Below are 72,089 nucleotides of genomic sequence, written 5' to 3' on the forward strand. Positions count from 1 at the left end.
TAGCCCATTTAGCTTATGTTTTAAAGAATAATAAAAAAGAATTATTAATGGTTCATATACCTCTTTGAGAAGATGTTACTGGGACTGGGGGAGAAAAGAAACATGTAGAGGGTGGATGTAATAAACGGAAGAGAATGTCTTAGTTAAAACTAGTAGATCTAAAATAATACATATAACTAATTTGGAAACTACAACTAAGAGAGAGGGGCGGAGCGTAACTATCTCCGAAGTGATAAGCTAGGTTGGGATATATCTTACCATAAACTCCCCATCTTGGTCCTGCAGTGAGAAGACATACTTGGATCGATGGCTGCTGTATACAGTAAGTGCTTATTGTATGATGTACTTACAGTACTTGTTTATATTTGTTGTGATATAATTTTTTTGCTTATTATTGAAAATCTTTTAGTTTTGAAATATTATGATTATTTAATAGTCCCTGTGTTAAATATTGTATTTTTCTTATTATTTAAAGATTTACCCAATGTGGTGAATGTGAAGACTCTACCAGGGTTTGGAAGTACGCCTGATCTTGTGTCAGATACAATATGGCAAAGTCCAGCTTCGACTGTTTTGTGGAAGAATATGCCCCTGACGGAAAAACAGACTTATAAAGTGATGACCCATACTGATAAATGTACGCATGAGAAAATTGTTCCGGCTCTAGCAAAGTTTATTAGCAAAAGTGAAAATGTTTTAATGATATTGATCGGTCGTGATTCTATAAAATTGAAAGAAGAACTTCCATTGATAAAATGTAACATAGTCTTATTTATCTTAATAGAGAGTGTCACAGATGTACTCAAGAAACATGAGAAATGTCAAGTGTTGTTGCTGACGAAAATTCCTAGTAAGGCTGAGATGAAAAAAATTTCTTTGTTATTTAAAGGTCATAAAATAATTTGCACTTTTAGACCTAGACCCCGTTTTAAATACATATTTCCAGAATTTGAAGAAGTGCCTATAGAATGTAACATAAAGGATAATTTTTTTATAAGAAAATTTGTGGATGAAATTGGATCTCCAAATGCTGCGAACTGGTTTATTAATAAGTTGAAATCTGAAGAACGAGAAGTGTATACTATAATGAGCCAGGATGAACTGCAACAGCAGGTAAATAGTAAGACTGAGAAAGAGCTTAGTATTATTCACCCTAAAACGGAAGAAGACGAACATTGGAGTTTAATTGATCATATGGAGGAGAGCTTTCCATCTTTTCCGATAAATTTAATAAACATGAGACCAGAAATAGGATATCATACCCCCAAAAAGATAGAAATAGAGGCAGTGACGAGATTTATAGGACAAGATCCTGTACTTAGTGTTTTCTCTGGTGTGGCCTTTATTGAAAATCTTATTAGGATAAGACATACTAATGTGGTACGAGCTACTGATAATTACTCAAATATGGGTGAGAGTAAGTGGATGGAGGTTGAACAAATGGATGCTGTAGAAGCAGTTAGGACTTATTGTAATGACAGAGAAGTACTTCTAATGTCCTGGCCTGAATTGATTTGCGATGACAATGTTTATAGTGATGCATTCTATGTTTTAAAGGAATTTAAGGGACAAAAACTAATCTATTTTGGAGAAGGGGAAGGGGGTCGCTGTGCCTGTGATGGATTTTTTAACTTGCTGGCTAGAGAGTTTCATTGTGTGAAATCAAATACATGTTTTACTTATAATTCTTTTCTAAATTCCAATGTTTATTTCTATATAAGACTGTAGTGTTTATGATTTCTTGAATACCTGTATATGATTTCTTGAATAATTGCATAACTACTATGATTAACTGTATGTGTTTACGATTTTCTTGAACACTTTTATATGATTTCTTGAATACCTGTATATGATTTTCTTGAATACCTGTATATGTTAAATGTTGTAATAAACTCAATGTCTCTTCTAAATAAGATTTCTTTATCCTTAATAGAATAATTTGCTTATTACATTGATGGACTAAAACAAGTACTTACTTATGCAACTGAATAATGACATGTTGTAGTAAGTTTAATGGAAATATTGATTACAATGACTTGAAAAGCTACCTTTGACTACTGAAGGTGTATGTTTAATAAAGCTGAGTTACGAAAACAATGCCTTAAGATGCTACTGTAAGTAATGACCTAGTGAACATGCAAGTATCTTTAATTGTACAAAGATGTCTTAGAATGATTTATATTGACCTTATTTGAAAAATGGATAACTACTAAATGCTCTGTAGTAACTCACTGTGAATTAGTAATGTTACTGTTGTTGTTGTTGTTGTTAATAACGATGATCTACTTACTTACTAAAATGACAGAAACAACTAGTTTTTACGAATTAGAACAAAGATGAATAGAGAATATGTAGTGGACTGTAATGAAACGGGTAAGAACATGTAGCGGAGGGATGGAGGAAAATTGTAAGAAAGGGTTGAAAGTTGGGCGGGGGGAACATGCTGGGACGTGTAAAGGTTTGAGAGAGAGAGAGAGAGATTGTAAGGGATGGTATCAAGATGTGCGGAAAACATGCTACAACATGTAAAGTAGACAGCGTAGTGAGATGCGAGGGGAACATGCTGAGACGTGTAAAGGATTGAGAGGGATTGTAAGGGTTGGTACCAAGATGCGCGGAAAACAAGCTACAACATGTAAAGTAGAAAAAGCATAGTGAGTTGGGCGGTGAACACGCTAGGACTTGTAATGGATGGAAGGAGTTGGGTATATTTACATATACGTCATGTTTAAATAAGATAGGGACACAGTAATAGTTGTTTAAGTCATGTATAAAATGGAAAGAACTAGAGAATATGTAAGACTAAGTACTGATCTGAACTTACAGAGAATATGCTATGAACGGGGAAAGAACGCAAATTAACAGCTACATTTTTATATTTATGAGACTTGGATGAGACAGAGGAATGTGAGAGGGGATGAAAGATTATTACACAGGTTGGGGTTATGTGACTACTCGGATAAAGAGTTAGGCTGGAGATGGACTTGATCGAATATATTTATGTCTGATGATCTAAGGCTGAGGAAATGGAGCTTGGCTAATGCCCTGATTAATTTTACTAGGTTAAAAATAAGGTGATCTTAAATCTCATGTGATTTAGTGCGAAAATAAAGAACTTGTATAAAATGAGATAAGCAGGGAACAAGAGTTGAAACTCGGTACCTGAACTGGCTTTTATTTACTATGTCTGAAAATGTAGTTGGGTGTTTAAATCTCAGGGGGATTTGGACTGATAGTAATGAATTTACAGGAGTGAACTTGGACAGAGGACAAGAGCTAGAGTTTTATAATTGTGTACATCATATTTACTATGTCTGAAATACAGAGGGTAAAAATTTCAGGGAAATTGATGGGTTATTTACAAAGATACGAGAGAGAACTAAGGTGGAGGACAAGAGCTGGAGCTCGGTAATTTCAGGGGAATTGATAAGATATTAACAAAGACTTGAGGGGGAAGTAGGGTGGGAGATGAGAGCTGGAGGTCAGTAACTGACTTGATCTTATTTACTAACTTCGAAGTATGTCTGCTTTAAATTTCGGGAAAATTAGTCTGTTACTAACGATCTTGTACAAATGAACTAAGCTGGGGGACAAGAGCTAGAGTTTGATAATTGTTTGGATCCTATTTACCATGTCTGAAATACAGAGGGTATAAATTTAAGGGAATTTGATGGGATATTACCGAAGACACGAGAGCGAAGTAAGGTGGGGGATGAGAGCTGGAGCTCAGTAACTGACTTGATCTTATTTACTGTGTCTGAAATACAGAGGGATAAAATTTCAGGGAATTTGATTAGGTATTAACGAAGATACGAGAGAGAGCTAAGGCGGAGGATAAGAGCTAGAGTTCGGTAAACTGTTTGCATTTACTATCTTATCTTGAGGTTATCTTGAGATGATTTCGGGGCTTTAGTGTCCCCACGGCCCCGTCCTCGACCAGGCCTCCACCCCCAGGAAGCAGCCTGTGACAGCTGACTAACTCCCAGGTACCTATTTACTGCTAGGTAACAGGGGCATTCAGGGTGAAAAAAACTTTGCCCATTTGTTTCTGCCTCATGCGGGAATCGAACCCGCGCCACAGAATTACGAGTCCTGCGCGCTATCCACCAGGCTACGAGGCCCCATAAACCATGTCTGAAATACAGCGGGTAGAAATTTCGGGAATTTGAATAGGTATTAACGAAGATACGCGAGAGAACTAAGGTGGGGACGAGAGCTAGAGTTCGGTAAATGTGTTATCTTTACTTACACAGTTAGAAGTATGGATTTTTTAAAATTTCATGAAAAATAATGGGTTAATAACGAAGATGTGCGAGGGAACTAAGGTGGAGGACAAGAGCTGGAGCTCGGTACCTAAATTACTGTATTGAACTACGTTTGAAATATGATTATTTTTAAAATTTTAGAGGGATTGGACTGTTAGTAATCATTATATGTTGAACTGTTAGTATTCAATATACGACAGAGGACTAAGGCGGGGAACATGAGCTAGAACTTGCTTACTGACTTTGTTTATCTATGTAAAACTGACTAGTTTAATGAAAAGGAACTATGAATGAACAATATGAAGGAGAGGGATGGTCCAGATATTATGGAGAAGATAAGATAAGATTAAAGAGGTGACCTGAAGGCAGCGTCTGACTGGGGCCGTAAGGTAAACACAGGTGCGGCGAGAGATTGCGAGGTAAGGGGGAGGGAGGGAGGGAGGGGTATGATGTATGAGGAGATGCAGGGGGAGGGGGCAGGGAAATGAATCAGTTATATAACAATATACTAGTTTCTAAATAAGAATCCAACTTAAATGTATAAGGCCTAAATATCGGTAGGAACTCTAAAAATTTCTCCCATAAGAACTCTTAACAAAACTTGTATGACATTATTTTCATCATAAGAACTTTTAACAACTTCTAAAATCTGTGACTGACAAAATTTACCTGAAAAAAACCTGGCTCATATGCGTGATATTTGACCTGAAAACCCTGGCTTACACGCGGGATATTGGAACCTGAAAACCATGGCTCTCACGCGTGATATTTGACCTGAAACAAAATATCACCTGTGAGTTGCTATCCACACTACTACTGGGAAGCCCCTAGGAGTCCCTCGGGAGGCCAGCACTGACCCCCTCCCCACACTGGGGAGCCTAAGGACTTCCTCGGGAGGTCAGCACCGACCCCCTCCCACCCACACACTGGGGAGCTCCAATAGTCCCTCGGGAGGCCAGCACTGACCCCGCCCCACACACTGGGGAGCCCCAGGAAACCCTCGGGAGGCCAGCACCGACCCCGCCCCACACACTGGGGAGCCCCAGGAGTCCCTCGGGAGGCCAGCACTGACCCCACCCCCTGCCCCACACACTGGGGAGCCCCAGGAGTCCATCGGGAGGCCAGCACCGACCCCCCCCCCCCCGCCCCACACACTGGGGAGCCCCAGGAGTCCCTCGGGAGGCCAGCACCGACCCCCCCCCCCGCCCCACTGGGGAGCCCCAGGAGACCCTCGGGAGGCCAGCACTGACCCCGCCCCACACACTGGGGAGCCCCAGGAGTCCCTCGGGAGGCCAGCACTGACCTCACCCCACACTGGGGAGCCCCAGGAGACCCTCGGGAGGCCAGCACCAACCCCCCCCCCCCCCACACTGGGGAGCCCCAGGAGACCCTCGGGAAACCAGCACCGACCACCCCCTTCCACACCGGGGAGCCCCAGGAGTCTTTCGGGAGGCCAGCACTGACCCCACCCCACACAACACCCACCACCACCACCACCACCACACAACACCCACCACTGTCGTGACGCTGAACCCCGGTTCATTCCGAACACAGCGATTACACAACACATAACACCTTGCCTCAGCAACCGTTACTACCACCTATACTCCTACACACACCAGACCCTTGAGGCGTACCACTAGGTTTGTACTGGAACACAATGAATGAACATATGGAAGGTATTTAAAGGCCGTCGGGTTTTGTTATTTAATTACAAAGAATAGACTCTGACAAATAATAACATATTAACATACTCTATTAGGTCCATACACTTCCAATACCCACAGACCACTTGACCTCCGCGATCACCACCCACACTCGTAACTTCCGCCTAAGTCCCTAATACGGAATGATTACTACAACGCTCCACACCCGGTTAGTCTTTCATTCAATACTCACATACTGCAGACTCAACTTCGTCACTAAGATCACATCAGGTTCTCGCATAGCTGTCTGCTACACTTCGCTGCTGCCACAAACGGAGACCTCGGAGGACTTGCTAGTTCAACTTCCACAACCAGACTGACTCCAGCCAACCATGGCCTCAATCATTTCACCACGCCTCTCGAGGAAGGTATAATCCGATTAACCTTATCCCTAGAGCGGTAACCTTGATCCTAGAAGCCTGACGAAGAATAATTCCTCTTTCCAGGAATTATTAATTTGGCTAAACAGCTTCGGTCTTAATCCATTGACCTTTCTTAGATATGTGATCCATAGTCTGTCTACTTACATGTACTTTCAATCATCATTCGTTAAGTGTTGTAGTAATGATCCTCTAGCTAATAATTCCTACTAACTTGTGGATTACAACACCACTCCCCTCCTTAAACACGCATATGTCCCCATATGCATCATTTCAATGGTTCCATTAGTGCAAGGACCTGGAGGATGCACCCACCATATGTGTACAACTAAAAAATCATCCAATAAGTTCATCATACACACAATGAAATAAATTACAATTTTCCCCGACATGACTCACAACACTTCAACATATACATTATATTCACATCATAGCACAGGTAAAATAGTCTGTAATAATTTTTCCCATCTCCAACAATGCACATATACCTAAACTGCTGACATATAATTACATACAAACATAACCATAAAATTACATGGAACAGAATGCTGGCACTTAAACAGAAATGACACTAGTCATTAATATATACACAACACATATATATCTAAGGTTCTTCATCCTTAGTAACAAGTTAATAATTTAACATCTTGCCCTGTACTGTTAACATCAGGGCTTACAATGATCACACAATGTTTCACTGGCCTCCTCCACAATTGGCAGCATCACTTCTCTTGTCTTCGTGTCCCATGGTTGCTAGGTCATAGATCCTCCATGACCCAGACATCCTCCATGACCCAGACAAAACCCAGGCTGTCCAGCCTGGTGAATGTTGTCAATGTCCCATCGTTGCTCTGAGGTAACGTGATCCTGGCCTCCAGAGCAACGGAGATTCCTACCCCAGGGTCATGTTCCCTTGGGTCTGTGCTGACGTCTCGTTCCAGGGCACCAATCCCAGAACGCTGTAGATCCCTCACAGCTCTCTGGTCTAGGCCCATCCGCCCAGAGTGTGTTCACCTGTATTCACACCTTCCCGACCGCTGTACCTGCAAAATATTCCCTCGGAGCCCCCTGGCTCGATCCCATTATTACATAACCCCCTCGGCTCCTTACTCTCTCCCCGTATATAGCCTGAGCGCAGCTGCAAAACCATTGCAGCTGGCCCTTATCCCTGCTTTGATGTCAGGGGGCGAATTTCGCCTATAACGTCACGTTGGCTTCACTTCCACCCCCCTTTTTTTCTAGAATAACTGAGTGTAGCCTCATAGCTTCCCTTCTACTCTACCTGAAGCTCTGTGACATGATCCCGGGGGACCTTCTCATGCCTAACACTCAGTAATGGTGCCGATGAGGTAATATACAGTATATACATACACATACATTATCACAATAAATACCTCATTAAAATAATTTCACAACTAATGTCACTAAAGCATCATACTGCCACTGGCTCGCTTCTAGCGAGATTCCTGTAACAACTTAATTAATGAGAAATTAGTATATCTACTTGGCTCGCTCACTGCAACCACCAACACCTGAAATTTTGAAATTCTACATTATAATCTTATCCATAATACTTACCCACTCCGACACACCATCACCTCTGGTCAACCCAACCACTGATGACCTCATTATAACACCACGTCTCTCAACAGCCAGGCTCTGCGTCCTGACGCACCTGACCTCATTACACCGATACTCACCGTACCCACCACCACCTGGCCTCCTGTGCCGCTATGTACTCCACAACACCACACTCCATACCAGGCGTCCAAACGCCACAACACTACACCACCCACTACACATGCTACTCTACACACTACCCCACACTCTACAAAAACTACCATGCCCATGCACCACTCAACACCGCACTCTACACACTACCCCACACTCTACAAAACTACCATGCCCATGCACCACTCAACACCACACTCTACACACTACCCCACACTACAAAACTACCATGCCCATGCACCACTACACACCACACTCTACACACTACCCCACACTCTACAAAACTACCATGCCCATGCACCACTACACACCACACTCTACACACTACCCCACACTCTACAAAACTACCATGCCCATGCACCACTCAACACCACACTCTACACACTACCCCACACTCTACAAAAACTACCATGGCCATACACTACTCTACAGTACATACTATGCTCCTTCTGTGTTCATGACCCCACGAGAGCGGGTCGGATAGCGATGTGTCACCGTCGCCTGTGGACCTTGTCCTCGGTCCTGCGAAGGCTGTTCTGTGTTATCTACCCTTGATTGCCAACTCCTCGTACCCCTACCTATGTTCTCAGCCGCTGGTGTGCTCTCCCCTGGAACACTCCCCGTAGGGTATGGCTCCTCACTTGCCTGACCGGTCAGTGTATAGACGCGGTCTGGGTGACAGGAGAACACATGCCCTGTGTTTAGCACCTTAACCTTCACTTCTGCATTCTTTTTGCTAATTACCCGACATGGCCCCACAAACTTGGGTGCCAACTTACCTTCTGTCTGAGCGTGCATCTGCTTCACGAATACCCTATCACCTTCATTGATCACCTTTGCTTGGACCTTGTTCCGCGCATTATAATATGCCTCTGCTACCTCTGTCGACTTTCTTAAATGTAGTTTCACCAAGTCAAATGCCTTGGTTGCTCGCCTACAGACAACACTTTTGAAGTCTAATGCATAGCATGGAGGTTGCTTGCTTGTGAACGTCGTGAACGGAAGTCGGGGATCGAACCCATGCAACAAAAAATGCGGGGTTTCTCCCACCGACCTATTGAACGCCGTGTTGAGCGCCGACTCCACCATCGACAAACTCTGATCCCATGCAAGCACATCATCTGCAGCCAAATACCGCAGAATACTGATTACATCAGCATTGTGTCTTTCAACCAAACCATTCGCCGATGGTCGATATGCCAGCACTGGAGTATGTTTGAATTGATACACACTCGCGATGCTTTGAAATACTTGATTGATAAACTCTGACCCTTGATCTGACACAACTTGTTGAGGAGCCCCAAACCTGGTTAACACACTTTCCACCATGGCCTGGGTCACATCCTCTGCCGACTTAGAACGGAGTGCACTCACCACAGTGAACCGTGTGAGTGCATCCACTGCTACAAATATGTACCTCGCCCCTGAATGAGCTTGTGGTAGCGGCCCAATGAGATCTATGTGTACTCTCTCGAAGGGAGTACTCACCTCCGGCCACCTACGCAAAGGTTCCGCCCCCAACCTATGTGCCTTGTATCTCAGACAACTGTCACAAGAGGCTACATAGACCTTGATATCTTTACCCATGGATGGCCAATAGAACCTTTGACGTGCCCTCTGCAACGTCTTGGACTCCCCTCCATGGCCTGCTGCTGGGATGTTATGACACAGATACATTGCAGTCCTCTGGAACTCCGGTGTCAAGACTGCCTGGTATACTGGTTCAGACCGTATACCCGAAACCCTACCAAGATGATACAACACCTCATCTTCAACCACAAACTCATCCACTGGTGCTGGAAGTGACTTCCTCAACTCCGCACGCTGACCCCTCAAAAACTTCCTTACCTCCCCCCACAGGGGGTGACCTTCCTGACTCCATATCAACTCCCTCACATTCCACGACACATCTTCCTCCCCCTTTCACTCACCACTGCTACATTGTGACACCTTGACAACGCGTCAGCGACCACATTGCTTTTCCCTGGTACATGTTCAAAGTTTGTAATGTTAAACTCTGAGAGCGAGGTAACCCACCGTGCCAGTCGCTGACAAGGCTCCTTGGACTCGAACACATACTTAAGGGGTTTGTGATCGCTTCTGAGCCAAATTTCATGTCCAAGCAAGATGTACCGGTTCCGTTGTAATATGAATGTGATCGCTAGCGCTTCCCTCTCAATCGTACTATAGTTCCTCTCTGCAGGACATAGTACTCGTGAACAAAATGCAATGGGACGCTCCCGTCCTCGCTCATCCACCTGAGCTACCACACCACCTATCGCTGCTCCAGAAGCATCCGCATACACCAGAAATGGTTTGCTAAAATCTGGGTGAGCCAAGATACTGCGAGAGCTGACAGCAGCCCTCAGTACCTGGAACGCCTGCTGTTGTTCCTTTCCCCACACGAACTCTGCAAGTCCACTGATCTGATGTAATGGTCTTGCAATTTTTGAAAAATCTTTAATAAATCGCCGATAATAGCTAACCAACCCCAGGAAAGATTTGCACTCTTTCTTGTTCTGTGGAACTGGGAACTCTTGAATATCCCTGGTTTTATCTGGCAATGGACTGATACCCATCCGGCCCACTGTATGACCCAAGAATGTTACCGATTCTCCAAAAAACTGCATTTTTCGAAATTCACTTTGAGGTTGTGTGACCTCAGCCTTAGCAAGAGTTTCCTCAAATTATGCATGTGCTCCTCTAATGACTTTCCCAGCACGATTACGTCATCGAGGTACAGCAACGCTGTGGGACCTATCAACCCCGATAATACACTCATCATTAGCCTACTGAACACAGCAGGTGCAGACTTCAACCCGAAAGGAAGTCGTTTATATTGCCAGAGCTCGTTGCACGCACTAAACGCTGTGATTTCCCTCGACTCTTCCTCCAGCGGTATCTGGTGATACCCACTGAGTAGGTCTAATGTGGTAAAATATTGTGTACCCTTCAAGTGTGTCAATGTGTCCTGTATGTTTGGTAATGGGTATGCCTCGTCTTTCGTCAGCTTGTTTATTCTGCGGAAATCTACGCATAACCTCACTCCCCCATTCTTTTTCCTGACTACTACGAGAGGGCTGTGCCACTGTGAACTGGATGGTTCAATGATATCATGCTCCCTTAGCTGGCTTATCTCCTCTTTCACCTCCCTCTGGTGTGCCACTGGTATGCTATATGCTCTCGTATATACTGGATGTGCGCCCTCTACGTCAATTCTATGTGCTCCTTGAGTAATGCACCCTGGGGGTTCCCCTCTCAACGCAAAAACATCCGGGAACTCCCTGACTAAGCCCCTTAAGGCTTCCTTAACCTCCCTTTCCATGGACATCCTATCCACTATTCCCATTAATTTATCCATTCTATCCTCATCGCCCTCACTCTGACTTACTGACATGGCTGCAATAATCTCCTCCACAGGGTGCGCCCACGCTACCTGTGCATGCTTACTCAAGGTGACTGGCCACCGAGAGGGATTAAAAACCCTCAATCGAATTACCCCTTCATTTATGTCTTCAATAGTCTCCATTATCACCAACCCTGCTAGATTATCCAATGGCTCAATTTGCACAACGTCTACTCCCTTGGCTTTACATGCCATTTTAATCACTAAGGATGCTTCTCCCGGAATGGTGACATCCTTGGGTACCGTGACTGCCCACTGTATATTCTGGTCCCCAGCCGAGTTACCACAGTTTCCCCTCACTACTGCTACTCCTTCTCTACTCCTCACCTTGTTAAGGTCTACCGCTTGACCTCCACATACCAATTTATTCCCCCTTGCGCTGAACGCTATGGTACATGAGTATTTTTCGAGGAAATCAATTCCCAAGATAATGTTGGTATGTTTCAGCCCTATATCCTGTATTACTACAAAACTATGTTTAAACCATCTATCTTCTAGCTGGAAATCCATAGTTGTCTCACCCAACACCCGCAACGCATTATCCCCCACCGCCGTTAATCTCCTGTTGTTAGGTATCAGCCTGACGTCTGATCCTAACACGCTACGACTCATGATGGACACGGAAGCACCGGTGTCCACCAAAGCTGTATAGATAGTGCCCTTTAACCGTAAATGCACCTTTATGGGATGACCCGATCCGACGGTACACAACCACTGTCCGCCACCCCCTACTGTACACACTGGGTAATTAGGCGGAACAAAAAGCTTACACTGCCAGGCCAAGTGACTACCGTCACCACACAGCTTACACACTTTTGTCTGCTTAGGTCGTTCTGGCTCGTGTTTACCTGCAGTGTACCCCGTTCCCCGGGGATACCCTCTACCGGTACCCTGGTTCTGGTGGTACATTCCTGTTGCTCCCTGAGCAGGCGAGTATCGTGGTGGAGCAGGGGTGAACCTGCCTCCACGTGCCCCTTGATTATAGCCTCCTCGCTGCCCACGAGTACCCTGATGGGGTCCCCACGACACCCCACTCGTATTGTGTCCCTGGAACACCCTTGGCTCCCAGCCCTTATTATTGTTACGTCGAGGAGCACCTCGCCCCTTGCCCTTGGAATGTGTGACCCCCGCCGCGGGTCCATCCTCCACTGGCTGAGCTACTGGGGCCCAGAGCTGAGCCTGTCTCTCTTGCGTGTCTGCAAGATTTGCCTGTTCCTTAGGGGACACTTCTTTGAAAATGTCATCCTCTGTTTATGTGTCGGGCTATTCTCCGCCCAAAACACTGCATGTTTCACCGCTTCCTTAAAAGACTTAGCTTCCCTGCAGTGTAACGCACTTTCCCGCGGTAATGCACCGAAAAAAACACTCCGTTGCATAGAATCTCTTACTACTCCCGTGAACTGCGTTTCCGTCCGCTCAATCACATCACCCAAGAGTCTTATTCTATGGCCAAACGCCCTTAATTGTTCCCCTGGTTCTCGTTTAAGTGCAGCTAACTGAGCCTTTAGTTCTACTGCATCGTGCTGCACATCGTAATGATCTATCAGTTCCTGCTTAAACTCGCTATAACTATTTATTTCTCTAATTTCCGCCGAGTTGAGCAGGGTCTTTGCTTCCCCTTTCACCTTGGAATATGCCAATGCAATCTTTGCCTGATCCGACCATGACCCCACACTAGTCGCCTTCTCTAGAGCAAAGAAAAATGTTCTTATATCCGTCAGTAACTGACCTTTCGAATCCCGTTTGGCGCCCCAAAACGTGGGTATGTCTCCATATACCTTAGGTCCTGCATTAGTCGTCTCATGCGTGCTCAACACATTTTTCAACCACTGTTCAACCTGCCCAATTGTCTCTGACGCTGCCGCCTGCGCCGTAAGCAACGCCGCCGTGTTATCACCACTCTTACCCTGACCGACATTACTCGTGGCTTGGCCACTGGCGCCCCTATTACTACCCGTACCCGTCATGGCTACTCGCCCCTTATGTGCTCGTGTATGAACCAGCTTGACACTTTGCCGTACAGTAACCTTACTTGGCCTTATTCCCTTAATCTCACTAGAATCACTTATAATTTTAAGCCACCATTAACAACGTCACTTATCAGTTATCCACACTACTGTTTCCACCCCTTAGGGGACCTTTCCCTGCCGCACAACGTGGCCACTCCACTTGGCCCCACACCCCACTATGGCCACTCACTGGCCCACACACCTTCCCTTCCTCACTCCAATATCCACCGTCTTGAACACAACCCGACGTCTACCAATTCCCGATCATTCCCTCACCAACTAAACCAGTAACACACTTCCTTCATCTCTCAAAGTGTTCCAAAACCTGTTTGCGCTGCCACCAAATATGTCGTGACGCTGAACCCCGGTTCATTCCGAACACAGCGATTACACAACACATAACACCTTCCCTCAGCAACCGTTACTACCACCGTGTACTCCTACACACACCAGACCCTTGAGGCGTACCACTAGGTTTGTACTGGAACGCAATGAATGAACATATGGAAGGTATTTAAAGGCTGTCGGGTTTTGTTATTTAATTACAAAGAATAGACTCTGACAAATAATAACATATTAACATACTCTATTAGGTCCATACACTTCCAATACCCACAGACCACTTGACCTCCGCGATCACCACCCACACTCGTAACTTCCGCCTAAGTCCCTAATACGGAATGATTACTACAACGCTCCACACCCGGTTAGTCTTTCATTCAATACTCACATACTGCAGACTCAACTTCGTCACTAAGATCACATCAGGTTCTCGCATAGCTGTCTGCTACACTTCGCTGCTGCCACAAACGGAGACCTCGGAGGACTTGCTAGTTCAACTTCCACAACCAGACTGACTCCAGCCAACCATGGCCTCAATCTTTTCACCACGCCTCTCGAGGAAGGTATAATCCGATTAACCTTATCCCTAGAGCGGTAACCTTGATCCTAGAAGCCTGACGAAGAATACTTCCTCTTTCCAGGAATTATTAATTTGGCTAAACAGCTTCGGTCTTAATCCATTGACCTTTCTTAAATATGTGATCCATAGTCTGTCTACTTACATGTACTTTCAATCATCATTCGTTAAGTGTTGTAGTAATGATCCTCTAGCTAATAATTCCTACTAACTTGTGGATTACAAAACCACCACACAACACCCACCACCACCACCACACAACACCCACCACCATAACCACCACACAACACACAACACCCATCCAGCACCACCACCACCAACACACAACACCCACCACCAACACCACACAACACTCACCACCACCACCACTACCACACAATACCCACCACCACCACTACCACACAACACCCACCACCACCACCACTACCACACAACACCCACCACCACCACCACACAACACTCACCACCACCACCACAACCACACAATACCCACCACCACCACTACCACACAACACCCACCACCACCACCACACAACACTCACCACCACCACCACTACCACACAATACCCACCACCACCACTACCACACAACACCCACCACCACCACCACTACCACACAACACCCACCACCACCACACAACACTCACCACCACCACTACCACACAAAACACACCACCATCACTACCACACAACACCCACCAACACCACCACACAACACCCACCACCACACAACACCCACCACCACCACCACACAACACCCACCACCACACAACACCCATCCACCACCACCACCACACAACACCCACCACCACACAACACCCACCACCACCACTACCACACAACATCCACCACCACCACCACACAACACCCACCACCACCACCACCACACAACACCCACCACCACCACCACACAACACCCACCACCACCACCACTACACAACACCCACCACCACCACCACCACACAACACCCACCACCACCACCACAAAACACCCACCACCACATAACACCCACCACCACCACCACACAACACCCACCACCACCACCACCACACAACACCCACCACCACTACCACCACACAAAACTAACCACCACCACACAACACCCCCACACAACACCCACCACCACACAATACCCCCCACCACAACCACACAACACCCACTACCACCACCACACAACACCCACCACCACCACCGCCACCACATAACACCCACCACTACCACACAACACCCACCAACACTACCACCACACAACACCCACCACCACCACCACACAACACCCACCACCACCACACAACACCCACTACCACACAACACCTACCACCACCACCACACAACACCCACCACCACCACCACACAACCCCCACCACCACCACCACACAACACCCACCACCACCACCACACAGCACCCACCACCACCACCACAACCACCACACAACACCTACCACCACCACCACACAACACCCACCACCACCACCACCACACAACACCCACCACCACCACCACACAACACCCACCACCACCACCACAGAACACCACCACCAGACAACACCCACCACCACACAACACCCACCACCACCACCACACAACACCACCCACCACCACCACCACCACACAACACCCACCACCACCACCACACAACACCCACCACCTCAGAACTCCCACCATCACCACCACACAACACCCACCACCACATAACACCCACCACCACCACCACCACCACACAACACCCACCACCACCACCACCACCACACAACACCCACCACCACCACCACCACCACACAACACCCACCACCACTACCACCATACAACACCCACCACCACCACACAACACCCACCACCACCACCACACAACACCCCCCACCACCACACAACACCCACCACCACCACACAACACCCACCACCACCACACAACACCCACTACCACCACCACACAACACCCACCACCACCACCGCCACCACATAACACCCACCACCACCACACAACACCCACCAACACTACCACCACACAACACCCACCACCACCACCACACAACACCCACCACCACCACACAACACCCACCACCACACAACACCTACCACCACCACCACACAACACCCACCACCACCACCACACAACCCCAACCACACAACACCCACCACCACCACCACCACCACACAACACCCACCACCACCACCACACAGCACCCACCACCACCACCACTACCACCACACAACACCCACCTCCACCACACAACACCTACCACCACCACCACACAACACCCACCACCACCACCACACAACACCCACCACCACACAACACCCACCACCACCACCACACAACGCCACCACCACACAACACCCACCACCACACAATACCCACCACCACACAACACCCACCACCTCAGAACTCCCACCATCACCACCACACAACACCCACCACCACATAACACCCACCACCACCACCACACAACACCCACCACCACCACCACCACCACACAACACCCACCACCACTACCACCACACAACACCCACCACCACCACACAACACCCACCACCACCACCACACAACACCCCCCACCACCACACAACACCCACCACCACCACACAACACCCACTACCACCACCACACAACACCCACCACCACCACATAACACACACCACCACCACCACCACACAACATCCACCAACACTACCTCCACACAACACCCACCACTACCTCACAATACCCACCACCACAACCACACAACACCCACCACCACCACCACACAACACCCACCACCACACAACACCTACCACCACCACCACACAACACCCACCACCACCACACAACACCACCACCACCACACAACACCCACCACCACACAACACCCACCACCACCACCACACAACACCCACCACCACCACACAGCACCCACCACCACCACCACACAACACCCACCTCCACCACACAACACCTACCACCACCACCACACAACACCCACCACCACCACACAACACCCACCACCACCACCACACAACACCACCCATAACCACCACCACACAACACCCACCACCACACAACACCCACCACCACCACACAACACCACCCACCACCACCACCACACAACACCCACCACCACACAACACCCACCACCACCACCACCACACAACACCCACCACCACACAACACCCACCACCACTCAACACCCACCACCACCACCACACAACACCCACCACCCACCACCACCACCACACAACACCCACCACCACACAACACCCACCACCACACAACACCCACCACCACACAACACCCACCACCACCACCACACAACACCCACCACCACACAACCCCACCACCACCACACAACACCCACCACAACACCACACCCACCACCACCACACAACACCACACCCACCACCACCACACAACACCCACCACCACACAACACCCACCACCACCACCACACAACACCCACCACCACACAACACCCACCACCACACAACACAACACCCAACACCACACAACACAACACCCACCACCTCCATACAACACCCACCCCCACCACACAACACCCATCCCTACCACACAACACCTACCACCACCACCACACAACACCCACCACCACCACACAACACCCACCACCACACAACCCCCACCACCACCACCACACAACACCACACAACACCTACCACCACCACCACACAACACCCACCACCAACACACAACACCCACCACCACCACCACCACCACACAACCCCCACCACCACCACCACACAACACCCACCACCACCACTAGCACCACCACCACCACCACCACACAACACCCACCACCACCACCACTACACAACACCCACCACCACCACACAACACCCACCACCACCACCACAAAACACCCACCACCACATAACACCCACCACCACACAACACCCACCACCACCACCACACAACACCCACCACCACACAACACCCCCGACCACCACCACACAACACCCACCACCACCACCACACAACACCCACCACCACACAACACCACCACCGCCACCACCACCACCATCACACAACACCCACCAACACTACCACCACACAACACCCACCACCACCACACAACACCCACCACCACCACCACCACACAACACCCACCACCACCACACAACACCCACCACCACCACACAACACCCACCACCACCACCACACAACCCCCACCACCACCACCACACAACACCCACCACCACCACCACACAACACCCACCACCACACAGCACCCACCACCACCACCACACAACACCACCACCACACAACACCCACCACCACACAATACCCACCACCACACAACACCCACCACCTCAGAACTACCACCATCACCACCACACAACACCCACCACCACATAACACCCACCACCACCACCACACAACACCCACCACCACCACCACACAACACCCACCACCACTACCACCACACAACACCCACCACCACCACACAACACCCACCACCACCACCACACAACACCCCCCACCACCACACAACACCCACCACCACCACACAACACCCACTACCACCACCACACAACACCCACCACCACCACATAACACACACCACCACCACCACCACACAACATCCACCAACACTACCTCCACACAACACCCACCACTACCTCACAACACCCACCACCACAACCACACAACACCCACCACCACCACCACACAACACCCACCACCACACAACACCCACCACCACCACACAACACCCACCACCACCACCACCACCACACAACACCCACCACCACCACCACACAACACCCACCACCACCACACAGCACCCACCACCACCACCACACAACACCCACCTCCACCACACAACACCTACCACCACCACCACACAACACCCACCACCACCACACAACACCCACCACCACCACCACACAACACCACCCATAACCACCAGCACACAACACCCACCACCACACAACACCCACCACCACCACCACACAACACCACCCACCACCACCACCACACAACACCCACCCCCACACAACACCCACCACCACCACCACACAACACCCACCACCACACAACACCCACCACCACCACCACACAACACCCACCACCACACAACACCCACCACCACTCAACACCCACCACCACCACCACACAACACCCACCACCACCACCACACAACACCCACCACCACCACCACACAACACCCACCACCACACAACACCCACCACCACACAACACCCACCACCACACAACACCCACCACCACCACCACACAACACCCACCACCACCACCCACCACCACACAACCCCACCACCACCACACAACACCCACCACAACACCACACCCACCACCACCACACAACACCACACCCACCACCACCACACAACACCCACCACCACACAACACCCACCACCACCACCACACAACACCCACCACCACACAACACCCACCACCACACAACACAACACCCACCACCACACAACCCCCAACACCACACAACACAACACCCACCACTTCCATACAACACCCACCCCACAACACCCACCCCCACCACACAACACCCATCCCTACCACACAACACCTACCACCACCACCACACAACCCCCACCACCACACAACACCCACCACCACCACCACACAACACCTACCACCACCAGCACACAACACCCACCACCAACACACAACACCCACCACCACCACCACACAACTCCCACCACCACCACCACACAGCACCCACCACCACCACCACACAACACCAACCTCCACCACACAACACCTACCACCACCACCACACAACACCCACCACCACCACACAACACCCACCACCTCCACCACACAACACCACCACACAACACCCACCACCACCACCACACAACACCCACCACCACACAACACCCACCACCACCACCACACAACACCCACCACCACACAACACCCACCACCACCACCACACAACACCCACCACCACCACACAACACCCACCACCACCACCACACAACACCCACCACCACACAACACCCACCACCACCACGACACAACACCCACCACCACCACCACACAACACCCACCACCACACAACATCCACCACCACACAATACCCACCACCACACTACATCCACCACCACCACCACACAACACCCACCACCACCACCACACAACACCCACCACCACCACACAATACCCACCACCACCACACAACACCCACCACCACACAACACCCACCACCACCACCACACAACACCCACCACAACACAACACAACACCCACCACCTCCACACAACACCCACGCCCACCACACAACACCCACCCCTACCACACAACACCCATCCCTACCACACAACACCTACCACCTTAACACAACACCCACCACCACCGCCACACAACATCCATGTTACGACCTTGGATTCCTCAGTGGAAACCAGAGGTCAAAATTGAGCTATTAAACTTTCCCATAGTATAGTTGGACGCATCACGAGCTGAAAGTGTTTGTATCTTCCCTGCCAGACGTAAAACTATTCTTGTTTCTCAAAGAGCATTTAAAGACTGAGCTTGGGGTTGATTATTAAATAATAACATAGGCACCAACTATGTTTACTAATACTTTCTAATCATTTGTAAAGTAACAATACGTTGCATAGGGGAAGATTTTTAATGTGCTTAGCTGCACGATCAATTAGGCTCCTCCCGGCACCACCACAATGCGGGAGGCCTGAGCTGGTCGCTGGGAGCTGGCTTCTGGCTGGCGTTCGTGGGGACGAGACCTACTCTGTGGCTGCATTTCTCCTCTTCTCCCTTATCTTATTTCCCTTACCTTTAGTTCCTGTACCATTAAGTTAAGTACTGTATGTTTAATTGTGCCTACTCTGGTAGTAACGATTGGTGAGACCTGGGGGTAGTATTTGCCAGTGTTTTGGGTACCCGTAAGTGTTGTGTTTTGTATTAGGGTACCACGTGGTCTCACTACCCTAAGCTGCATCCAGCTTCAGTGCTTATCCAGTAGTACTTTACCCCTAGCTTGTTCACAGTGTAAACCTTGTATCCTGTCCAAGTGGACCAAGGCTTTTAATGTAAGATAGTTTGATAAAGTTTTTATTATTATTGTTATTGGTGTGAGTGTATATGGGGGGTTGTTAAGGGGTTAATAAATAAGTATATTAGAACAGAGTATCCCTTCTTCCTGTGTGGGAGTGCATTGATCAACCTTTAGTCTGACATGGTCTAGTAGCAAGTTATTATTACTGTGGATAGGTTATTTTGGGGGCCGGGCCTTTTAGTTCTCCCTCATATGATAACTCTGTATTCTAACTACCCTTACCCCTTAATAGTACCAGTTCCCCATAGCAAGTCCACCATTTATATAACAAGTGGTTGGCCTGACCGGGAGGAACAGTAAATTGAAAAAAAATTAATTTTTGAGTGCCAAAACTAAAAATTCTTGTTTTCTGCAGAACGGTTGTGTTAGCCTAGGGTCCAGCTCCTCTAACAAAGGATTCATTTTTACTGACTGGACACCTAGCTGGATCTCTTCACGATTGAGGTAAGTGTGGCCTTGTGTTAGGGGCCGTGCAAATTTTTGTTTTTTCCAATTTTTATTTTTTAATTTTTTCTTTGGCTAGGAGCTAAATTAATTAGTGATGGCATCTGAAATGCAGGAACTGGCAAAGAATCCTTCAGTGGTGGAGATAAAGAAACTTACCAAGTCTAATTTAGTATTGTTAGGCAAGGAATTTGGCCTAGAATTAAATGACGCGGATAAAAAGTGGACTTTGGTGAATGAAATATTACAGCATTGTATTGATCAACAACTATTGGAAAATGATACACCTTTATGCCAGCCTAGCCAAGCAGAAAGTGCAGCTCATAGGGACAGAGTTAGCTCTTAGAGTTAGCAAGAATAAAATTAGAGAAGCAAAGACTCAAAACCGAGGAGGCTAGAATTAGAGCGAATGCCACTAGACCTCCACCTGCCGGGGATTCAAACCCCAGGCATTATGAGAAAAAGCATAATTTGCCTGAATTTTCAGAGTCGGACCCTGAAAGGTTTTTCAACCATTTTCAGAGATTGGCCATGTCCATGAACTGGCCAAAGGAAGAGTGGGTGAAAATCCTACAGGGAAGACTTAGGGGTAAAGCACAAGATATTTTTATAAACATGCCTGACGACGAGTGTTTTGAATATGATAAAGTCAGGGAACGTATTTTGCGGGCATATGAAATTATGCCTGAAGCTCACCGCCAAGCTTATCGCAACCTTAGGCCTACTCACAACCAACCACTCACTGAATTTGTTAATGATCAAATTAGAGAGTTTGATAAATTGATTCGCTCGGCGAAAGCCGAAACATAAAGAGGCTCTCAGGAACGTAGTTTTAATGGAGCATTTTATAGATATTATGCCAGAGAATGTTTCACAGTACATTAGAAGTAGGATAGAGGTAAATTCTAAGATAGGGGATTTGGCCAAGATGGCAGAAAACTACCAATTGGCGGGCAAAAGGCCCAATAAAAATAATTATACCCCACAGAGTAGCAAAACTTATACCCACAGCCAGTCCAGACCAGCTCATTCTAACCCTTTACCTAATGTACCTTCTGTTTCAGACATAACTAACCCTGTTAAATTGTCTAACGACACCTAAGAGTGAACCGAAGGGTAATTCTGTTAGTAATGTCTCTTCTCCCCGACGTTTCTGTGGTCACTGTAAATGTCCAAACCACACTATTAGCCGTTGTTGGCAACTGTACTAGGAAAAAAGACCCAATGCTCTAGTTGTGACACAGGGCTTGAGGCCTTCGGAAGGGTTAGGGAGTAAGACCTCCAACCCACAGTGGTTGGACTTGCTTACCCCATTCTTATTGAAAGGGAGACTACTTTTGTCTGAGGGTTCTTCCTGGAAGGACGTGGTGATCTTCCGAGACACCGGTGCCATCCAGACTTTAATTTTAGAGAGTGCTTTGCAAGGTGCCGACACTCTCGACACTGGAGAGGTGGTACTGGTCGAGGGTGTCACTAGTGATACTCGAGCAGTACCACTCCATAAGGTTACGCTGGAATCTGATTTCCACAAGGGTGTTTGTACATTCGGAGTCACTTCATACCTACCTTTCCCTAATGTTGATGTAATAGTCGGTAATGATTTAGCAGGGGATAAGGTAGGGGACTCCAGACTGCCTATTATGTTGCCTACCCCTAAGGTTTGCCTGGATCCACCCGCCGCAGAGGATAATGTTGTGTACCCTGCGAGCGCAGTGACCAGGTCTATGGGACTTAAATGTAAGGGCAGCCCTGTGATTGCCAAGGTGGTAAATCCCGAGGACACGAGGAATTTTCCGGGTGGTGAAAACCAAGTGGACCTCGCGGACACATTCATGGCCCGACTCGATGACGTGGCCGAGGACAATGTGGAGAACCTGCCACCGCCACCTACCGAGAGTAGTGGGAAGGTGGAGGAGAACACTGTTGAGCCTCGGCCAATGGCATCTGACCAAGGCCTAGATGCCTCCTTGAGTGAGTTACAGAAAGCTGACCCCACTCTTGCAGATTGTCATGAGACAGCCGTCTCTATGGAGGAAATTGTAGACGCAGCAACTGGGTACTACTACAATGATCGGATTTTGATGAGAAAATGGAGACCACAGAGTGCTCCCTTGTCAAATGAGTGGGAGGTAGTCCACCAGGTTATGTTGCCGACCTGCTATAGAGAAAGAGTTTTGGCAGCTGCTCATGATGATCTTATGGGGGACATCAAGGTATTAACATTACGTATCACAAAATTTTAAAGTATTTTTTCTGGCCCAAGCTGAAAAGCGATGTGGCAAAATTTTGTAATGCGTGTATTGCTTGCCAACTTGTTGGGAAACCAAACCAGACTCCACCTAAAGCTCCTCTAAGGCCTATTGTCGTGCCAGAGGAACCATTTTCTCATGTGGTAATGGACTGTGTTGGTCCATTACCTAGAACTAAGTCTGGTAATATTTACCTAATCACGATGATGTGTATCACTACTCGTTACCCAGTGGCTTTTGCTGTAAGGAACATCCGAGCAAAAACTGTTGTTGCTGTTAGAGTAGGGACATTTTATTTAGCCTATGTCAGTAAGAGTAGGATGTATGTTTCCTGTTGTTGGAGGATTGCTGTCAGTTGACAGCCTAGAAATTTATGAATTTGAACATGTTTATTATGATGTTGTTGGACAATCTAATGATTGTCAAATTTTCATAGGTTAGCTTTTTTTTGTGGCATGAGTTGAGTTTATTCTGGGTTTGGATACTAAACCTCATTATTTTGAACAAATTAACAAGGTTTACTAAGTGCTTGTGTATGGGGGGGGGGGGTTGTAACAAACTAGCTGTTGTAGGAATAATCCAGAATATTTTATCTGCGCATGTCAGAATGGGAAGCTGGACCCATGTGTGGTGACCCGGGAGCATCTCATGGGGGGATTGGCGGTGAAATTGCCGCCTTTGTTCACAGTTTCGTATAATGAATTATTTTACAGAATTCACTTATCTAGAGAAATTAGTCTTCATTCAAATTGTATAATAATCCTGGTTATAGTATCAAGAGTACCCTGATTGCCAGAATAATGAGTTAAGTCACCATCAGTGACGTCACTAGCGGGACAAGACTTGGAGGCAGAAGGATTTGGGCGACCTTAGGTCACGAAGGTCACCAAAGCTCCATATTTTTGGTATTTTCTCAAAGGTCAAATAGCCATTTTGTAAACGGAAATAGCTCTTCCCTAGATGCTTGTGTAATTAACTTCAGTTAAAAGAATTCAACCAATCTGGATCATTCAGTGCAACAGGGATTAGTTGTTAAACTTAAACACCTACGAGCAATGTAGTAAAGTCAAGCGTAAGGATACAGATCTGGGCGTCTGGGTAGAGAAGCATGTGGGAAGGACAGTGTTGGATCCGGAGCAACACAGGGAAGGTGTCCACTCCATCTCTTCCCAAGACCTTAGCACTAACATCTAGCTGGTCGCCAAAAAGATAAAGTTGCTATGAGAGTGTTGTTATAAGGAATAGGTCAACTCAACTTAGTTTTTGAATAAACCCTTTTGCTATTAAATTGTCTTTTTTATTAATTTCCATTTTTGTAAATCTATGTGAATTGTCCCAAACCATGTGGGTAGCTGAGAGGCCAAGTTGAGTTGGGCGCCGATTCTAACACCGAATCAGAATTCATTATTCCCTTTGATTGTTAATTACTTTCACACTTACGGATATCCAAGTCATATATTACTATTGGGGATCAAGCCCCAAAGTTTATTGATTTGCATGATCGATCCAGACTTCGATCATTGCTCAGTGTTACTGGTCTGGTGGAGGCAGTAAAGGCGATTCTAGAGCTTTGCTAGAAGTCTATTTCACGTCATACGGCTTGTAGAATCTTAAGTCGGTCAATCGTCTTAAGACCACGTGGCGTGGGGCCGACTCGAGTCAAAGTTTTGGGGTCCCTTGGTAGAGAGTTAAAGTTGAATACAGGTACAGAGAGGGGTAGAGAGAACGAAGATACAATTTAAAGAACGGATCCCCCCCCCCCCACCCGTGTTACAATGGTGCACAACGGTGGTTTCAACAATTTTATTTGAAATTGTTGAAAGGCTCACGCGTCTAGCCATTCGGACACGTGCGTAGATGCTAGGGAGGTAAGCCACAGGGCGGGCCAGGATTAGCAGTGCGCCTCACAACAGTGCGGTTGAGTGGGGGTTGGCGAATCTTGGGGTCGTGCGGGCTGATATGATTAAGAATTAGTTAGTAAGTTAGGCTATTAAGATTTATTGAGTAGGAGACCGCTCCGAATTGATTGGACTGGGTACCTTACTCGACCCATTACAATTGATTCAGAGGTGTTGGGAGCCACCATACTCTCAACAGCAGTTCCTTGTGGGCTGTCTGGGCGGATTTATCTGTGGGACGCCAGAAGATTTATCCAAGGGCGTTGTTAGACGACCCAAAACGCTAGAGAAAACGTAAATCCGTGAAGGGCGTTGCGGCCTCCGAGGGACGGACTAGTAAAGTACCTAGCAGCGATTCAATGACTAAGTGATCGCATACTTAGTGGAAGTTGAGTCGTGTCGAGTCTTAATTGTTGCTGAAAGCTGCATGTCGCTCCGTTAGAACGTAGACGGTCAAGACCCCTAGGCTAGGCGTGGTATGGCGAGCCGGTAGGAGCTCATTATAGGATTATATCGAGTGTATCTTCGAATTAAGTATAATTGTATTTATGTCAAGTAATTCCTGTTATTTGCGTTTTTCTAGAGATTAACCATTTTTTCCCCTTAATTCAATCCCCGGTTAAATTTTTCCCAAGTGTTCAGTATTTTTCTTGTGCATTAGGCTAAGTCCATACATTAAGTTTTGTTATTCCCTATTGTATTAGTCCAAGTCAGAGGCGTGGTTTTCTAGAGCGTAGTTAATCCTCTAGACTTAGGACTATATGTCGGTCACTATAGTTAGTGAAGGAGTTTGTTAAGGAATAGTAATTCTCGTTGTAAATGTTTGATAGAGCTTGTGGAAATATTTCTAAGTATTTTGGGATAAGTTTTCGGCTAAGTCAACGTCGGAAAGTCGTTAACTGTAAATAATTGGTATTTGCGGGGCACGTATATGATCTGGGCGTCATTATGATTCCCCAGATGATGCGAGTGATATTTTTCTAGTTTGTACCAGTAAGATGATAGAATTGCGTTTTTAGACATAGAATTATTTTTTGGTAGAAACGTAGGTGGAAAATTTTCTAAGTCCAGCTTGGGCTAAAATCGGACTTTTTAACGAAAATTCGAATTTTCATATTTCGTGTATATTCTAGGGTCAGTATTACCCTCTAGTGTGTGCAAGGGACGTAATTCTGTTCTTAGGCATTAAACATTGATAATTACGTTTTTGCCGAATTTAGTTATTTTTCGAGAAAATCGTGTTGTCTTTTTGTCAGAGTCCATTTGAGGTGAAAACCTCGGATTTTAACAAAAAATCGAATTAATGAGTGTTGAAACCGCCCGCGGCATCAGTATTGTTCTGTGTACAGTGTCAGTATTAAGTAACAGCGTATTCATATCTGTGAACGAAAAAAAACATTTTTGCGAATTAAGGAAGTTTTGCGATATTTGGGATGATAGACTTTTACCGGGTGCAGAAAAATTGGCAGAGTCCAGCATTTGAGTAAAAACACAGTTTTTGATGAAAAATCAATTTTGACAAGCAAATATATGTCCTGGGTGTCTATATTAATCGCTAGAGTGGTTTATTAACATAAAACTAGTTATTTTCCTTTGGAATAAAAATATTGATTTTTAAGCGTTTAAGCAAAAAAGCGTGGGACTTGTGTTTTTCAGCGCAGCTGGTTTCGCTCCACCAGTCATCAGTGGCCACGCTGCTTACTTCAAGTGCATCTAGTGTTGAAGTACAGTAAATATTCTTTATTAATCCATCACGAGTGCTGTGCGTTAGTTACTTTATCATTTTAATTGTTTTATATAAATTCGATTCTTTAACTTTTTAACGTAAAGGACTTAGTTTTCAGTAATAGGACTGCGGGTTATTTCACGGTCGGACACGAGTGCGGGGCAGACGCTCATTCATTGAATTCACTTCAGCGATTCTCTCGATTAATCGTTGTATTTCTTAATTTTGGGAATTTCGTTAGTTTTCTCTTGGAAAAGTTGTGATTTTTTTTAATTGTGTAAGATCACGGTTGTAGTGAGTCCGGGTCGAGGGTATATTAAAGGGTAGTCACAAGAGACATGGCACACCGGGAATCCCAGGGAATGTTTAACCCAGACAGTGACCAGTCAGTAGGGACCAGTGGGAGTGAAAGTGTAGAGGACAGCACCTCTTCTGACACCACGGGGGAGTTGGGGGACCGCTCAGGTAGCTCAGCTGACATCACAGAGGGAGTCAGTGGGACTGAGGCGACAGGGTCACGGGTTCTGCATGGGACTGAGCAGTCGAGGGTATCTTCCCATTCCAGTACGCATACGGTTATTGACATGAGTGGGGAATCTCGCGAGGATTCGTCCCAAGAGTGGGGGGAGGCGTCTTGGGTTCCCCCCACATACAACATCGACGCCATGCCAACAAGGCATACAGGGAGCTGGACAGGGAGCGTTAGTTAGTACGGTAGGACGTCTCACTTTGTTCAGTAGAGAACATGACCAGCAACCTGTTCAATGGGAACATGAACAGCCACACCAACAGCAGGAACTACCCCATATAACACAACACCTACGTACACCTCGTTCGCCACTACAACAGCCCCAACCCCACCTCCTATACCAACCCCACCCTCAATTCCTATACCAACCCCATCCTCAATTCCTATACCATCCCCAACCTCAATTCCTATACCAACTCTTCCCCCAACCCTAGGCCACACCATACCTACTACAACCCCAGGCCACCCAATACCTATTCCAACTCCAGGCCACCCACACCATACCTCAACCCCAACCTCAATCCATACCCCAACCCGAGGCCACCCACATCATACCTCAACCCCCAACCCCAACCCCATCCTCAATCCATACCCCAACCCGAGGCCACCCACACCATACCTCAACCCCAATCCATACCCCAACCCGAGACTACCCAAGCCATACCCCCTACTTTTTCCCAACCCCAGGCCACCCACACCATACCTCAACCCCAACCCCAACCTCAATCCATACCCTAGCCCCAGGGCCCACCCACTGCCAGTAGCCCAGCGTCACACAAACCGGGAATTATGAGTCTGATTCCCAAGTTGACTCTGCCGACACTCAGAGGTAAGGAGTTGCCGCTTATTAAGGTGGAACGCAACCGCCGAGTGGAAGACTGGCTTTGTAAGATTAGTGCGATGGAGGCTGTCCCAGAGGATAGTTTGAAGATTACTCTCACTATGGGGGCTTGCGTGGACATAGCCGGTTCACTGGCGAGATTGACAGAGTTTCAGCACCTGACGACTTGGCCTCAGTTTGTCCAAGCGATTAGGGACAGGTTTAAGGATAAAGTGTCAGAAGATGAAGCTCAGATTTACCTGCAGTCACTTAAGAAGGATGACCGCAGTACCATCAAAGATTTCGGGACGCTATTAAAGAGTAGGGTTGACAATCTTACTACGGAACTGGGGCTAGATTCGAGTCAGGCAGAGCGCTTCGCTAAACAATTGTTCTGCAGAACGTTACCTTCTGCTATGGGGCCATCTTTAGTTGCGGAGGGAGCGTTTGAGAGTTATAAAGAACGAAGTCCAACACGCCGCCACAGCCTTAGACAGGCAGATGCGCTCAGAGACGCTGGGCGCTCAGTCGTCCCCATACATAGAGGCGTTAAGTAAAGGCGAGGGAGCCAAGCCGAGTAACTGTAGTGCGGGTTCATTAGGCGGGAAGCAGCCCTCAGCTGCACGTTCGAGCCACCCTACGCGGGGTACCAAGAGAGACCCGCGGAGGTATTACTCCTGCGGGAAGCGCGGGCATATACAGAGGGACTGTAAAGTCACTACTACGAAAGCATGAAAGCAGGCTCCTAGTGATGGTAGGCCTACTTTTGAGGTGAAAGTGGAAGGTGTAAGATTGCCAGCTTTTGTTGATACAGGAAGCCAGGCAACGGTAATTAAAAATTCAGCCTTCAGCAATTTTAAGTATGCACGTCTTAAACGTAGCGCAAAGACATTAACAGCGGTCAATGGGGAAAAGATTGAGATCGTAGGTCAAGGTACAGTTAGTTTTGAGATTGATGGGGAATTGCAACCTCACACATGTACGATCGTAGAGAACCTTGATTTTCCGGGTCACATCTTAAAGGGGACTGATTTTCTGTCACGATTTGATTATTCCTTGTCTGCTCAAAAAGGGGCTAGGAACTGCAGGTTGCAGTTGGGACAGACTTCCTACCCAGTGAAGATGATCGACCATCCCCCAGTTGTAGCTTCAATTACGAGGAAGCAAAAATAATATGCGCACTATCCAAAATTGATTTTTAAGTCTCTTCCAGACACAGTTAAGAGGTCATGCGCATTGCATGCATTGACCAAACAGAGTTGCCCACCACATTCTGTTAAATTCATTAAAGTAGCCGTGGGACGTCACATACAACCGGGTACCACCTTTCAGGTGGCTGGGAGATGTGACAGCTTATTAATTTCTCATCACTTAATTGTAGTGCTCGACAAAGGTGCACTCATTCCAGTTGTCAATCTTTCACACAAGACGTTTCGCTTCAGGGCAGGTGATAGGGTATCTCAGGGAACCATGGTGCAGGCCACAGAAATCTTTCACCATGAGTCAGCTGAGACGCCAACCGTCGCTGCACAATGTAGTGCATTGAACATGATAGATACTAAAACACCACCCAAAGTACTGTACGAGACGAGAAATGTTGCACGGAATGTGGAAGACGTAGAAAAATTAATTTCAGCACTTGATTTGCAACATGTTACACAGGCGGATAGGAAGGCACTGAGAGGAGTTTTGCGAAAATTCCCGAAATTATTTGCGACAGAGGATGACCAGATTGGTCTCTTTGATAGGATCGAGCACACCATACCAACTGGTATGGGAATACACACATCTTTAAGCCTGTGTACACGAGACAGTGGAGGTTGCCGGAACAGGCAAAAAACGTTATCAGGGAGGAGTGCCAGAAAATGTTGAGACAGGGCGTGATAGAGCCTAGTACGTCACCGTGGCTCTCTCCAGTTGTGCTAGTTCGGAAACCCGACGGTAGTTATCGTTTCTGTGTTGACTACCGGAAGGTGAACGAAACAACTAAGGGTGATGTGTATCCGTTGCCCCGAATACAGGAGATAATAGATCAATTTGGTGCTGCAAAGTATTTCTCAACTCTTGACGCGAAATCGGCGTATTGGGAGATTCTGGTGGCAGAACAGGATAGGGATAAAACATCATTCTCGGATGGTAGGCACACTTATCAATTCCGTAGGATACCGTTTGGTTTAAAGATAGCGCCTTCGTCGTTTCAGAGGGCCATAAACTTCATACTCAGTCCGGTCCTGGGTAGGTATTCTTTAGCGTACCTGGATGATGATGTGATATATTCCAGGACGTTTGAGGAACACCTACGGGACTTGACTGAGACTTTGACGTTGTTAGATCAGGCAGGGTTCAAGCTTAACGTTCAGAAATGCACCCTGGCGGCTCAGAAATTCAAATTTCTGGGGTTCCAGGTGTGCCCAGACAGTATCCGGCCTGACCCAGATTCTTGCCGCGCCATTGCTGACATGCCTACTCCAAGGACAGCAAAGGACGTGCGTAGGTTTTTGGGGGCGGCCGGATATTTTCGTCGTCATATTGAAGGTTTCGCTGTCATTTAAGCACCCCTGACTGATCTGACAAAGAAAAATGCGAAGTTTGTATGGAAATCTGAGCGTGATGAAGCCTATTGCAAACTGAAGGGCCAACTAATCACGACACCGGTATTGGCTATTTCTGATTTTGAGAAAGAGTGGGAGGTGCACTGACGCCAGCGGTATAGCTATTGGCGGGTGCTTAATTCAGCGAGATGTGGATAATTTACCCCATCTGGTAGCCTATTTCAGTAGAAAGGTCAAAGGACCTGAAGTTCATTAATCAGCTACGGATCGGGAGGCACTGGCAGTAGTAGAATCAGTTAGGTATTTCGAGCCTTACCAATTTCAGCGGCACTTTGTAATTTACACAGACCATTGACACACATCTTTAAGAAGCGAACAAAATGCCCACGAATGTCACGCTGGTCTCACGAACTTTCAGCCCACTCATTCCAGATTTTGTACAAGCCTGGTCCAGCACATGTTGTGCCAGATACGCTAAGTAGAAACATAGTGGCAGTTCAAGTGAATGAAAATATTGAAACAATTCCATCAGATAAAATGAGAGAATACCAGATGAGCGAGCCCAGATGGAAAGAAATTATTGAGTATTTAGAAGGAGGAAAATACCCGAAAAAGAAAAAGAATTTACCTATTCATGATTTTGAGATGAAACACGGTGTCCTGTATTATTTTAATAGCCAGAATGTTAGAGCAGTATTTCAACTAGTTATTCCGAACGCGTTGCGGTCATCAGCGTTAAAGCTTGCGCATGCATCTAAAATTGCAGGGCATCCGAGGTCTTTAAAACCCACTTAAAAGCAAAGTCTCTTTTATTTCCCAGGATTACTTTCTGAAGTAATCAATTTCGTGAAGTCGTGCAATCGTTGCCAGAGGAGGAAAGGCACCCTTAAGGTACAAGCCCCACTTCAGGAAATTCCTGAAATTCGTGAACCTCTAGATCGTGTGGGGGACGATTTGATTGATTTACATCACAGTCATTCAGGAAATAGATACGTGTTGGTGCTGGATGACCATCTGTCTAGGTACACTACACAAGTTGCATTACCTCAGAAGGATTCTCGTACGGTTGCAGATGCGTTCTTGCGTAGGTTCGTTACTGTATTCGGACCTCCTAAGGTTTTAGTCTCTGACCGGGGACAAGAATTCAATGGGAATACATTTAGGGAAGTTTGTAAGATTTTAGAAACAACTTTGGGTTTTACAACAGCCTACCACCCACAAGCAAACGGAATTACGGAATGGACTAATCGTTCAGTCAAGGATATGCTTGCAATCCTTGCTGAACATGATGCAAACTCTTGGGATGAACACCTACCCTATGTTCAATTAGCCTTGAATACTGCCATCCACCAATCGATTAACACCCAACCCCTTCATTTGTTTACTGGTAATTCATGCAATTTCTCCTCAGGTCTGCTTAACAGACATAATGTTGCATACGGGGAGGACTATCCTTCAGAGGTCCTTGGAAAAATGAGAAACGCATGGAATATTGCAGCTGAGGCGTCCAAGAAGGCACGGACTCGGTATGCTCATTTTTATGACAAGAAAGTGCGCCCTCTTGAGTTGAAGGAAGGAAGCCTCGTATTGAGAGTGAATGAGGCTGCGCCCGCCCATCAGAGTAGGAAACTTGCTCCGAGGTGGCGAGGACCGTATAGAGTAGTTAAAGGGGCGGGGCCGGTTAATCTTGTTATAAAAGGAGTATTCGAGGACCAGGTGGAAAGGACAATTCATGTAAATATATTAAAACATTATCATGCTAGAGAGGAATTAGAACTGCCTTCAGCGGGTCTAGTTCCTGACTCAGCAGTGCTGACTCATGGCTTCACCGACGAGTCAGAGGACGAGGATGACCCTCTGTCATCGCTCATCAGTAGTCAGGTGCAGTCTCGCCACCCTATGGTGACGAGCTCTCGCGCTATACAGTAAAGTAACTTCCTTGGTTAGTATACTTTAGTATTCATTAGATTTTCCTGTAAAGGCAATGAGGTGAACTATTAATATACTTAACTCAGGTAGCAGCTTTTACCATGCTCTGGGGTTCCACCTCCACCAAACTCAGAGTATATCTATGCTTCCGCTGTGTTGTGTCTGTCTGTTCCCAGGTCTGATTGGTACACCGACCCAGTTGTTCCAGCCACACGTGAACCCTTGTCTGTAAAGACCGAGGGGGGGAGGCACGTTACACAAAGCCCTCCCCCCACTAGACCCAGTAACCCATACATCAGTTACTTTGGGGATGAGTGACTATCCAAGAGTCACCCGGCCGATTACCACGTCACTAAACGAGGTTGTCAGGGCCAGCGAGCTGTCCACATATAGCAGTCACCAGAGATACGCAGGGGTAGCTGTCTCGAGATCACCACTACCCACCTGCTGCGTCATCAAGACTGCAGCCATTCCAGCAGTGTTGGAGGAGAGGTCAAGAAATGGAAAGCACGTAGCAGTACTCAAAAGTTTCGCCGGAAGATTAATGATTACGTCATCTGAAGCAACAGGAACGCGGAACTAAGGCGGTCACAGGTGGAAGGCATGGTTTCCCTACAGAGTTCCGGGATTCGCCAATAGAAGGTCGCAAAATTGCCTCCTTCGGCCTAAAGTCGGCGGTACGAGGGTATACACAGTTGGTGTTTACGGCCTAGTAACCTGGTGACATCAAGAAATGCCTGAGATGACGTGAGCAATGTTCGAAGACGAGATTCACCTGTTCTGCAAACAAGCAACCCGCCTCTACGACCTCTGACTCCACTCCTGTTACGAGACACCGTTGGTACATCCAGTCCTGCTCTGCTGTGTTCATCTGCGCCGTCAAGTTTAACATCAAGACTGCCATGTGAACTGCGATTGATATGAAGGCATGTGGACTGTTGGGAGCAAGATCAATGGCCGAAGTAACAGTATTCTACAGCTGTCACTTGGAACTCCGCTCAACTACACTCTGTCGTCATTCAAGAGTACCGGATGGGAGTACAAGAGGACCAGGTATCGGTGTCTACGCATGGGAGAAGCAAGATTGACAACATCACCGTAAGCGACTACATTCAGCGTCCATCAGCACCAATTTTTTTTCTCAATTACTCAATATAAACAATTGATACAAAAGATAAAGTTGGCTCTGAACATCGGTATAAAGAATGTCTGGACACTTTTGTTTAAATGTTGAAAAACAGATTTAGAATCACAATACTTTATAAATGTTGGAAAACAGATTTCTGGTATAATGATATGAAAATTCTACTCTATAAATACTCTGTACTCCTGTTACGACCCTGGGTTCTCCAGTGGAAACCAGAGGTCAAAATTGAGCTATTAAACTTTCTGGTAGTACAGTTGAGTGCATCACGAGCGGCAGTTGTTTGTATCTTCCCTGCCAGACGTAAGACTATTCTTGTTTCTCAAAGAGCATTTAAAGACTGAGCTTGGGGTTGATTATTAAATAATAACATAGGCACCAACTATGTTGACTAATACTTTCTAATCATTTGTAAAGTAACAATACGTTGCATAGGGGAAGATCTTTAATGTGCTTAGCTGCACGATCAATTAGGCTCCTTCCGGCACCACGTCATGCGGGAGGCCTAGCTGGTCGCTAGGAGCGGTCTTCTCTGGCTGGCGTTCGTGGGGACGAGACCTACTCTGTGGCTGCACCCCTACTCTCCTCCCTTCTCCTCTTACTTATTTCCCTTACCTTAAGTTCCTGTACCATTAAGTTAAGTACTGTATGGTGTTTAAGTGTGCCTACTCTGGTAGTAACGATTGGTGAGACCTGGGGGTAGCATTTGCCAGTGTTTGGGTACCCCTAAGTGTTGTGTTTTGTATTAGGGTACCACGTGGTGTCTCTACCCTAAGCTGCATCCAGCTTCAGTGCTTATCCAGTAGTACTTTACCCTAGCTTGTTCTCAGTGTAAACCTTGTATCCTGTCTATGTGGACCAAGGCTTTTAACGTAAGATAGGGTGGTAAAGTTATTATTGTTATTGGTGTGAGTGTATATGGGGGGTTGTTAAGGGGTTAATAAATAAGTACATGAATTATAGAGTATCCCTTCTTCCTGTGTGGGAGTGCATTGATCAACCCTTAGACTGACATATATGGTCTAGTAGCAAGGTATTATTACTGTGGATAGTTTATTTTGGGGGCCGGGCCTTTTAGCTCTCCCATATTTGATACTCTTGTCTTCTAACTACCCTTACCCCTTAATAGTACCAGTTCCCCCATAGCAAGCCCACCACACACATTATTTATAACAAGTGGTTGGCCAGTCCGGGATGAACATTAAAAGTGTAAAAAATTAGATACTTGAGTGCCAAAACTAAAATTTTTTGTTTTCCGCAGAACAGTTGTGTGCTAGCCTAGGGTCCAGCTCATCTAGCAAAGGACATTCTTGCACTGACTGGACACCAGCTGGATCCCTTCACGATTAAGGTTAGTGTGGCCTTGTGTTAGGGGCCGTGCAATTTTTTGTTTTTTTTCCCAATTTTTATTTTTTAATTTTTTCTTTGGCTGGGAGCTAAAATTATTAGTGATGGCATCTGAAATGCAGAGACTGGCAATGGAGCCTTCAGCAGTAGAGATAAAGAAACTTACCAAGTCTAATTTAGTATTGTTAGGCAAAGAATTTGGCTTAGAATTAAATGACGTGGATAAAAAGTGGACTTTGGTGAATGAAATATTACAGCATTGTATTGATGAAGAACTATTGGCAAGTGATACACCTTTATGCCAGCCTAGCCAAGCAGAAAGTGAAACTCATAGGGATAGAGAATTAGCTCTAGAATTAGCAAAAATAAAATTAGAGGAGCAAAGACTCAAAACCGAGGAGGCTAGAATTAGAGCGAATGCCACTGGACCTCCACCTGCCGGGGATTCAAACCCCAGGCATTATGAGAAAAAGAATAATTGAATTTTCCGAGTCAGACCCTGAAAGGTTTTTCAACCATTTTCAGAGATTGACCATGTCCATGAACTGGCCAAAGGAAGAGTGGGTGAAAATCCTACAGGGAAGACTTAGGGGTAAAGCACAAGATATTTTTATAAACATGCCTGACGACGAGTGTTTTGAATATGATAAAGTCAGGGAATGTATTTTGCGGGCATATGAAATTACTCCTGAAGCGCCAAGTTTATCGCAACCTTAGGCCTACTCACAACCAACCGCTCACTGAATTTGTTAATGATCAAATTAGATTGTTTGATAGATGGATTCGCTCGGCGAAAGCCGAAACATACGAGGCTCTCAGGAACTTAGTTTTAATGGAGCATTTTATAGATATTATGCCAGAGAATGTTTCACATTACATTAGAGGAAGGGTAGAGGTAAATTCTAAAATAGGGGATTTAGCCAAGTTGGCAGAAAACTACCAATTGGCGGGCAGAAGGCCCAATAAAAATAATTATACCCCACAGAGTAGCAAAACTTATACCCACAGCCAGTCCAGACCAGCTCATTCTAACCTTTTAACTAATGCACCTTCTGTTTCAGACATAACTAACCCTGTTAAAGTGTCTAGCCCCACGGCACCTAAGGGTGAACCGAAGGGTAATTCTGTTAGTAATGTCTCTTCTCCCCGACGTTTTTGTGGTCACTGTAATCGTCCAAACCACACTATTAGCCGTTGTTGGCAACTGTACCCAGAAAAAAGACCCAATGCTCTAGTTGTGACACAGGGCTTGAGGCCTTCGGAAGGGTTAGGGAGTAAGACCTCCAACCCACAGTGGTTGGACTTGCTTACCCCATTCTTATCGAAAGGGAGACTACTTTTGTCTGAGGGTTTTTCCTGGAAGGACGTGGTGATCTTCCGAGACACCGGTGCCATCCAGACTTTAATTTTAGAGATTGCGTTGCAAGGTGCCAACACTCTCGACACTGGAGAGGTGGTACTGGTCGAGGGTGTCACTAGTGATACTCGAGCAGTACCCCTCCATAAGGTTACCCTGGAATTTGATTTCCACAAGGGTGTTTGTACAGTTGGAGTCACTTCATACCTACCTTTCCCTAATGTTGATGTAATAGTCGGTAATGATTTAGCAGGGGATAAGGTAGGGGACTCCAGACTGCCTATTATGTTGCCTACCCCTAAGGTTTGCCTGGATCCGCCTGCCGCAGAGGATAATGTTGTGTACCCTGCATGCGCAGTGACCAGGTCTATGGGACTTAAATGTAAGGGCAGCCCTGTGCTTGCCAAGGTGGTAAATCCCGAGGACACAAGGAACCCAATAGTGGAGAACATTGCCACAGCATTGTGGGAGGCAGCTTCTGGGAAGGACAGAGCGCATCTTCTAGCTGTGCAAGCTCCCCATGCCACGGACTTTCTGTTGGCTGCCTCTAATTCTGCCTTGGGCTCCCGCCTGGACCGTCGGGCCCTAAGTATTGGTGTTGCCCTGCGCCTTGCCGTCCCTGTCTCCACCGTACACTGGTGTATCTGTCGCTATGCGCGGGGAGACCAATGCAGTGGCTATGTTTTCATCTTTCGTAAGTCACAGAGAAAGATTGCCAGACATGAAGCAGTCAATGGTATCATCAAGAGAAGTTTGGCTACAGCTGGGAGCCCAGACAACAGTCACAAACGCCCAGGTGGAATCACCCTGCAGCCATGTAGGGAAGGTAAATAGGTCGTATGGAACTACACGTGTTCATCTACATTAGCTAATACCTATCTGCCTCACAGTACAGCTGAGGGAGGTGGGGCAGCCGCCTCCAGGGAGACCCAGAAAATCATCAAGTACAGGGACCTAGAACGTTGTTACAGGTTCGTGCCGAAAGGCTCTGAGACCCTTGGCGCCTGGAGGTAGAGATGCACTTAAGCTCGTAAAGGAGGTGGGTAAGGCACTCATTGGGAAAACTAAAGACTCAAGAGCGGCCAGTTTCCTGTTCCAGCTCCTCAGTGTCACGATCTAGAGATGAAATGCGTGCTGTATCTTGGGCATGTACCCCACCTCTGAAGAGCTGGTTCTCTGTAAACTGTAGTAATGTCCTAAAATAAAATAAAATAAATAGAAAAGAAGAGGAGTGCTAGGAGAAGAAAGTATTAAACTGTTCAGTGGAAACCCACTTCTCTGAATACTCTTTATTTTCTTCTTCGAGGCTATGGGTCCCGACAATTACAAGTGGTACCACTATTTTATATATATATGTCGTACCTAGTAGCCAGAACGCACTTCTCAGCCTACTATGCAAGGCCCGATTTGCCTAATAAGCCAAGTTTTCATGAATTAATTGTTTTTCGACTACCTAACCGACCTAACCTAACCTAACCTAACCTAACTTTTTCGGCTACCTAACCTAACCTATAAAGATAGGTTAGGTTAGGTTAGGTTCGGTCATATATCTACGTTAATTTTAACTTCAATAAAAAAAAATTGACCTCATACATAATGAAATGGGAAGCTTTATAATTTCATAAGAAAAAAATTTGAGAAAATATATTAATTCATGAAAACTTGGCTCATTAGGCAAATTGGGCCTTGCATAGTAAGCTGAGAAGTGCGTTCTGGCTACTAGGTACGACATATATATATATATATATATATATATATATATATATATATATATATATATATATATATATATATATATATATATATATATATATATATATATATATATATATATATGTCGTACCTAGTAGCCAGAACTCACTTCTCAGCCTACTATTCAAGGCCCGATTTGCCTAATAAGCCAAGTTTTCCTGAATTAATATATTTACTACAATTTTTTTCTTATGAAATGATAAAGCAACCCTTTTCTCTATGTATGAGGTCAATTTTTTTTTATTGGAGTTAAAATTAACGTAGATATATGACCAAACCTAACCAACCCTACCTAACCTAACCTAACCTATATTTATAGGTAAGGTTAGGTTAGGTAGCCTAAAAAAGCTAGGTTAGGTTAGGTTAGGTAGGTTAGGTAGACGAAAAAACATTAATTCATGAAAACTTGGCTTATTAGGCAAATCGGGCCTTGAATAGTAGGCTGAGAAGTGAGTTCTGGCTACTAGGTACGACATATATATATATATATATATATATATATATATATATATATATATATATATATATAATGCACCTTTTTGCATTATTATTTTTGTATCAACCCATGTATATCTTGTAACCATCAAATGCATAATAAAGCACAAAAAATATTCAAGGAAGGGGGTGGTAGGAGAAAAGCACACAGAAACTGTATTGGAGGGGATCTAAACATTCCCTCTAATGCGTTATGCGTGGTTTCCTCCGAGGCTATGGGTCCCCCTTCTTCCAGCTAGAGGTGGTACTCCTTATATATATATATATATATATATATATATATATATATATATATATATATATATATATATATGTCGTACCTAGTAGCCAGAACTCACTTCTCAGCCTACTATTCAAGGCCCGATTTGCCTAATAAGCCAAGTTTTCATGAATTAATGTTTTTTCGTCTACCTAACCTACCTAACCTAACCTAACCTAGCTTTTTTAGGCTACCTAACCTAACCTTACCTATAAATATAGGTTAGGTTAGGTTAGGTAGGGTTGGTTAGGTTTGGTCATATATCTACGTTAATTTTAACTCCAATAAAAAAAAATTGACCTCATACATAGAGAAAAGGGTTGCTTTATCATTTCATAAGAAAAAAATTGTAGTAAATATATTAATTCAGGAAAACTTGGCTTATTAGGCAAATCGGGCCTTGCATAGTAGGCTGAGCAGTGAGTTCTGGCTACTAGGTACGACATATATATATATATATATATATATATATATATATATATATATATATATATATATATATATATATATATATATATATATATATATATATATATATATATATATATATATGTCGTACCTAGTAGCCAGAACTCACTGCTCAGCCTACTATGCAAGGCCCGATTTGCCTAATAAGCCTAGTTTTCATGAATTAATGTTTTTTCGACTACCTCACCTACCTAACCTAACCTAACGTTTTCGGCTACCTAACCTAACCTAACCTTTAAAGATAGGTTAGGTTAGGTTAGGTAGGGTTGGTTAGGTTCTGTCATATATCTACGTTAATTTTAACTCCAATAAAAAAAATTGACCTCATACATAATGAAATGGGTAGCTTTATCATTTCATAAGAAAAATATTAGAGAAAATATATTAATTCAGTAAAACTTGGCTTATTAGGCAAATAGGGCCTTGCATAGTAGGCTGAGAAGTGAGTTCTGGCTACTAGGTACGACATATATATATATATATATATATATATATATATATATATATATATATATATATATATATATATATATATATATATATATATATATATATATATATATTTATATATATTTATATATATATATATATATATATATATATATATATATATATATATATATATATATATATATATATATATATTATTAAATATGACCGAAAAAGTAAGATTAATAATTCTAACACGAATTTTCTCAATCTTTCGTACATTACGCTTCACTGTTGGAGGTTAATCAAAAATCACTTCTCCAAAATTCATTTTTATTTCTAGTCTGACGCGACACGGGCGCGTTTCGTAAAACTTATTACATTTTCAAAGACTTCACAAATACACAACTGATTAGAACTTACGTCTCTCTGATATTATATCTACATTTGAGTGAGGTGGGAAGGGTGATGTGGCATTAACACAAGACAGAACAGGAGGGGATATTAATAGGGTATTAAAAGTATCAACACAAGACAGAACAGAAACAATGGGTATTGAATAGAAGTGTTTGTAGAAAGCCTATTGGTCCATATTTCTTGATGCTTCTATATTGGAGCGGAGTCTTGAGGTGTACAATATATATATATATATATATATATATATATATATATATATATATATATATATATATATATATATATATGTCGTACCTAATAGCCAGAATGCACTTCTCAGCGTACTATGCAAGGCCCGATTTGCCTAATAAGCCAAGTTTTCCTGAATTAATATATTTTCTCTAATTTTATTCTTATGAAATGATAAAGCTACCCATTTCATTATGTATGAGGTCAATTTTTTTTTATTGGAGTTAAAATTAACGTAGATATATGACCGAACCTAACCAACCCTACCTAACCTAACCTAACCTATCTTTATAGATTAGGTTAAGTTAGGTAGCAGAAAAAGTTAGGTTAGGTTAGGTTAGGTAGGTTAGGTTGTCGAAAAAACATTAGTTCATGAAAACTTGGCTTATTAGGCAAATCGGGCCTTGCATTGTAGGCTGAGAAGTGTGTTCTGGCTACTAGGTACGACATATATATATATATATATATATATATATATATATATATATATATATATATATATATATTGGTGTATACTGGCAGCAGGTTTTCTTTCAAACATGTTTCATTGAATATGACCGCATATTCTGTATTTATTATTTTCTGGTTTAGGGCTTCTATCCCTCTAACTATTTTCTTAGCATCAGGGCTTAATTGAAATAGGAGTTCTCCAAAACTCATTTTCGTACTTTTAAGGTGAAGAAAAGAAGTGATTTACTATAGAGTGTATTACACTTATTTGTATAATTTGCACGACGTTTCGAACCTCCATGGTTCATTCTCAAGTGAACAGATCTTACAATACTAGTTGATTTTATACCCGCATTAGGTCAGGTGATAGTACAATGAAGGTGAAAACATGGGGGGATACATAAGGGATAAACATAGGGGCTGCAGAAGGCTTATTGGCCCATACGAGGCAACTCCTATCTAAACACAAAGATTAATCCAGTGTAATTGGCCTGTTATGTTGGACATTGTCTTCTGTGTTGGCATCGATATGTTCTTGTCTTGTCCTTACTCTCATGGTGGGTAGAGTAAATAGTTCCGTGATTTGGGTGTTCATGGTAGGTCGCTCTATTCTTATGTGAATTGCCTCAAGAATTTGTAATCTTCTTGAATCTTGGGTTTTGTCTATTATGCAAGTATTCTTGTTCAACATTTCTCTTGTTAGAGTAATGTCATGGGCTTGTCTCATGTGATTCCTAGGGGCACCAGATTGAAGATGGCATGTCAAACGCCTCGTCAGCTTGGTCGACGTCATACCTATGTACTTACATTGAAGGTTACATCCTTCGTGGGGGCAAGTGTACATGTATACAACGCTTGACTGCTGCAGAGGGTTCTCCGTCGGCTTCGGCCTGTTTTTGATAAGGAGTTCGGAAGTCTTCTTGGTTTTGTAGAATATTATCAGGTTTATGTTTTGGTTAGGAGTAGTGCTTTTTACTCCTTTACGGATTATTTCTTTCATTATTCTTTCCTCTTTTATATGTTCACTGTGCATGGTTGATTTGTAATATAATTTTATTGGGGGTGTTGTGGTTTCTGTTCTAGGTTCTGAATTATACCAACGGTCCAAGTGTCTTCTTATAGCAGCGTTTATTTCCGCGTTGCTATATCCGTTGTTCACCAATACCTGAGTTACTCTTTCAAACTCTCTACTCACGTTGCTCCATTCAGAGCAGTGGGTAAGCGCTCGACGAATATAAGCATTGAGAACACTGGCTTTGTATCTTTGGGGGCACTCACTTCTACCGTTCAGGCATAATCCTATGTTGGTGGGCTTGGTATATACGTTGGTGCTTAAAGAGGTTCCTGTTTTTGTTATTAGTACATCCAAGAATGGCAGACTGTTATTTTCACTATTTTCATGTGTAAATCGGAGTACTGACTCTCTCTCTAGGTGTCTTTTTAGGTCAATTAGTTCATCTGAGTCTTTTACTATTACGAATATGTCATCTACATAACGGCAGTATACAGTTGGTTTTTGTCTGCTACTGAAGACCCTATCTTCGATGGTTCCCATATAAAAATTAGCAAATAAAACTCCTAAGGGGGAGCCCATTGCTACTCCGTCTATTTGTAAATACATGTCTCCTTGTGGACTGATGAAAGGGGCTTCCTTTGTACATGCTTCGAGAAGACTTTTCGAGTGTGGCTCAGGTATGTCTAATTTGGGGGTGCTCTCGTCTCTGTATACTCTGTCCAGTATCATTCCTATGGTTGTGTCGACTGGGTCGTTGGTAAAAAGGGATTCAACGTCCAGGGAAGCGATGATTCCATCGGGCTGGGTAGATTTGATCAATTCTAGGAAATCTGCTGATGATTGTAGACTGAACTTACTTGGAGTGTATGGAGTTAGGAGTTCATTGAGTTTCTTTGCCAGGTGATAAGTTGGGGTTGGTATTTGGCTGATTATAGGGCGTAGTGGGTTACCTGGTTTATGCGTTTTAACATTGCCGTAGGCATATCCTAAGCCATAGTCGCCTTGAAGTTTATTGAAATGCACACTGCCTTTCTTTGCGTTGATTGCTGTAATTGTTTTGTTTACTTTCCGCTTAAGGTCTTCTACGGGGTTCCTCGTGATTCGTTGAAATTTGGAGTCGTCACTTAGGATGTCGCTAATTTTGTTCATGTATTCATGGGTAGGAATCAATACATATGCTCCCCAGCCCGATGGAACCATCGCTTCCCTGGACGTTGAATCCCTTTTTACCAACGTCCCAGTCGACACAACCATAGGAATGATACTGGACAGAGTATACAGAGACGAGAGCACCCCCAAATTAGACATACCTGAGCCACACTCGAAAAGTCTTCTCGAAGCATGTACAAAGGAAGCCCCTTTCATCAGTCCACAAGGAGACATGTATTTACAAATAGACGGAGTAGCAATGGGCTCCCTCTTAGGAGTTTTATTTGCTAATTTTTATATGGGAACCATCGAAGATAGGGTCTTCAGTAGCAGACAAAAACCAACTGTATACTGCCGTTATGTAGATGACATATTCGTAATAGTAAAAGACTCAGATGAACTAATTGACCTAAAAAGACACCTAGAGAGAGAGTCAGTACTCCGATTTACACATGAAAATAGTGAAAATAACAGTCTGCCATTCTTGGATGTACTAATAACAAAAACAGGAACCTCTTTAAGCACCAACGTATATACCAAGCCCACCAACATAGGATTATGCCTGAACGGTAGAAGTGAGTGCCCCCAAAGATACAAAGCCAGTGTTCTCAATGCTTATATTCGTCGAGCGCTTACCCACTGCTCTGAATGGAGCAACGTGAGTAGAGAGTTTGAAAGAGTAACTCAGGTATTGGTGAACAACGGATATAGCAACGCGGAAATAAACGCTGCTATAAGAAGACACTTGGACCGTTGGTATAATTCAGAACCTAGAACAGAAACCACAACACCCCCAATAAAATTATATTACAAATCAACCATGCACAGTGAACATATAAAAGAGGAAAGAATAATGAAAGAAATAATCCGTAAAGGAGTAAAAAGCACTACTCCTAACCAAAACATAAACCTGATAATATTCTACAAAACCAAGAAGACTTCCGAACTCCTTATCAAAAACAGGCCGAAGCCGACGGAGAACCCTCTGCAGCAGTCAAGCGTTGTATACATGTACACTTGCCCCCACGAAGGATGTAACCTTCAATGTAAGTACATAGGTATGACGTCGACCAAGCTGACGAGGCGTTTGACATGCCATCTTCAATCTGGTGCCCCTAGGAATCACATGAGACAAGCCCATGACATTACTCTAACAAGAGAAATGTTGAACAAGAATACTTGCATAATAGACAAAACCCAAGATTCAAGAAGATTACAAATTCTTGAGGCAATTCACATAAGAATAGAGCGACCTACCATGAACACCCAAATCACGGAACTATTTACTCTACCCACCATGAGAGTAAGGACAAGACAAGAACATATCGATGCCAACACAGAAGACAATGTCCAACATAACAGGCCAATTACACTGGATTAATCTTTGTGTTTAGATAAGAGTTGCCTCGTATGGGCCAATAAGCCTTCTGCAGCCCCTATGTTTATCCCTTATGTATCCTCCCATGTTTTCACCTTCATTGTACTATCACCTGACCTAATGCGGGTATAAAATCAACTAGTATTGTAAGATCTGTTCACTTGAGAATGAACCATGGAGGTTCGAAACGTCGTGCAAATTATACAAATAAGTGTAATACACTCTATAGTAAATCACTTCTTTTCTTCACCTTAAAAGTACGAAAATGAGTTTTGGAGAACTCCTATTTCAATTAAGCCCGGATGCTAAGAAAATAGTTAGAGGGATAGAAGCCCTAAACCAGAAAATAATAAATACAGAATATGCGGTCATATTCAATGAAACATATATATATATATATATTGGACGACATATTCGACCTCGAGACACAGACTAGAAATAAAAATGAATTTTGGAGAATTGATTTTTGAATTACCACCAACAGTGAAAAGAAATGTACAAAAGATTGAGAAAATTCGTGTTAGAATTATTAATCTTACTTTTTCGGTCATATTTAATAATATATGTCTACAGGAAAGACTGCTACCAAAATATACTAATGTATATATATATATATATCATCAACAGGAGCCTCGCCACAGCCCGCTGCCCAGCACAAAGAGAACCACACCTATCCAGACTTAACGACCCTCAGAAGCGCCCTGATGAGGTCACCTTGCTACCTTGGAAGGATGGTAAGCAAGTGGTATGGGACTACACGTGCGCTGCCACACTAACCAGTACCTACCTCCACTACAGCACACGTGAAAGCGGTGGTGCTGCTTCTTTCAGGGAATCGCAGAAAACAATTAAATACAGAGGTCTAGCACACTGTTAGAGCTTTGTTCCGATCGGCTCGGAGACCCTCGGTTCGTGGGGAAAATGTGCATTGAAGTTCCTGAAGGAATTGGGGGACAAATTGATCAGCGCTACAAAAGACCAGAGAGCAAAAAGTTTCTTGTTCCAGCGCCTCAGTGTTGCGATTCAGAGGGGAAATGCCTGTTGCGTCCTGGGCACTAGTCCAACTTCAGAAGAATTCGAAGAAGTGTTTGACTTGCAACAATGATCGATCCCGTCTGTGACATTCATCAATGTTTCCCATTGTTGTGTTTTTCATGAGATCCATAACCTTTAAGCACCTTTTTGCATTATTATTTTTGTATCAACCCATGTATATCTTGTAACCATCAAATATATATATATATATATATATATATATATATATATATATATATATATATATATATATATATATATATATATATATATATTAGTATATTTTGGCAGCAGTCTTTCCTGTAGACATATATTATTAAATATGACCGAAAAAGTAAGATTAATAATTCTAACACGAATTTTCTCAATCTTTCGTACATTTCTTTTCATTGCTGGTGGTAATTCAAAAATCAATTCTCCAAAATTCATTTTTATTTCTAGTCTGACGCGACACTTGAGCGCGTTTCGTAAAACTTATTACATTTTCAAAGACTTTAGTTTACACATACACAACTGAATAGAACTTACACATCTCCGATTTGTTTATATCTACATTTGAGTGAGGTGGATGGGGTGAGGTTTGTATTTAATAAGGTATTAATTTCATCAACACAAGACAGAACACGAAACAATGGGTATTGAATAGAAGTGATTGTAGAAAGCCTATTGGTCCATATTGATGCTTCTATATTGGAGCGGAGTCTTGAGGTGGGTAGAATATAGTTGTGCATTAATTGGCTGTTGATTGCTGGTGTTGACTTCTTGATGTGTAGTGCCTCGCAAACGTCAAGCCGCCTGCAATCGCTGTATCTATCGATGATTTCTGTGTTTTCTGAGCTTACAGTCCCCAAGAGGGCATTTGAAGGCATAGACGACGTTGGTCTCTTTTAAAGCGTTCTGTTTTGTGTCTGGAGAGTTTCTCATGAGTAGGCTGGCCGTTTTTCTGGTTTTATAGTAAATCGTCAGTTGTATCCTCTGATTTTTGTCTGTAAGGATAACGTTTCTATTAACAATATCTTTCAGGACCCTTTCCTCCGTTTTATGAGCTGTGGGAGGAGGAAAAGGGTCCTGAAAGATATTATTAATAGGAACGTTATCCCTACAGACAAAAATCTGAGGATACAACTGACGATTTACTATATAACCAGAAAAACGGCCAGCCTACTCATGAAAAACTCTCCAGACACAAAACAGAACGCTTTAAAAGAGACCAACGTCGTCTATGCCTTCAAATGCCCTCTTGGGGACTGTAAGCTCCAAAAAACCCAGTATATAGGCAAGACAACAACATCTCTTTCTAGGCGTTTTACGATGCATAAGGAACAGGGCTCCATTAAGGAACATATAATCTCTTCCCACAACCAAACCGTCGCCAGAGAAATCCTAGTAAACAACACAGAAATCATCGATAGATACAGCGATAGCAGCCGGCTTGACGTTTGCGAGGCACTACACATCAAGAAGTCAACACCAGCAATCAACAGCCAATTAATGCACAACTATATTCTACCCACCTCAAGACTCCGCCCCAATATAGAAGCATCAAGAAATATGGACCAATAGGCTTTCTACAATCACTTCTATTCAAATACCCATTGTTTCGTGTTCTGTCTTGTGTTGATGAAATTAATACCTTATTAAATACCACCTCACCCCATCCACCTCACTCAAATGTAGATATAAACAAATCGGAGATGTGTAAGTTCTATTCAGTTGTGTATGTTTAAACCAAAGTCTTTGAAAATGTAATAAGTTTTACGAAACGCGCTCAAGTGTTATGTCAGACTAGAAATAAAAATGAATTTTGGAGAATTGATTTTTGAATTACCACCAACAGTGAAAAGAAATGTATGAAAGATTGAGAAAATTCGTGTTAGAATTATTAATCTTACTTTTTCGGTCATATTTAATAATATATATGTATAAATATATATATATATATATATATATATATATATATATATATATATATATATATATATATATATATATATATATATATAAGCCTATACTTGCATAAACCACAAGTGAAGATAAACAATCTTTGGACCACACCCACCAGTGGGACTCGAACCCAGAAAGCACAACTACCTTCCAGTAGCTGGCATAACTAGTATGCTTTAACCCACTACGCCATCAGACCTTACAAAAGAAGTAGATAGTTCGAGATATATATCTCAAACATCTCTACCTCCCGAAGGCACCAGATGAGTGAGGGGTCAGTCTGCATTTTTCGTCAAGCCACTGTCAATGTGAGAGAACTCGTGTCCAGCTTATAAGCCTATACTTGCATAAACCACAAGTGAAGATAAACAATCTTTGGACAACACCCACCAGTGGGACTCGAACCCAGAAAGCACAACTACCTTCCAGTAGCTGGCATAACTAGTATGCTTTAACCCACTACGCCATCAGACCTTACAAAAGAAGTAGATAGTTCGAGATATATATCTCAAACATCTCTACCTCCCGAAGGCACCAGATGAGTGAGGGGACAGTCCCCTCATTGGTAGAGATGTTTGGGAGGTAGAGATGTTTGGGAGGTAGAGATGTTTGAGATATATATCTCGAACTATCTACTTCTTTTGTAAGGTCTGATGGCGTAGTGGGTTAAAGCATACTAGTTATGCCAGCTACTGGAAGGTAGTTGTGCTTTCTGGGTTCGAGTCCCACTGGTGGGTGTTGTCCAAAGATTGTTTATCTTCACTTGTGGTTTATGCAAGTATAGGCTTATAAGCTGGACACGAGTTCTCTCACATTGACAGTGGCTTGACGAAAAATGCAGACTAACCCCTCACTCATCTGGTGCCTTCGGGAGGTAGAGATGTTTGAGATATATATCTCGAACTATCTACTTCTTTTGTAAGGTCTGATGGCGTAGTGGGTTAAAGCATACTAGTTATGCCAGCTACTGGAAGGTAGTTGTGCTTTCTGGGTTCGAGTCCCACTGGTGGGTGTTGTCCAAAGATTATATATATATATATATATATATATATATATATATATATATATATATATATATATATATATATATATATATATATATATATATATATATATTCATCATGCAATTTTAAACTTTCTAGTTATTCTATCAGTTAATAATTAGGTCAGTGTTATTTTCTTGTTTCAATAAGGGATCATTAAAAAAAATGTGGATTAATTATTTATTATTTCTGACATGTATTTCACAAATATATGTAATGAAAACCGTGCCAAAGTAACATCTCGAAATCAGAAATAACATTATAAATCATAATTTTGTATTTTTTTTGTATTTTTATAATGAATGGAGATGTGTGAGGCAAATATAGCAAATTCCCCAAATTAGTTAGGACTGTGATAACTAGTTAAGGAAATTCCTCAAATTCCATTGGTGAACAGAATGTTTGTTTATTATTTTATTTCCTGTTCAGCTTACAAAAGAGTAAACAAGAGTTTTTAAGAATTTTGTTCATTAAATTCTAAAGTAATAAATGTGACAATTTAAGAAAAACCTCACACAGCAACATTATATATAGAGTTACACATAACTCCACGACTGGTAACAGTGTGACCATCTGGAGAGTTACACATAACTCCACGACTGGTAACAGTGTGACCATCTGGAGAGTTACACATAACTCCACGACTGGTAACAGTGTCACCATCTGGAGAGTTACACATAACTCCACGACTGGTAACAGTGTCACCATCTGGAGAGTTACACATAACTCCACGACTGGTAACAGTGTGACCATCTGGAGAGTTACACATAACTCCACGACTGGTAACAGTGTCACCATCTGGAGAGTTACACATAACTCCACCACTGATAACAGTGTGACTATCTGGAGAGTTACACATAACTCCACGACTGGTAACAGTGCCACCATCTGGAGAGTTACACATAACTCCACCACTGGTAACAGTGTCACCATCTGGAGAGTTACACATAACTCCACGACTGGTAACAGTGTCACCATCTGGAGAGTTACACAACTCCACGACTGGTAACGGTGCCACCATCTGGAGAGTTACACATAACTCCACGACTGGTAACGGTGCCACCATCTGGAGAGTTACACATAACTCCACGACTGGTAACAGTGCCACCATCTGGAGAGTTACACATAACTCCACGACTGGTAACAGTGCCACCATCTGGAGAGTTACACATAACTCCACGACTGGTAACAGTGTCACCATCTGGAGAGTTACATATAACTCCACAACTTGTAACAGTGTGACCAACTGGAGAGTTACACATAACTCCACCACTGGTAACAGTGTCACCATCTGGAGAGTTACACATAATTCCACCACTGATAACAGTGCCACCATCTGGAGAGTTACAAATAACTCCAGCACTGATAACAGTGCCACCACCTGGAGAATTACACATAACTCCACGACTGGTAACAGTGTCACCATCTCGAGAGTTACACATAACTCTACCACTGGTAACAGTGCCACCATCTGGAGAGTTACACATAACTCCACCACTGGTAACAGTGCCACCATCTGGCAAGATATATATGTTCATAACTCTACTTATATATAAGTTTACATCAAATATAATCAAACAGTCAAGTGATAAGCAAACAAGCAAAATATTACCAGATTCTATAATAGGTCCGTTGTATCCAGCACCACCATGTAGCACAATGATGGAAAGTTTCACATTACATACAGTTTTGCCTAAATATTTCTTTGGTGAAATTAATATTTTACATATTTAAAACCTAAGGTAAACCTACTTATCACTTGATGGTTGTTGATGATAGATTAATCCTGGTTTATTGAATAATATAACTGTGTTCAATTAATCTAACTACCCTACGAGAGGATCGACAACATCTCTTGCCTAAACTGAGAACAGGATGTTATGTTGCTAATACTCTTTAAATAATACATATAAATGATTGATAATGCACAAGCCTGCGTCATTATTACTGTCAAGTTTTTGTAGACAGATTCTGTAAATTTTCAAGGAGTTGAATTCAAATCTGTATTTGGTTACCTATGATCATCTCAAGTTTTCTCGTAATCTAATTTTATTCAGATAAAAGCCTACCTCTTCAGTTTTGTTTATGTCTGTAATAATATGAATGCAGGAAGGCTAGTCCAAATACCCGGGTTGTCTTTGTGGGAGAGTGGAGCAGGTGACAAACACTATGAGTGTAGTGGAGGCCATCTCCAGAAGCCCTTCAACCTGCCTCACATAATGTGGCTGCTCAACCTCTAATCTGTCCTCCTCAAATTTTACTGCCACCTCTTTATGTGAAACGTGAATTGATGAAAAAGAATCAAGATCATGAATAAAGAAAGTCTAGCTTCTGTTTTCATAGAACATAAATGTTCATGTTAAAGTGATGCTAAATTGTATGCAGGAATTTATGATGGTTCTGAGAAAGGACGACCAGTAGGAAAGAGTAATGAGTGAGACGGAGAGGAATGCAAGGCAAGCCTTCAAATCAGAAGTGAATAAATTTCCTGGAACCGCAGAATTTCAAAATTCGTGCACTTTGTTGAAGAACTGATAAAGAGTATTAAATCTGAAACATGGATGTTGAAGAACTGATAAAGAGTATTAAGTCTGGAACATGGATGTTGAAGAACTGATAAAGAGTATTAAGTCTGAAACATGGATGTTGAAGAACTGATAAAGAGTATTAAGTCTGAAACATGGATGTTGAAGAACTGATAAAGAGTATTAAATCTGAAACATGGATGTTGAAGAACTGATAAAGAGTATTAAGTCTGGAACATGGATGATAAAGAACTGATAAAGAGTGTTAAGTCTGGAACATGAATGTTGAAGAACTGATAAAGAATATCAAGTCTGGGAGCATTGATGTCAGTATAATTGTATTTTCTCAGATCGCATCTGAATTATTTCACTGAGAACTGTTGTTGACAAGAGTGAGGAACAAGGGGCCAGGTTCCACCAAGATATTCCTACAATGTAAGGAAGGTACCAGAGACGACGGCACACTAACATGTTAGCCCGCTGACCTTACCACTACAAAACACAAACCAAAATCATTGAAGACAACTTTTCTTACACATTAATGTATATTGCTGTTGAGAATTTTAACCTAAAGACAAGGTTTTATCAGATACTGGAACAGGTGAAAAATCTAAGCTGATTGAGCGAAACCTTTGCAATATTTTAGTTCAGCGCAGCGATGTAAATTAGATTCAGATAAAAAAAAAAAAATTGACAATAGAAAACATATTTCAAAATGCAGGCTTGTGCATTTTCATAAGTGCAACAGGAACTATATTAAGGCATTTCTTGAATTATATGTGTCATTATAATAAGTTAATTAAAACATGATCAATATTAAAATTTAAAATTGAGTCGGGTAACATATTGACCAAAATATATTGGCTGACATTACTAATCTTTTTGACCCATATAAATAATATATAGAAATCAGATCCTGTGAAAAATAAAAACAAAAGTATATTGAATAACATGTTAAACACATTGTTAAATATCAGTGATAAACACATTGTTAAATATCAGTGATAAACACATTGTTAAATATCAGTGATAAACACATATCGTCCTCAGCTCTATAATCACCATCGGATTACAGAGATAACTGATGTCAAGTGGCCATGGGCCACACAACTCATTAACTGTAGATATCTGATGCTAACTGGCCATGAACACACAACAGATCAACCAGGGCTAGCTGATACCGTAAATTACATCCAAATTTGGCCATAGTGCGCATACCAGCGAAAAGTGACGTTATTTTTAAGAGGACGGGTTGGTATTAGGCCCTTGGAGGTTAGGTTAGGGTAGCTTAGCTTGTTTTTGCAACATAAATAGAAAACCTATTCCGGTTTGGCCAAATTAGTAGAAATTTCTACTGTATAATTGCGTTGTTCGTTTGTATATGTACTATGGTCCTAATGCACTGTGGAGAAATGCCCAACAGACCACTGGAACATTATCTAACACAGTGCACAGTTACACACACAACAGACCACGTGAACATTATCTAACACAGTGCACAGTTACACACACAACAGACCACATGAACATTATCTAACACAGTGCATAGTTACACACACAACAGACCACGTGAACATTATCTAACACAGTGCACAGTTACAAACCCATTAAGATTTCAACTTAATTCAACAGAGCAGAAGAAGTTGTTAAACACATATGGCAAAATCTTACTGAAGCGACCATACGAGTCATAAATACTCATACTCCACCCAAGTAAAACAGAAACAAGCAACATTTAGTGGGCCAGCCAAAGGCTTAGGGCCCGCGAAGGAATATTCTTGCAAAAAAAAAATATATGGTCCTAATCGTTATTATAAGTACAACCAAAACAGGAGGATAGGCTGTCATGGTCAGTTGGTATCCAACCCGTCCTCTTAAAAATAACGTCACTTTTCGCTGGTATGCGCACTATGGCCAAATTTGGATGTAATTTGAAATGAAATCGACTCACAAAAGTGACGTTCTATTGCGTTTTCTATTTGAGTCGTCCGACCTACGCGGAAAGGTTATAAGAGGACAATTTAAATTCACGTTTTCCATACCGTTTTGAAACTTTATGAGAATTTCCTGCCCACCTAACCTATCAGAGGACCCTTAACTTACTGTTGTTGAAAAAAAAATCCAAATTTATTTTCATTTTCAAATTACGTCCAAATTCGGCCATACGGGCAAACGGCCAAAAGCGACGTACTTTTTAAGAGGACAGGTTGCTAATACACACTACCTGAGGCATAATATAGTACATATGTGTTCTATACTAGGCCTTGGAATATTTAAGTTTGTTTTTCAGCGTCATTTTTTTCGGAATATATAGAGTGAATAGTACCAAATTCTACTGTCCAATTGCTTAGTACGTCAATATTTGTACTATTGCGCACATAGTTACAACCACTACTATCTAAACAGGAGGATGGGTTGATCATGAACACACAACTGATCAACCAGGACTAGCTGAGGCCAACTAACCTCGGACACACAGCTCAACAACCAGGGCCATCTGAGGCCAGCTAACCATGAACACAGCTCAACAATCATGGTTAGCTGAGGCAAGCTAACCATGAACACAGCTCAACAACCATGGTTAGCTGAGGCAAGCTAACCATGAACACACAGCTCAACAACCAGGGCTATCTGAGGCCAACTTACCATGAACACAGCTCAACAATCATGGTTAGCTGAGGCAAGCTAACCATGTACACACAGCTTAATAACCATGGCTAGCTGAGGCCAACTAACCATGACCACACAGCTCAACAACTAGAGAGCTAAGATGACAATATTTATATTACTCGTCAACAAGTAATGACTTTTCAAATAAGGATAGACATACAGCTCTTTCTTTTAACCAACTTACAATACTGAGAACAGTACACATTATGTTACAAGATCATGGGAATTCATTCACGGTAATGTTAAAACAGAATAGTTACTCACAAGTACAAGTTAAGTTGCATCTTAGTAATCACAAGGGAACAACCTAATTATGCTAATATCAAGACATACAAACACAAAATATTATTTAAGTTATAAATATGCTAACCATGTGTGGGAACCGACCTGTGAGATTTATATTTATTTAATTTATATGAATTTATATTTACGTTAATTTATATACTTCGATAGCAATTTGTATGATAAGTGGACTGTATTTCTGCAGTTATCTCATAAATCGCTCCTCTACACATTAGGGGGGTTTATATTAAATTTATATATATGCAGCCAATCAAACTACAGTATTAACTACACATTGAAGAGGTTCCTTATCTTATTGTACAGCAGGCCTTAGTAGACCAGGTATAACCAGGATGTAGACACCAAATTATCCTCTTTGAGGTAGCTTCCATCACCCAATAACTGGTACACAAAGCATGTTCCTCGTCTTGACCTGTCAAAAGGGCGCTAGCTGTAAAGCCAGAATCCTAATATATGACAGCTATATCAGAGAAAACACTACAAGGAACCATAAAGACCTGGCTTAATTACCTTTAGTATGAGGCGATCTCGTGATCTAAACGGCACACCCTATCTAATGACATTAATGGCCACAAATGATAGATAAATGGGTTTCGGCAGAACACTTAACTTGTATTTGTTGACAGCGTGTTGATGATGGTACACCTTTTGTTTTCCATAACTCTTCGTCCAAGTAAAATTAACAGGAGCCGAATTGCTCCCATGCCTCTGGTCTTGTACAATAACAATGGTTGACCACTCCCTCACAACTGACGCTACTGGCCTACATTGTCCAGATGACAGTAAGTGATAGAAGGGTCACATTTACTCTATTTTAATATTGATAATTAAGTTAATTTATATGAGATGTTTTTATGATGGTAAAGTCCAAAGACTAATGTATTTAAGAATAATTCCCACCATAATAGGTGGTGAATTTATAATAGTATGTGGTAATGATATCCCGTTTTCTATAGACAGAATGTTCCACTACAGGTTACATTTTCTATTGGTAACTTGTTTATACAACACAACAATATTATCTGTCTGTATGATATTATTAAATGGTGTCGGATTTTCCGACACCATGATACTCAAGCTACAGTGTAAAATTACTTTAAGTAAACCATTTATTAAATCAAATTAAAGCACTCTAGTGCTAAGTCGAAGTCCATATATACTAATAAAAAACCTTCCAAGTGTTAAGACTGGTACAGGTATAGTTATACACAAGCACACCAGTGTTAAGACTGGTACAGGTATAGTTATACACAAGCACACCAGTGTTAAGACTGGTACAGGTATAGTTATACACAAGCACACTAGTGTTAAGACTGGTACAGGTATAGTTATACACAAGCACACTAGTGTTAAGACTGGTACAGGTATAGTTACACAAGCACACTAGTGTTAAGACTGGTACAGGTATAGTTATACACAAGCACACCAGTGTTAAGACTGGTACAGGTAAAGTTATACACAAGCACACCAGTGTTAAGACTGGTACAGGTATAGTTATACACAAGCACACTAGTGTTAAGACTGGTACAGGTATAGTTATACACAAGCACACTAGTGTTAAGACTGGTACAGGTATAGTTATACACAAGCACATTAGTGTTTAGACTGGTACAGGAATAGTTATACACAAGCACATTAGTGTTTAGACTGGTACAGGAATAGTTATACACAAGCACACCAGTGTTAAGACTGGTACAGGTATAGTTATACACAAGCACAGTAGTGTTAAGACTGGTACAGGTATAGTTATACACAAGCACACTAGTGTTAAGACTTGGTACAAGAATAGTTATACACAAGTACAGTAGTGTTAAGACTGGTACAGGTATAGTTATACACAAGCACACTAGTGCCTGCTGTTGTACGGTGAGGGTACGGTGTGATGTATCAGGATGTGATGTTGTGTACGGTGTGAGATGTGTCAGTACGGTATGAGAAGTTGGGTACGCATTGTGAAAGGGTACGGTGTGAGAAGTTGGGTACGTATTGTGAAAGGGTAAGGTGTGATGATGTCAAGTGCCTGTTACTGTGAGTCTAGGGGTTTGGTGTCAAGTGCCAGGTACTCTGAGTAAAAAGGCATGGTACCAGCTACTGTGAGTCAAGGGGTATTGAGTGAGGTGCCAGGTACTGAGAGTGAGAGGGCATGGTGACAAGTGCAATCTACTGTGAGTGAGATTGTATAGTGTTAAGTGCCAGCTACTGTGAATCAGGGGGTATGTTGTCAAGTGCTAGGCACTGTGAATGGGCATAGTGTCAAGTGTTATCTACTGTGAGTGTGAGGGGATATGGTGTCAAGTGCCAGCTACTGTAAGTCAGAGGACATGGTGTCAAGCACCAGGTCCTCTGAGTGAGAGGGCAGGGTGTCAAGTGCCCGGTCCTCTGAGTGAGAAGGCAGGGTGTCAAGTGCCCGGTCCTCTGAGTGAGAGGGCAGGGTGTCAAGTGCCCGGTCCTCTGAGTGAGAGGGCAGGGTGTCAAGTGCCCGGTCCTCTGAGTGAGAGGGCAGGGTGTCAAGTGCCCGGTCCTCTGAGTGAGAGGGCAGGGTGTCAAGTGCCCGGTCCTCTGAGTGAGAGGGAATGGTGTCAAGTGCCCGGTCCTCTGAGTGAGAGGGCAGGGTGTCAAGTGCTGCTGGCAGAGAGACAGCATACCGGAGAGGATAAGCGAAGGGGTTGTGGGCCAAGACAGGAGGGTGAGACAGGTGTGGACAGGAGCCCACCAAGTGATGGTCTGGGAGAGGTGAGGGTGTGGCCAGGTGGCGGAAGTAGTCAGACACTGTGCGGCGCCACATGGAAGGTGTTCCTTGTCGACGGTGGTGAGACAGTTGACTGAGGCGCCCAGGGCGACGGCGTATGTCACCAACATGGACGCCCCACATGGCGTATGCTGCAGCCTGGGCTCTGGCAACACTGTCCACGGAGGAGTAGATGCTGCTCTGGGTGAACGGGTGGCGGTACCGGGCAGGTACGCGGCCAGCATTTAGAGCAATGTAGGCGGCCATGAGTCCCAGGTCCTGCAGGCATATTGCTGTGGAGGTCACTACATGTGTAGTTGCCTCCTTGTCAGAGTCACGCTCAGCCGAGTGGTGTTGTGTTTGTTGGTCACCGTCGTCATCCAGCACAGCATAGCTCATGTCCTCCTCCAACTCCTTCCTCAATGTGGCCACTTCCTCCTCTCCTTCACAATACTGACAAGAGAGAGAAAAGCATGTTAGAGAACAGTAACCAAAATTATTACTAATGTGTGTGTGTGTGTGCGTGTGTGGGAGTGTATGGATATGGGTATGGTGTGTGTGAGTGAGTGTGAGTTTCTGAGTGACAAAGAATGCGAGAACTTGTTATGTCCACCTGAATATTGGAGAATATTGTCCTCTCTAGAGTTTCTTATCAATGTATAAAACACTAACCTTTTTATTTAATATTGTTTGTGTAGGTTTGTGTACCCAGTTGTCTCTGCAAAGCTCCTAACCCAAGCCTCTCGACCATCATTAGTTCAATGGTGGGACACATTTCCCCTCGTGTTTTGTAAATACTTACGTATAAAAATGTTTTGAATTCCCTTCAACAATTTCTTCCTCTAGTCTCTTAAACCTACTACTCTGAGATTGAAAAACTTACTTATTTCTCTATATCTCTTTGACTCGTCTGTTTTTTTCAGTTACCAATCATGTCCTCTCGTTCTACTGTTCATTAATTTCAACATCTCTTCTATATCTACTTTATAAATTCTCTTAGTATATTGAACGTCGCTATCGGGTACGCCCTAATCCTTCCTTCTTCCATCGATCTGATGTTCAGTTCTCAGTTTTTCTTCATAGCTCTGTCCCCTTAGCTCAGGAGCGAGACTTGTATATGTTTAGACCTTTTAAAGTTTTTTGTTCCTTTAAGTAGGGGGTTAAAAGCCGGGGCAGCATAATCAATAATGAGTCTCAAAGGATGTCTACACCGCTCGGAAGGGATTTTTGTCTATGTTCCTGAAGGATAACCGGACGTTTACTAGTAAGGCAAAGGCTACGTTCGTTATTCTGTTGCATCTGTGTCTCTAGTATTCATCCTCAGATATGTTCACTCCTAAGTTTTCTCTTTTCAGAAATTAGCAGTTGCTTTCCCTTCACACTGTACTTGTTGTAATCCACAAGTTAGTAGGAATTATTAGCTAGAGGATCATTACTACAACACTTAACGAATGATGATTGAAAGTACATGTAAGTAGACAGACTATGGATCACATATCTAAGAAAGGTCAATGGATTAAGACCGAAGCTGTTTAGCCAAATTAATAATTCCTGGAAAGAGGAATTATTCTTCGTCAGGCTTCTAGGAACAAGATTACCTCTCTAGGGATAAGGTTAATCGGATTATACCTTCCTTGAGAGGTGGGGTGAAATGGTTGAGGGAGATGGCTGACTGGAGTCAGTCTGATTGTGGAAGTTGAACGAGCAAGTCCTTTTGGATCCCCGGTTGTGGCAGCAGCGAAGTGTAGCAGACAGCTATGAGAGAGCCTGTTGTGATCTTAGTGACCAAGTTAAGTCTGCAGTATGTGAGTATTGAATGTAAGACTAACCGGGTGTGGAGCGTTGTAGTAATCATTCCGTATTAGGGACTTAGGCGGAAGTTACGAGTGTGGGTGGTGATCGCGGAGGTCAAGTGGTCTATGGGTATTGGAAGTGTATTGACCTAATAGAGTATGTTAATTAATATAGTATTATTTGTCAGAGTCTATTCTTTGTAATTAAATGACAAAACCCGACAGCCCTTAAAGACCTTCCATGTGTCCCTTCATAGTGTTCCTGGTTTGGTTGGTGAGGGAATGTTAGGGAATTGGTAGACGACATATTTGGTGGCAGCGCAAACAGGTTGTTGAACACTTTGCGAGATGAAGGAAGTGTGGTTCTGGTTTAGTTGGTGAGGGAATGTTCGGGAAATGGTAGACGTCGGGTTGTGGTGAGAATGGTGGTGACTAGACGGAGGAAAGAAGGGTCAGGTGAGACCAGGTCAGAGGAGTTAGTTAATTAAAGGGACTAGGCCATTGTGGGGCACATGTGGGGTTTATTTCTTTCTTTCCAGATTCCCGCAACGAGAGACGGCTAAGAGGCAAGTCTGGACCACTGAAGCATCGGGATCCAAAACAAGTGCAGTGTTCGTAGTGCGGATTATACAGTGTTCGTAGTGCGGATTATACAGTGTGGCGAGGTAAACTAGCGCGGGTGAATGTGGGCCAGCGTAGGCCATGTGCGGCCATGTGCGGGCCAAGCGATGGGTGGGCCAAGCGAGCCGCACCTTGGAGCTTGTTTTATATCGTTGGTAAGGCGGAAATAGTGAGAAACCGTTGCTAAGGTGAAATTAAGCGTGAAAACTACGTAATTTAAAGTTAATTAAATTTCACGTAAAGTGTAAACCTAATATTTTAAAGATAATTAAATATTACGTAAAGATTCGAGCGATTTCAGGCGTTACATCGAAACAGAAAATAGGCGAAGTGAATTGTGAACTTCTAGGCATAGCGAGCGACGCGTAATTTGACGTCTGGGGTTCGATGTCTCGTGTACCCTGGAGAGGTCCATGGAGATTTTTAGTGGGTGCAGGTAGCATTATGGAGAGTGTTACCTTGGGACACGGGGAGCGTGTCCCGTTGGTGGGGGTGTGTGGCGCCGGGTGTAGTGCATGGTTGTGTATTGGCGTTTGTACGCCGGGGTGTGTAGTGTAATGCATGTGGTGTGTAGTGTAATGCATGTGTAGTGGCTTATTAGACGCCAGCGTAATGCATAGTAATTACCGTAGTGTAATGTGCATGTTTTGACTGTTGATATTATGGATGTAGTATAGTGCATGACATTGTTGGCATTGTAGCGCCAAGGTGTAGCATAACTGGTTGTTGTAACACCGGGTGTATTGTAGACATTAGCGTTGAAGTCTGTTAACGCTGGTGGTAGTGTGTGGCGGGTGGCCACTACACAAGATATTATACCTGACGACTGTGGGTCAGGTAATTAACGGATTACCAGAGAAAAGGGACAGTGTGTGTTGCGTTTGGTGATGTCTCGTGGTGTTTTGATGCGCTCTGGCGCAAGGCATATGCCTGTGGTGGTGATGGTGTTGAGGGCGTTGGAGACGCCGGGTGTTGTGTTGAGGGCGTTGGGGACGCCGGGTGTTGTGTTGAGGGCGTTGGGGACGCCGGGTGTTGTGTTGAGGGCGTTGGGGACGCCGTGTGTTGTGTTGAGGGCGTTGGGGACGCCGTGTGTTGTGTTGAGGGCGTTGGGGACGCCGTGTGTTGTGTTGAGGGCGTTGGGGATGCCGTGTGTTGTGTTGGGGACGCCGTGTGTTGTGTTGAGGGCGTTGGGGACGCCATTGGGTGGTGTAGTGTAGTGGCGTTTGGACGCCTGGTATGGAGTGTGGTGTTGTGGAGTATATGGTGGCGCAGGGGCGCCAGGTAGTGGTCGGTAAGGTGAGTATTGGCATAGCAAGGTCGGTGCGTTAGGACGCAGGAAGTGGTTGTGGGGATGTGTGGCGTTATATTGAGGTCATCAGTGGTTGGGATGACCAGAGGTAATGGTGTGTCGGAGTGGGTAAGTCTTATGGATAAGATGAAATGTGGATAATTGCCGAGTTGGTGGCTGCACTAGGCGAGCCAAGTCGATATATCTAGCAACACTCATAAAAGACTAATAAAAATTCATTATTCTCATTAAAATTTTCATTAATTGTGTCGGAGTGGGTAAGTCTTAGGGATAAGATTACAATGTAGAATTTCAAAATTTCAGGTGTTGGTGGTTGCAGTGGACGAGCGAAGTAGATATACTAATTTCTTATTAAGTTGTTACAGGAATCTCGCTAGAGGCGAGCCAGTGGCAGTATGATGCTTTAGTGACATTAGTTGTGAAATTATTTTAATGAGGTATTTATTGTGATAATGTATGTGTATGTATATACTGTATATTACCTCATCGGCACCATTACTGAGTGTTAGGCTTGAGAAGGTCCCCCGGGATCATGTCACAGAGCTTCAGGTAGAGTAGAAGGGAAGCTATGAGGCTACACTCAGTAATTCTAGAAAAAAAAGGGGGGTGGAAGTGAAGCCAACGTGACGTTATAGGCGAAATTCGCCCCCTGACATCAAAGCAGGGATAAGGGCCAGCTGCAATGGTTTTGCAGCTGCGCTCAGGCTATATACGGGGAGAGAGTAAGGAGCCGAGGGGGTTATGTAATAATGGGATCGAGCCAGGGGGCTCCGAGGGAATATTTTGCAGGTACAGCGGTCGGGAAGGTGTGAATACAGGTGGACACACTCTGGGCGGATGGGCCTAGACCAGAGAGCTGTGAGGGATCTACAGCGTTCTGGGATTGGTGCCCTGGAACGAGACGTCAGCACAGACCCAAGGGAACATGACCCTGGGGTAGGAATCTCCGTTGCTCTGGAGGCCAGGATCACGTTACCTCAGAGCAACGATGGGACATTGACAACATTCACCAGGCTGGACAGCCTGGGTTTTGTCTGGGTCATGGAGGATCTATGACCTAGCAACCATGGGACACGAAGACAAGAGAAGTGATGCTGCCAATTGTGGAGGTGGCCAGTGAAACATTGTGTGATCATTGTAAGCCCTTATATCAACAGTACAGGGCAAGATGTTAAATTATAATTACTAAGGATGAAGAACTTTAGATATATATGTGTTGTGTATATATTAATGACTAGTGTCATTTCTGTTTAAGTGCCAGCATTCTGGTCCATGTAATTTTATGATTATGTTTGTATGTAATTATATGTCAGCAGTTTAGGTATATGTGCATTGTTGGAGATGGGAAAAATTATTACAGACTATTTTACCTGTGCTATGATGTGAATATAATGTATATGTTGGAGAAGTGTTGTGAGTCATGTCGGGGAAAATTTTAATTTATTTCATCGTGTGTATGATGAACTTTTTGGATGATTTTGTAGTTGTACACATATGGTGGGTGCATCCTCCAGGTCCTTGCACTAATGGAACCATTGCAATGATGCATATGGGGACATATGCGTGTTTAAGGAGGGGAGTGGTGTTGTAATCCACAAGTTAGTAGGAATTATTAGCTAGAGGATCATTACTACAACACTTAACGAATGATGATTGAAAGTACATGTAAGTAGACAGACTATGGATCACATATCTAAGAAAGGTCAATGGATTAAGACCGAAGCTGTTTAGCCAAATTAATAATTTCTGGAAAGAGGAATTATTCTTCGTCAGGCTTCTAGGAACAAGATTACCTCTCTAGGGATAAGGTTAATCGGATTATACCTTCCTTGAGAGGTGGGGTGAAATGGTTGAGGGAGATGGCTGACTGGAGTCAGTCTGATTGTGGAAGTTGAACGAGCAAGTCCTTTTGGATCCCCGGTTGTGGCAGCAGCGAAGTGTAGCAGACAGCTATGAGAGAGCCTGTTGTGATCTTAGTGACCAAGTTAAGTCTGCAGTATGTGAGTATTGAATGTAAGACTAACCGGGTGTGGAGCGTTGTAGTAATCATTCCGTATTAGGGACTTAGGCGGAAGTTACGAGTGTGGGTGGTGATCGCGGAGGTCAAGTGGTCTATGGGTATTGGAAGTGTATTGACCTAATAGAGTATGTTAATTAATATAGTATTATTTGTCAGAGTCTATTCTTTGTAATTAAATGACAAAACACGACGGCCTTTAAATACCTTCCGTATGTTCATTCATTGTGTTCCAGTACAAACCTAGTGGTACGCCTCAAGGGTCTGGTGTGTGTAGGAGTACACGGTGGTAGTAACGGTTGCTGAGGCAAGGTGTTATGTGTTGTGTAATCGCTGTGTTCGGAATGAACCGGGGTTCAGCGTCACGACATACTGCATTTGAGGTATCTTTAGTCTAATTCTAGTTCACATAACCTTGCATTTGTCAGGGTTAAATACTAGTAGCAATTTCTCTGGCTATCACTGAATATTTTTGTGAGGGGATGAATTGGCACCAGCTAAACTTTCCACTGGTTTACGTGTCTGTGGCGCTAGCCGTGCACTGCAGAACGTGCACGGGCGTGCACTTGGTCTAGTATGGCAACCCGTACCCGAAATATCCCGTGTTTGGGCTCACGTGAGAGCCTGAGTCATTAGTATACCAATTATGTTACAATGACCATTGTACCAAATTGGTGGAAAGAATTAAAGCGAGCTGCAGCTTTTATTGTAAAGAAGTGAGGCGGCAGCAGCGAGACAATGGGAGTGGCGAGAGGTGTGAGGTACCCGCCAACCGCCACCACTCCGTTACCATGGCGAGGCCAGGCGGCCATCTTGGATGTCGCCCTGCGGCATACAAGCTCGTCTCTGATTGGCTGAGAGGGTAGGCAGCTGTATGCCTTCCTCTGATTGGTTCATTTAAGGAGGACCTGGGAGACTCTGGCATCCTGCCTGGGAAGACGCCATTCTGCCTCAAGCCTCTAGCCTAGTAAGACATGACTTCACTGGTCGGTCAGCCAAGTGAAGCTATTGTCTCTCAAGGCTCCTAGTACATCTCCATCTCTCCACCATCGACGACAGGAGTCCGTGGGAAGAGCAGAATCCGGGAACTCGTCGTGGGATTGCGTGGGAGAGAGACAGGGAGTGTATTGGAACGAATCGTAGGAAGTGGGTAAAAGTTCACATGAGCAGTCAAGAGACAAGTCAGTCAAGAGACCGACATGAGTCCCCACTCCAGTGATTAGTCAGGCATTCTGATTTCCTGCTAGTGTTGGTGGCAGAAGAAGTAAACGGGGAAATGCTTGCCAGTGTTCAGGGGACAGTTTTCCCATAGAAATTCGTTGGAATTTCGAGAGAAAGACATTCATAGGGTTTGCCACCAATCTTGTATGAACTCCGCTTTGCTCGGTGGGGGGTACGAAACCGTGCCATGTGTGAGGGAGGGTACAAAACGCTCCGAGCCACGCGAGACGCCAACCCCTAGCCTGCACAGCCTTGAGAGGGTGGCCAGCCACCTACAAGCAGGGGCCTGTGTATGGTAGGACAGTTGTATGTATGCATGAGCCGGCTGTGTAAATGAAATAAGTACCCTATGTGTATTTGGTGATTATCATCTCTAAGCCTGAATTCGAGGTCAAGTGTTCCGCCACACTGTCTCCAAGCACCTTGGAGGTGAGGAGAAGTGCGGGCGCATGAGATTTTCACCCTTATGTGGTTCTTGTCAGTCCAGGAGTGACTTTGCCTGGTGTGGGCAGGCGTACATGTGAGTGTGTAGGTGTACACATGGTAACACATTCAGTGTTATTTGACCAAGGACTGTGTGGACTGTCTTAGTGTTTTATATTCCACCCGGGTGGGATTATTTAGGTAATTCATGCTAGGTGATTTATGATTATCTTGTCCATGTCGTGTAATCGTTTGCAGGAGAGGAAGTTCAGTACCCTACCATGCACTACCATAGTGCACGGTAGAGTGTCAGTGTGTAAGACCGGGGATTTCCTGGCATTTGATTATTGTGAAGTAATAACAGAGTGTATGTGTTATTGCTAGTGTTGTGTTCCAAGGGCTGTGACAAGTGTGATATATATATATATATATATATATATATATATATATATATATATATATATATATATATATATATATATATATATATATATATATATATATATATATATAGTTAGTCCACAAGTAGACATGTATTTACAAATAGACGGAGTAGCAATGGGCTCCCTCTTAGGAGTCTTATTTGCTAATTTTTATATGGGAACCATCGAAGACAGGGTCTTCAGTAGCAGACAAAAACCAACTGTATATTGCCGTTATGTAGATGACATATTCGTAATAGTAAAAGACTCAGATGAGCTAATTGATCTAAAAAGCCATCTAGAGAGAGAGTCAGTACTCCGATTTACAGAGAACATAGAGTTTAAGTTCAAATTACATTCTTGTAAAGCCACTAGCACGCATAGCGTTTCGGATAACATATATGTCATATGTTAATATATATAACATATGACATATATGTTATATGCTAATATATATATATATATATATCGTATATATTAAACTATATTTGTGTCTCCTCTGTCATTATTATTGATGACCTGTGCTACTGCTGAGTCTAATTATCCAACACCCTTTGACACTGTGACGAGGTTAATGTCATCTGTCGACCGCACATGACCCGTTTTCTGCGATCTCTCATGGAAGGCTGTGGTCTCACTAACAAAGGTGTAGTTTTCCTCGTACTATATAATGTTCTTTTCTCAGAGGTGATGCGAGAGGTAAGCTGGACGGTGAAAGCAGTCCAACTGGAGAGTCCACTAGGGGTAGTCCTCAGGAACACAAGGCCTGTTACTGTTGAAACAATTAGGGCCTGGTCCTTGAAGGCAGTGGACTAGTTGTTGGAAGTCAGAGAGCTACTGGTGTTGGAATGACGTATCCTGGGTGTGCCATGTTGTGTTCGAAGATGGTGTGAACGTTAATCAGTCCACTATATCAAGGCTTGGTTGTGGTTATGCCTTCAGAGGAAGTCTGCTAGTGTGAGTGTTTAGCCCCAGTGGTAATACTGTGGAGGACTGACCAGTGAATATCAGGAAAAGTGGACTCGTCGGCTGGAGTACCTCAGAAGAAAGGTACTCATAGAAGGAGGCCTGTAAAGTTGTGCAAGAGGGATGTCTCGCCATGCTGGAAGAATCACAGAGGCTTTAGAAGTGTCCTGAGTGCAAGTGACATGTAGTGCTATCTATGGTGAGGTACATATTTTAAGTACATTTGGTGCCGGTTTGTCTAGTCATGTTTAACTCCCTTCCCTTTTGGTTATCTATTACTGCTAAGACTTATAACTGCTTAGTCTTGGTAATTTCACCTTGTATGAGGGAATGGAAATTCCAGCTAGCTTACATATGGTTGATAGAAGAAGGCACTCCGCCATTTTGCTTTCATTGGGTGCACAAGAGTGCACACCCACTAGTTTTCTTAATATGAGAGCTAGACGTTTCTTGTTTGGTGTCTATGGAGAACAAACGCCCTCAACTGTTCCGTAAAGCTACGGGGCCCATCGTAGCCTTGCTATTGAAGAAATTACAGCATTAACATAGCTTTAAGCTTACGATGCCTAGAGACAGAGCGAGGAGTAAGAGGTGCTGAGTGACTAACGGTTTCCCTGGCTGGTGAAAACATTCGCTGGTACTCTGTGGTATCACGAGTCACGTGACCGAAGGTCAAGTTCTTATTTGGAGCGGCAATCCTAGCCCTACATGATGCTGTCGCCTGATTGGTCGCCTTGAAGAAAAAGGGAGAGTGTAGAGGGGAAGCCGCCAGGCCTGGTTCCCGCCATCTCCATTATTCTGAGGGAGGCTTTTGATCTGTGAGGACATGTCATCTTGAGGTTATCCAGAGATGATTTCGGGGCTTTAGTGTCCCCGCGGCCCGGTCCTCGACCAGGCCTCCTCCCCCAGGAAGCAGCCCGTGACAGCTGACTAACTCCCAGGTACCTATTTACTGCTAGGTAACAGGGGCATTCAGGGTGAAAGAAACTTTGCCCATTTGTTTCTGCCTCGTACGGGAATCGAACCCGCGCCACAGAATTACGAGTCCTGCGCGCTCCCATGTTCCCGTAACTTCGGCCAAAGTTACCGAATATTCCGTCTGAACAAGAGTTCATTAAGCCCAGTATATATTAATCACGTCCTAGCGATGCTGCGTCAAAGAATCTGGTACCACAATAGCGCACACATATATATCGACAAAGAGAGTGATATCAGAAGAGTAACTCCACAAGTGTTCAAATACAGAGCAACAGGACTGTAGTGCATTGATCCGTTATCATTGTTTAAATCTTTAGCGATCCGGAAATATATCACTCAGTAAACTGTTGGTAGGAATCTAAGAGCCTATTCCAAGTGTCCTAAGACAAATTTCAAGTGAATAACGTAAAATTACGAACTGTTCTGACTTAGATTATTTGCCGTCCACATGCTGTCTACCCCGTGTGTTCCACCACGCGGTCACCACCTTGTCCACACCTGCTGAGTGGCCTGCTTCGCTCCCTCACCCCATCCCGGTGGAGTGAGGTATTCTCACATCTGTGACTCAAGCCTACAAAACGTGGGCCACTACAGCGTCCTGTGAACCACGCACACACGTGGCTCACAGGACGCTGTGAGCCAACTTCTAACCATATGTGTTCATGTAAAGGGCTATACCACATGCGGTCTGTGTCGGGTCTTGATCTTCAATCACGGCAGATCTTTACTGAGTGTGAGAGAGAGACTGTTTAAATGTAAGCCGGTTTTTCAAAGTGAATACTCCTTAATTAATTATTGTACCATTATCAGAAGTGCATATTTCCTTGTGCTAAATTCAAGTCAGCCTTACGGCCTGTCGTTTCTCATTATCCTGTTATGGGAGAGTTATGCAGATTGAGGAAGCACATAGGTAAGGCAATTACAGTATATCTGTGTCATTACTGAAGATTGGCCTAAGTGTGTGTAATATTACACTTTCTGCTCATTTAGAAATAATATTGTGTTTTATAATAATTGTGTGTATTTCATTTATGCGGTTTAATACATACCGTCACTATGCATAGCATTTCCGTGTATGTTCTTTTCTTTCTCGTTGCAGGAGAAAACCAGGTTGAAAAGTAAATGGGTTGATTAACCCCAATTTATTTTACCTGTAATTAGAGGTCTCTTTGTGTGTTTATTGACTTGTCATTTATTAAGGTGGCAGTGTTGTGTTGTGTTGTATAGCGCTGAACTAAAGTTCAGCGCTATACTCTGTAGCAATATACTCAGTAGCAATAATCTGTATTGCTACTGTGTATTGTTGGTCTACGTGACCCAGTGTTGTATTAATTTGTGAATTAATAATTGAAGAGTCAGTGAGCTGTAATTAGTAACTAATTAATGTCATTAGTGAAGTGTAAGGTTACTAGCAATGTGTTCATTAATTCTTGTTTGTTAAGCGTTCTATGTGATCAGGTCAGTGTTAACGTAATTCTTTGTAAGTTAAATGACTGTAAGTTTGACAGTAATTAGTAAGGTTACTCACTGAATCCTAATTACACTGTGTTTTCAAAAATTACCATCGATAAGCAGTGTTCGATTGCCTGTTTGTCTGTGTTGACAGATCTTGATATAATTTAAATTACCCTGCTTTTAACTGACTGTCCAGGAGACAGTAATTAACGTAATGAGACAGTAATATAACGTAATTGTGTTAAACTTGTTGTTTTGATTTGATTTGATTAGATCAATTGTCTTGAGTTTGTAACGGTACTGTAACGTAATTGATTGCGTTGACTGCCGTCCGGAGAGACGAGCTTTAATATAAAAGACTGTCTCTGTGAGAGATCTGTCTGTTGTGTCTGTGTTTTTGTTATTTTTATGAACTGCAACTTGTGTCCGAGTGGTCACCCACTGTTTCAATTAGTTCATATTGAGGAGATACAAGCGGTCTGAACTGGAGTTCGATTATACTGGCTGAATTTTTAGTGTTGCATTGTGCCACTGCGGACATTAAGGTAACGTTAAACTTTTGTAGCATTGTACTGTTATTATTAAGTTTTGTGAATAAATGTTATTGTTATCAAACGACAAGTGCCTTTCAGCAAACACCTTCTCTTTAGCTCCAGTAGTAGACTCTACCTCATACTTGAAGATAATTATATGCAGTTCTGGATACTTCTGGACTTGAACCAATTTCATAGCCACACACTAATATAAATTTGGTGTGAGACCCCACTGAGCTACCCTTATAGCTGGCATCATCGGTTTTAGGAGCTCCACGACCCAGTGGATATACAGTGCCAAGGATTTGGACTCTGGCGGCGACTTTACGCCATCTACTTCAGTTTTAAAGTAATAAGCTGCACGCAGAGCACCTAGTGCTGTGAGTTCTGTCCTTTCTGACTGAGGTCACATGTATTAGTGCCAACCCAAACAGACAATAACCTCAAATCTGGCATCTATCGTGGGCCGATAAATTAGGTTCGATCCTGAAACTTATTGTAAAACGAATGATAAGAGATGAAAACTGAAGAATCTCATTAGGTGTGGGGAGGTAGAGAGGTGAGAGGAAGGTGTGAGGATTTAGGGTCGGGAAAGGGAAAGTTATGATGAGGAAGAGAGAGAATGAGATCAAGGAGGAGATTAGAAGATAGTAGAGTACTAGAAAAGGTAGAAGGGTAGAAAGTTGAAGAGTAGAAGTAGAATGGGTTAAAGATGAAGGATTGCTGCCACCATCCATTCTAACTCAGTACATACAAGACAAGGAATGGAACTTGTCCGTACCACAAAATTATCAAAGGTGTTATCATGCATCAACTGTTTATGCTGTAAGCATATATTCATGTTCTTCAAGCCCGTAAGCTCCGAGTGCTCTACACTCCAGCTTGCAATATATCAGAAACCCCAAGATCTAGGAAACACAATTAAAGTCATTTTAATAAGTATAAGTTAATATATTAAATATTTAAAATGAGATCTTCACTCATATGGATATCATAATTCATTCATATCTTTGGATGTTAAATGACACCAATAATTACAATGCGAGTCACCACACAAGGGATTAAGAACACTACAGCTGACTGACCTTGAAATTCACACAACACCTGAAAGTTGGAAACGCACCAAATTTGTTCCCTTAAAAGTTCAACTCACCAAAGTCTCTGAATCTAAGTTAGATAGAGAGGGAAGGGATGAGGGTTGACAGCCAGTCCCCACCTGGCCGACTGCCTGGTCTCGCTGCGGCCTCGCGACCAGCGGACTATCTCTCGCTGCAGCTCACTCTTCAATCCACTCTTTATGATATGTTCTCGAATGTACAGTTCCATGGGAATTTATGGTGAATCCGGGAGTTAAGCTCTGCCTACTAAGTAGATAGCCTCATGCTCTGTACCTGTTGATGCCGCCTGAACAGCAGCTTGTTTGATGGAAAGACACCACCAACCGTCTGCAATTATCAGCTTAGCAGAAAGTAAGGTCAATTCACATGACCTGACCTCTGGTCAACTTGTGGTCATTAACTTCTGTAGGTGTGACTTTTTAATTGCTAAGACCAGACAATCCGGCGCCTTCCAATATCCTGTCTGGCAGACTCATGTACTATGTAAAATATTACCTAAACACCTTTATGGTGCAGCTAAGACTGAAAGTAAAAACAGGTTATCACGTAACGTAAATATTGTTACAGAGTTTGAAACAGGAACAAAAGTGGTGGTGGTTGTGTTGGTTCACTGTTGTCATCTTGTGCATGCATTACCTACAGTAAGCAAATTTTGGATACTACGCTAAAATTTCGGGCAGCACATCATTATGAATGAAGTACTTACACATTTCTTGGACACTATTGATGGCGTTATCTCTAAATTCCGCAATTTTTTCACATTCCATTATATAATGACGCAAAGTATGCAAATAGTTCTGCTGACAGAGTTTACATTTAGTCAAATCTACATCAGCCGATGTTACAAACTCCCAGAGGTACTTGTAGCCGAACCTAAGCCTAGCAGTGGTAACATCTAGAATTCTGCTAACATTATGCTTACTGTAGGTAATGCATGCACATGACTGTAAAGCTGCCGCCCAGTTGGGTGGTTGTGCGGCAAGACTAGTAACTGTGTGACTCACTAAAGATGTAAAGTGCCTTGTATAGTGACTGTTGTGAGCCTCTTGTAATGTCACTTGTGACACAAAGATTATTGATGTGTGTATTTGTGTGGGTGATTAGATATGTATGTGTATGTATACGTATATATATATATGTACATGTATGTATGAGGGTGTGTACATGTGTATACAACATTGATAATTTTGTAACTAGCGTCAAACATTTTTATTTGCTTAGCTAAACAAACTAGAGGGTTCAGTTCCTGAACCGATTATGTGCCTCTGTAATCTTTTACACTACCGCCCACGGGATGGGTATGGGGTGCATAATAAAGAAAGAAATTGAATGTTGTCATCAGTAGGTACACACACACACTGTATTGCTGGAACGTTTAGGGTAGTATTTGAAAAATTATGTTGCATTCCATGACTGCTTGCCAGTGAATTATTACAACCTCACTGAGGAGAAATATTAAAGGCAAGTAGAGTTGTACCAGGCAAG

At 43.7% G+C, this 72,089-nt stretch overlaps 1 long non-coding RNA gene across 1 annotated transcript; it reads left to right on the forward strand.

The window, feature by feature from the left end:
* The first annotated feature begins 21,152 nt into the window (after positions 1-21,152).
* Positions 21,153-46,720, forward strand: LOC138354047 (uncharacterized). The gene is made up of 3 exons (XR_011223404.1): positions 21,153-21,909; positions 36,018-36,107; positions 46,128-46,720. It is a non-coding gene; the product is annotated as an uncharacterized lncRNA (long non-coding RNA).
* The last annotated feature ends 25,369 nt before the right edge of the window (positions 46,721-72,089 follow it).

Source organism: Procambarus clarkii, chromosome 61 (assembly GCF_040958095.1).
Source record: "Procambarus clarkii isolate CNS0578487 chromosome 61, FALCON_Pclarkii_2.0, whole genome shotgun sequence".
Classification (NCBI taxonomy): domain Eukaryota; kingdom Metazoa; phylum Arthropoda; class Malacostraca; order Decapoda; family Cambaridae; genus Procambarus; species Procambarus clarkii.